This window comes from Phalacrocorax aristotelis, chromosome 28, assembly GCF_949628215.1.
Source record: "Phalacrocorax aristotelis chromosome 28, bGulAri2.1, whole genome shotgun sequence".
Classification (NCBI taxonomy): domain Eukaryota; kingdom Metazoa; phylum Chordata; class Aves; order Suliformes; family Phalacrocoracidae; genus Phalacrocorax; species Phalacrocorax aristotelis.
In genome coordinates, this window is record NC_134303.1 from 239,853 (window position 1) to 311,941 (window position 72,089).

General features: G+C 52.2%; 2 long non-coding RNA genes across 2 annotated transcripts in view; both read right to left on the reverse strand.

Moving 5' to 3' along the window:
- Window positions 1–34,336: 34,336 nt before the first annotated feature.
- Window positions 34,337–46,496, reverse strand: LOC142048846 (uncharacterized). The gene is made up of 4 exons (XR_012657546.1): window positions 45,901–46,496; window positions 44,747–44,901; window positions 44,254–44,363; window positions 34,337–35,029 (listed from the first exon to the last, which is right to left on the reverse strand). It is a non-coding gene; the product is annotated as an uncharacterized LOC142048846 (long non-coding RNA).
- Window positions 46,497–63,205: 16,709 nt separating this feature from the next.
- Window positions 63,206–72,089, reverse strand: part of LOC142048849 (uncharacterized) — an 11,224-nt gene continuing 2,340 nt past the window's right edge. The window contains exons 3-4 of the long non-coding RNA XR_012657547.1: window positions 64,325–64,516; window positions 63,206–64,066 (exon numbers count right to left, since the gene is read on the reverse strand). This is a non-coding gene — a long non-coding RNA (uncharacterized LOC142048849). The remainder of the gene's footprint in view (window positions 64,067–64,324; window positions 64,517–72,089) is intronic.

The window sequence follows — 72,089 nt, forward strand, 5'->3', positions numbered from 1 at the left end:
GTACATCCTACTACATACCAGTTCCCTCCCAGTTCACTCCCAGTACATCCCAGTACTTCACAGTTCCATCCCAGTACATCCCAGTACATCCCAGTACGCACCAGTTCCCCTCAGTACATAACACTTCCCTCCCAGTACATAACAGTACATCCCAGTGTCCTCACACTACGTCCCAGTTCCCTCCCAGTACATCCCAGTTCCCTACCAGTACATCCCAGTTCCCTCCCAGTTCACTCCCAGTACATAACAGTTACCTCCCAGTACATCCCAGTACATCCCAGTAGATCCTGGTACATCCCAAATCCCTGCTAGTTCCACCCGGTACAACCCAGTACAAGCCTGTACATCCTAGTTCCTCCACGGTACATCCCAGGGCATCCCCGCACATTGTAGTGCCTCCCAGTACATCCCAGTTCCCTCCCAGTACTGGGAGGGACCTGGGATGTACTGGGAGGGAACTGGGATGTACTGGGAGGGAACTGGGACGTACTGGGAGGGACCTGGGATGTACTGGGAGGGACCTGGGATGTACTGGGATGTAATGGGACGGAACTGGGATGTATTGGGAGGCACTGGGAAAGAAGTGGTAGCGAACCGGGAGGGAATTGGGATGTACGGGGATGAACTGGTAGGGAACTGGGATGTACTGGCATGGAACGGGGATGTATTGGGATGTACACGAACGGAACTGGAATGTACTGGGATGTACTGGGAGCGAACTGGGATTTACTGGGATGTACTGGGAGGAAACTGGGATATACTGGGAGGAAACTGGGAGGGAAGTGGGTGTCAACTGGGACATGCCAGATCCCTACCAGTGCATCCCAGTTCCCTACCAGTGCATCCCAGTCCGTCCCAGTTCCCTCCCAGTCCGTCCCAGATCCCTCCCAGTTCCCTCCCAGTACATCCTACTACATACCAGTTCCCTCCCAGTTCACTCCCAGTACACAACAGTTACCTCCCAGTACGTCCCAGTACATCCCAGTACGTCCCAGTACGCACCAGTTCCGTCCCTGTTTCCGACCAGTGCGTCCTAGTTCCCTCCCAGTACGTCCCAGTTCCCTCTTATTCCATTCCAGTTCCCTCCAGGATATCCCAGTACATCCCAGTTCCCTCCAGTACATCTCAGTTCTCTCCCATTTCCCTCCAAGTACATCCCAGTTCCCTCCCAGTTCACTCCCAGTACATAACACTTCCCTCCCAGTACATCCCAGTACATCCCAGTAGATCCTGGTACATCCCAAATCCATGCCAGTTCCACCCGGTACAACCCAGTACAAGCCTGTACATCCTAGTTCCTCCACAGTACATCCCAGGGCATCCCCGCACATTGTAGTGCCTCCCAGTACATCCCAGCTCCCTCCCAGTACTGGGAGGGACCTGGGATGTACTGGGAGGGAACTGGGATGTACTGGGATGTAATGGGACGGAACTGGGATGTATTGGGAGGCACTGGGAAAGAAGTGGTAGTGAACCGGGAGGGAATTGGGATGTACGGGGATGAACTGGTAGGGAACTGGGATGTACTGGCATGGAACGGGGATGTATTGGGATGTACAGGAACAGAACTGGAATGTACAGCGATGTATTGGCATGTACTGGCAGCGAGCTGGGATTTACTGGGATGTACTGGGAGGAAACTGGGACGTACTGGGAGGGAATTGGGATGTACTGGGATGTAATGGGACGGAACTGGGATGTATTGGGAGGTACTGGGAAAGAAGTGGTAGTGAACCGGGAGGGAATTGGGATGTACGGGGATGAACTGGTAGGAAACTGGGATGTACTGGCATGGAACGGGGATGTATTGGGATGTACAGGAACGGAACTGGAATGTACTGCGATGTATTGGGATGTACTGGCAGCGAGCTGGGATTTACTGGGATGTACTGGGAGGAAACTGGGATATACTGGGAGGCATTGGGAGGGAAGTGGGTGTCAACTGGGACATTCCAGTTTCCTCCCAGTACATCCCAGTTCCCTACCAGTGCAGCCCAGTACATCCCAGTTCCCTCCCAGTCCGTCCCAATCCCCTCCCAGTACATCCCAGTTCCCTGCCAGTATGTCCCAGTACATCCCAGTTCCCTCCCAGTACATCCCAGTTCCCTCCCAGTTCCCTCCCACTACATCCCAGTACATCCCAGTTCCCTCCCAGTACATACCAGTTCCCTCCCAGTACATCCCAGTTCCTTCCCGGTACATCCCATTTCCCACCCAGTACATCCTACTACATACCAGTTCCCTCCCAGTTCACTCCCAGTACATCCCAGTACTTCACAGTTCCCTCCCAGTACATCCCAGTACGTCCCAGTTCCCCTCAGTACATAACACTTCCCTCCCAGTACATACCAGTACATCCCAGTGTCCTCACAGTAAGTCCCAGTTCCCTCCCAGTACATCCCAGTTCCCTCCCAGTTCACTCCCAGTACATAACAGTTACCTCCCAGTACATCCTAGTAGATCCTAGGACATTTCAAATCCCTGCCAGTTCCACCCGGTACAACCCAGTACAAGCCTGTACATCCTAGTTCCTCCACAGTACATCCCAGGGCATCCCCGCACATTGTAATGCCTCCCAGTACATCCCAGTTCCCTCCCAGTACTGGGAGGGAACTGGGATGTACTGGGAGGGAACTGGGACGTACTGGGAGGGAACTGGGATGTACTGGGATGTAATGGGACGGAACTGGGATGTATTGGGAGGCACTGGGAAAGAAGTGGTAGTGAACCGGGAGGGAATTGGGATGTACGGGGATGAACTGGTAGGAAACTGGGATGTACTGGCATGGAACGGGGATGTATTGGGATGTACAGGAACAGAACTGGAATGTACTGCGATGTACTGCGAGCAAACTGGGATTTACTGGGATGTACTGGGAGGAAACTGGGATATACTGGGAGGAAACTGGGATATACTGGGAGGCACTGGGAGGGAAGTGGGTGTCAACTGGGACATTCCAGTTTCCTCCCAGTACATCCCAGTTCCCTACCAGTGCAGCCCAGTACATCCCAGTTCCCTCCCAGTCCGTCCCAATCCCCTCCCAGTACATCCCAGTTCCCTGCCAGTATGTCCCAGTACATCCCAGTTCCCTCCCAGTACATCCCAGTTCCCTCCCACTACATCCCAGTACATCCCAGTTCCCTCCCAGTACATACCAGTTCCCTCCCAGTACATCCCAGTTCCCTCCCGGTACATCCCAGTTCCCACCCAGTACATCCTACTACATACCAGTTCCATCCCAGTTCACTCCCAGTACATCCCAGTACTTCACAGTTCCCTCCCAGTACATCCCAGTACGTCCCAGTTCCCCTCAGTACATAACACTTCCCTCCCAGTACATACCAGTACATCCCAGTGTCCTCACAGTAAGTCCCAGTTCCCTCCCAGTACATCCCAGTTCCCTACCAGTACATCCCAGTTCCCTCCCAGTCCGTCCCAATCCCCTCCCATTACATCCCAGTTCCCTGCCAGTATGTCCCAGTACATCCCAGTTCCCTCCCAGTAAATCCCAGTTCCCTCCCAGTACATCCTGGTACATCCCAGTTCCCACCCAGTACATCCTACTACATACCAGTTCCCTCCCAGTTCACTCCCAGTACATCCCAGTACTTCACAGTTCCCCTCAGTACATCCCACTACGTCCCAGTTCCCCATAGTACATAACACTTCCCTCCCAGTACATACCAGTACATCCCAGTGTCCTCACAGTACGTCCCAGTTCCCTCACAGTACTGGGAGGGAACTGGGATGTACTGGGAGGGAACTGGGATGTACTGGGATGTAATGGGACGGAACTGGGATGTATTGGGAGGCACTGGGAAAGAAGTGGTAGTGAACCGGGAGGGAATTGGGATGTACGGGGATGAACTGGTAGGAAACTGGGATGTACTGGCATGGAACGGGGATGTATTGGGATGTACAGGAACGGAACTGGAATGTACTGCGATGTACTGGGATGTACTGGGAGCGAACTGGGATTTACTGGGATGTACTGGGAGGAAACTGGGATATACTGGGAGGAAACTGGGATATACTGGGAGGCATTGGGAGGGAAGTGGGTGTCAACTGGGACATTCCAGTTTCCTCCCAGTACATCCCAGTTCCCTACCAGTGCAGCCCAGTACATCCCAGTTCCCTCCCAGTCCGTCCCAATCCCCTCCCAGTACATCCCAGTTCCCTGCCAGTATGTCCCAGTACATCCCAGTTCCCTCCCAGTACATACCAGTTCCCTCCCAGTACATCCCAGTTCCCTCCCAGTACATCCCAGTTCCCACCCAGTACATCCTACTACATACCAGTTCCCTCCCAGTTCACTCCCAGTACATCCCAGTACTTCACAGTTCCCTCCCAGTACATCCCAGTACGTCCCAGTTCCCCTCAGTACATAACACTTCCCTCCCAGTACATACCAGTACATCCCAGTGTCCTCACAGTACGTCCCAGTTCCCTCCCAGTACATCCCAGTTCCCTACCAGTACATCCCAGTTCCCTCCCTGTTCCTTCCCAGTACATAACAGTTACCTCCCAGTACATCCCAGTAGATCCTGGTACATCCCAAATCCCTGCCAGTTCCACCCGGTACAACCCAGTACAAGCCTGTACATCCTAGTTCCTCCACAGTACATCCCAGGGCATCCCCACACATTGTAGTGCCTCCCAGTACATCCCAGATCCCTCCCAGTACTGGGAGGGACCTGGGATGTACTGGGAGGGAACTGGGATGTACTGGGAGGGAATTGGGATGTACTGGGATGTAATGGGACGGAACTGGGATGTAATGGGACGGAACTGGGAAAGAAGTGGTAGTGAACCGGGAGGGAATTGGGATGTACGGGGATGAACTGGTAGGAAACTGGGATGTACTGGCATGGAACGGGGATGTATTGGGATGTACAGGAACAGAACTGGAATGTACAGCGATGTATTGGCATGTACTGGCAGCGAGCTGGGATTTACTGGGATGTACTGGGAGGAAACTGGGATGTACTGGGAGGAAACTGGGATATACTGGGAGGCATTGGGAGGGAAGTGGGTGTCAACTGGGACATTCCAGTTTCCTCCCAGTACATACAAGTTCCCTACCAGTGCAGCCCAGTACATCCCAGTTCCCTCCCAGTCCGTCCCAATCCCCTCCCAGTACATCCCAGTTCCCACCCAGTACATCCTACTACATACCAGTTCCCTCCCAGTTCACTCCCAGTACATCCCAGTACTTCACAGTTCCCTCCCAGTACATCCCAGTACGTCCCAGTTCCCCTCAGTACATAACACTTCCCTCCCAGTACATACCAGTACATCCCAGTGTCCTCACAGTAAGTCCCAGTTCCCTCCCAGTACATCCCAGTTCCCTCCCAGTATATCCCAGTTCCCTCCCTGTTCCTTCCCAGTACATAACAGTTACCTCCCAGTACATCCCAGTAGATCCTGGTACATCCCAAATCCCTGCCAGTTCCACCCGGTACAACCCAGTACAAGCCTGTACATCCTAGTTCCTCCACAGTACATCCCAGGGCATCCCCGCACATTGTAGTGCCTCCCAGTACATCCCAGTTCCCTCCCAGTACTGGGAGGGAACTGGGATGTACTGGGAGGGAACTGGGATGTACTGGGAGGGACCTGGGATGTACTGGGAGGGACCTGGGATGTACTGGGATGCAATGGGACGGAACTGGGATGTAATGGGACGGAACTGGGAAAGAAGTGGTAGTGAACCGGGAGGGAATTGGGATGTACGGGGATGAACTGGTAGGAAACTGGGATGTACTGGCATGGAACGGGGATGTATTGGGATGTACAGGAACAGAACTGGAATGTACTGCGATGTACTGGGATGTACTGGGAGCGAACTGGGATTTACTGGGATGTACTGGGAGGAAACTGGGATATACTGGGAGGCATTGGGAGGGAAGTGGGTGTCAACTGGGACATTCCAGTTTCCTCCCAGTACATCCCAGTTCCCTACCAGTGCAGCCCAGTACATCCCAGTTCCCTCCCAGTACATCCCAGTTCCCTCCCAGTCCGTCCCAGTACATCCCAGTACATCCCAGTTCCCTCACAGTACATCCCAGTTCCCTCACAGTTCACACACAGTTCACTCCCAGTTCCATTCCAGTACATCCCAGTACATGCCACTTTCCTCCAAGTAAACCCCAGCTCCCTCCCACTACATCCAAGTTCCCTCCCACTTCCCTCTAAGTACATCCCAGTACTTCACAGTTCACTCCCAGTACATCCCAGTTCCCCCTCGGTACATAACAGTTCCCTCCCAGTACACCCCAGTACATCCCAGTTCCCTCCCAGTATGTCCCACTACATCCCAGTTCCCTCCCAGTCCATCCCAGTTCCCTCCCAGTACATACCAGTTCCCTCCCAGTACATCCCAGTACTTCACAGTTCCCTCCCAGTTCCCTCCCAGTTCCCTCCCAGTACATCCCAGTTCCCTCTAAGTACATCCCAATACTTCATAGTTCCCTCCCAGCACGTCCCAGTAAGTCCCAGTTCCCCTCAGTACATAACACTTCCCTCCCAGTACATACCAGTGTCCTCACAGTACATCCCAGTTCCCTCCCAGTACATCCCAGTTCTCTCCCAGTTCACTCCCAGTACACAACAGTTACCTCCCAGTACATCCCAGTACATCCCAGTAGATCCTGGTACATCCCAAATCCCTGCCAGTTCCACCCGGTACAACCCGGTACAAGCCTGTACATCCTAGTTCCTCCACGGTACATCCCAGGGCATCCCCGCACATTGTAGTGCCTCCCAGTACATCCCAGTTCCCTCCCAGTACTGGGAGGGACCTGGGATGTACTGGGAGGGAACTGGGATGTACTGGGATGTAATGGGACGGAACTGGGATGTATTGGGAGGTACTGGGAAAGAAGTGGTAGTGAACCGGGAGGGAATTGGGATGTACGGGGATGAACTGGTAGGAAACTGGGATGTACTGGCATGGAACGGGGATGTATTGGGATGTACAGGAACAGAACTGGAATGTACAGCGATGTATTGGCATGTACTGGCAGCGAGCTGGGATTTACTGGGATATACTGGGAGGAAACTGGGATATACTGGGAGGCATTGGGAGGGAAGTGGGTGTCAACTGGGACATTCCAGTTTCCTCCCAGTACATCCCAGTTCCCTACCAGTGCAGCCCAGTACATCCCAGTTCCCTCCCAGTCCGTCCCAATCCCCTCCCAGTACATCCCAGTTCCCTCCCAGTACATACCAGTTCCCTCCCAGTACATCCCAGTACATCCCAGTTCCCTCCCAGTACATCCCAGTTCCCTCCCAGTACATCCCAGTTCCCACCCAGTACATCCTACTACATACCAGTTCCCTCCCAGTTCACTCCCAGTACATCCCAGTACTTCACAGTTCCCTCCCAGTACATCCCAGTATGTCCCAGTTCCCCTCAGTACATAACACTTCCCTCCCAGTACATAACAGTACATCCCAGTGTCCTCACAGTACGTCCCAGTTCCCTCCCAGTACATCCCAGTTCCCTACCAGTACATCCCAGTTCCCTCCCTGTTCCTTCCCAGTACATCCCAGTAGATCCTGGTACATCCCAAATCCCTGCCAGTTCCACCCGGTACAACCCAGTACAAGCCTGTACATCCTAGTTCCTCCACAGTACATCCCAGGGCATCCCCGCACATTGAAGTGCCTCCCAGTACATCCCAGGTCCCTCCCAGTACTGGGAGGGAACTGGGATGTACTGGGAGGGAACTGGGACGTACTGGGAGGGAACTGGGACGTACTGGGAGGGAACTGAGATGTACTGGGATGTAATGGGACGGAACTGGGATGTATTGGGAGGCACTGGGAAAGAAGTGGTAGTGAACCGGGAGGGAATTGGGATGTACGGGGATGAACTGGTAGGAAACTGGGATGTACTGGCATGGAACGGGGATGTATTGGGACGGACAGGAACAGAACTGGAATGTACAGCGATGTATTGGGATGTACTGGGAGCGAGCTGGGATTTACTGGGATGTACTGGGAGGAAACTGGGATATACTGGGAGGAAACTGGGATATACTGGGAGGCATTGGGAGGGAAGTGGGTGTCAACTGGTACATTCCAGTTTCCTCCCAGTACATCCCTTTTCCCTACCAGTGCAGCCCAGTACATCCCAGTTCCCACCCAGTACATCCTACTACATACCAGTTCCCTCCCAGTTCACTCCCAGTACATCCCAGTACTTCACAGTTCCCTCCCAGTACATCCCAGTACGTCCCAGTTCCCCTCAGTACATAACACTTCCCTCCCAGTACATAACAGTACATCCCAGTGTCCTCACAGTACGTCCCAGTTCCCTCCCAGTACATCCCAGTTCCCTCCCAGTTCCTTCCCAGTACATAACAGTTACCTCCCAGTACATCCCAGTACATCCCAGTAGATACTGGTACATCCCAAATCCCTGCTAGTTCCACCCGGTACAACCCAGTACAAGCCTGTACATCCTAGTTCCTCCACGGTACATCCCAGGGCATCCCCGCACATTGTAGTGCCTCCCAGTACATCCCAGGTCCCTCCCAGTACTGGGAGGGACCTGGGATGTACTGGGAGGGAACTGGGATGTACTGGGAGGGAACTGGGATGTACTGGGATGTAATGGGACGGAACTGGGATGTAATGGGACGGAACTGGGAAAGAAGTGGTAGCGAACCGGGAGGGAATTGGGATGTACGGGGATGAACTGGTAGGGAACTGGGATGTACTGGCATGGAACGGGGATGTATTGGGATGTACAGGAACAGAACTGGAATGTACAGCGATGTATTGGCATGTACTGGGAGCGAGCTGGGATTTACTGGGATGTACTGGGAGGAAACTGGGATATACTGGGAGGAAACTGGGATATACTGGGAGGAAACTGGGATATACTGGGAGGCATTGGGAGGGAAGTGGGTGTCAACTGGGACATTCCAGTTTCCTCCCAGTACATCCCAGTTCCCTACCAGTGCAGCCCAGTACATCCCAGTTCCCTCCCAGTCCGTCCCAATCCCCTCCCAGTACATCCCAGTTCCCTGCCAGTATGTCCCAGTACATCCCAGTTCCCTCCCAGTACATCCCAGTACATCCCAGTTCCCACCCAGTACATCCTACTACATACCAGTTCCCTCCCAGTTCACTCCCAGTACATCCCAGTACTTCACAGTTCCCTCCCAGTACATCCCAGTACGTCCCAGTTCCCCTCAGTACATAACACTTCCCTCCCAGTACATAACAGTACATACCAGTGTCCTCACAGTACGTCCCAGTTCCCTCACAGTACATCCCAGTTTCCTCCCAGTACATCCCAGTTCCCTCCCTGTTCCTTCCCAGTACATAACAGTTACCTCCCAGTACATCCCAGTACATCCCAGTAGATCCTGGTACATCCCAAATCCCTGCCAGTTCCACCTGGTACAACCCAGTACAAGCCTGTACATCCTAGTTCCTCCACAGTACATCCCAGGGCATCCCCGCACATTGTAGTGCCTCCCAGTACATCCCAGATCCCTCCCAGTACATCCCAGATCCCTCCCAGTACATCCCAGTTCCCTCACAGTACATCCCAGTTCCCTCACAGTTCACACACAGTTCACTCCCAGTTCCATTCCAGTACATCCCAGTACATGCCAATTTCCTCCAAGTAAATCCCAGTTCCCTCCCACTACATCCAAGTTCCCTCCCACTTCCCTCTAAGTACATCCCAGTACTTCACAGTTCACTCCCAGTACATCCCAGTTCCCCCTCGGTACATAACAATTCCCTCCCAGTACACCCCAGTACATCCCAGTTCCCTCCCAGTATGTCCCACTACATCCCAGTTCCCTCCCAGTCCATCCCAGTTCCCTCCCAGTAAATCCCAATTCCCAACACTTTCCACCCAGTACATCCCAGTTCCCTCCCAGTACATACCAGTTCCCTCTAAGTACATCCCAGTACTTCACAGTTCCCTCCCAGTTCACTCCCAGTACACAACAGTTACCTCCCAGTACATCCCAGTACATCCTAGTAGATACTAGGACATTTCAAATCCCTGCCAGTTCCACCCGGTACAACCGAGTACAAGCCTGTACATCCTAGTTCCTCCACAGTACATCCCTGTGCATCCCCGCACATTGTAGTGCCTTCCAGTACATCCCAGGTCCCTCCCAGTTCACTCCCAGTACACAACAGTTACCTCCCAGTACATCCCAGTACATCCCAGTAGATCCAGGTACATCCCAAATCGCTGCCAGTTCCACCCGGTACAACCCAGTACAAGCCTGTACATCCTAGTTCCTCCACAGTACATCCCAGGGCATCCCCGCACATTCTAGTGCCTCCCAGTACATCCCAGTTCCCTCCCAGTACTGGGAGTGACCTGGGATGTACTGGGAGGGAACTGGGACGTACTGGGAGGGAACTGGGAAAGAAGTGGTAGTGAACCGGGAGGGAATTGGGATGTACGGGGATGAACTGGTAGGGAACTGGGATGTACTGGCATGGAACGGGGATGTATTGGGATGTACAGGAACAGAACTGGAATGTACAGCGATGTATTGGGATGTACTGGGAGCGAGCTGGGATTTACTGGGATGTACTGGGAGGAAACTGGGATATACTGGGAGGAAACTGGGATATACTGGGAGGCATTGGGAGGGAAGTGGGTGTCAACTGGGACATTCCAGTTTCCTCCCAGTACATCCCAGTTCCCTACCAGTGCAGCCCAGTACATCCCAGTTCCCTCCCAGTCCGTCCCAATCCCCTCCCAGTACATCCCAGTTCCCTGCCAGTATGTCCCAGTACATCCCAGTTCCCTCCCAGTACATACCAGTTCCCTCCCAGTACATCCCAGTACATCCCAGTTCCCACCCAGTACATCCTACTACATACCAGTTCCCACCCAGTTCACTCCCAGTACATCCCAGTACTTCACAGTTCCCTCCCAGTACATCCCAGTACGTCCCAGTTCCCCTCAGTACATAACACTTCCCTCCCAGTACATACCAGTACATCCCAGTGTCCTCACAGTACGTCCCAGTTCCCTCACAGTACATCCCAGTTTCCTCCCAGTACATCCCAGTTCCCTCCCTGTTCCTTCCCAGTACATAACAGTTACCTCCCAGTACATCCCAGTAGATCCTGGTACATCCCAAATCCCTGCCAGTTCCACCCGGTACAACCCAGTACAAGCCTGTACATCCTAGTTCCTCCACAGTACATCCCAGGGCATCCCCGCACATTGTAGTGCCTCCCAGTACATCCCAGATCCCTCCCAGTACATCCCAGATCCCTCCCAGTCTGTCCCAGTACGTCCCAGTACATCCCAGTTCCCTCACAGTTCACACACAGTTCACTCCCAGTTCCATTCCAGTACAGCCCAGTACATGCCACTTTCCTCCAAGTAAATCCCAGTTCCCTCCCACTACATTCAAGTTCCCTCCCACTTCCCTCTAAGTACATCCCAGTACTTCACAGTTCACTCCCAGTACATCCCAGTTCCCCCTCGGTACATAACAGTTCCCTCCCAGTACACCCCAGTACATCCCAGTTCCCTCCCAGTATGTCCCACTACATCCCAGTTCCCTCCCAGTCCATCCCAGTTCCCTCCCAATAAATCCCAATTCCCAACACTTTCCACCCAGTACATACCAGTTCCCTCCCAGTATGTCCCACTACATCCCAGTTCCCTCCCAGTTCACTCCCAGTACACAACAGTTACCTCCCAGTACATCCCAGTACATCCCAGTAGATCCTGGTACATCCCAAATCCCTGCTAGTTCCACCCGGTACAACCCAGTACAAGCCTGCACATCCTAGTTCCTCCACAGTACATCCCAGGGCATCCCCGCACATTGTAGTGCCTCCCAGTACATCCCAGCTCCCTCGCAGTACTGGGAGGGAACTGGGACGTACTGGGATGTAATGGGACGGAACTGGGATGTATTAGGAGGCACTGGGAAAGAAGTGGTAGTGAACCGGGAGGGAACTGGGATGTACGGGGATGAACTGGTAGGAAACTGGGATGTACTGGCATGGAACGGGGATGTATTGGGATGTACAGGAACAGAACTGGAATGTACAGCGATGTATTGGCATGTACTGGCAGCGAGCTGGGATTTACTGGGATGTGCTGGGAGGAAACTGGGATATACTGGGAGGAAACTGGGATATACTGGGAGGCATTGGGAGGGAAGTGGGTGTCAACTGGGACATTCCAGTTTCCTCCCAGTACATCCCAGTTCCCTACCAGTGCAGCCCAGTACATCCCAGTTCCCTCCCAGTCCGTCCCAATCCCCTCCCAGTACATCCCAGTTCCCTGCCAGTATGTCCCAGTACATCCCAGTTCCCTCCCAGTACATCCCAGTTCCCTCCCAGTACATCCCAGTTCCCTCCCAGTTCCCTCCCAGTTCCCTCCCACTACATCCCAGTACATCCCAGTACATACCAGTTCCCTCCCGGTACATCCTGGTACATCCCCCTACATACCAGTTCCCTCCCAGTTCACTCCCAGTACATCCCAGTACTTCACAGTTCCCTCCCAGTACATCCCAGTACGTCCCAGTTCCCTTCAGTACATAACACTTCCCTCCCAGTACATACCAGTACATCCCAGTGTCCTCACGGTACGTCCCAGTTCCCTCCCAGTACATCCCAGTTCCCTCCCAGTTCACTCCCAGTACATAACAGTTACCTCCCAGTACATCCTAGTAGATCCTGGTACATCCCAAATCCCTGCCAGTTCCACCCGGTACAACCCAGTACAAGCCGGTACATCCTAGTTCCTCCACAGTACATCCCAGGGCATCCCCGCACATTGTAGTGCCTCCCAGTACATCCCAGGTCCCTCCCAGTACTGGGAAGGACCTAGGATTAACGGGGAGGGACCTGGGATGTACTGGGAGGGACCTGGGATGTACTGGGAGGGACCTGGGATGTACTGGGATGTAATGGGACGGAACTGGGATGTATTGGGAGGCACTGGGAAAGAAGTGGTAGCGAACCGGGAGGGAATTGGGATGTACGGGGATGAACTGGTAGGGAACTGGGATGTACTGGCATGGAACGGGGATGTATTGGGAGGTACAGGAACGGAACTGGAATGTACTGGGATGTACTGGGAGCAAACTGGGATTTAATGGGATGTACTGGGAGGAAACTGGGAGGAAAGTGGGTGTCAACTGGGACATTCCAGTTTCCTCCCAGTACATCCCAGTTCCCTACCAGTGCATCCCAGTCCGTCCCAGTTCCCTCCCACTCCGTCCCAATCCCCTCCCAGTACATCCCAGTTCCCTGCCAGTATGTCCCAGTACATCCAAGTTCCCTCCCAGTACATACCAGTTCCCTCCCAGTACATCCCAGTTCCCTCCCAGTTCCCTCCCACTACATCCCAGTACATCCCGGTACATCCCAGTTCCCACCCAGTACATCCTACTACATACCAGTTCCCTCCCAGTTCACTCCCAGTACATCCCACTACTTCACAGTTCCCTCCCAGTACATCCCAGATCCCTCCCAGTCCCTCCCAGTACATCCCAGTTCCCTCACAGTATATCCCAGTTCTCTCTAAGTACATCCCAGTACTTCACAGTTCCCTCCCAGCACATCCCAGTACGTCCCAGTTACCCTCAGTACATAACACTTCCCTCCCAGTACATACCAGTACATCCCAGTTCCCTACCAGTTCCTTCCCAGTACATAACAGTTACCTCCCAGTACATCCCAGTACATCCTGGTACATCCCAAATTCCTGCCAGTTCCACCCGGTACAACCCAGTACAAGCCTGTACATCCTAGTTCCTCCACACTACATCCCAGGACATCCCAGGACATTGTAGAGCCTCCCAGTACGTCCCAGTTCCCTCCCAGTACAACCCAGTAGATCCTGGTACGTCCCCGTTCCCCGCACTGTACGTCCCCGTTCCCCGCACTGTACGTCCCCGTTCCCCGCACTGTACTGGGAGGACAACCGAGCCTGCGCAGTGACTGACATAGGGAACGAGCAAGTTTGTACCCATCGCTAGACAAGACAATAATGACTATGTATGAGTATGTGAAATTTTCATCTATAAATTGTATGGGAAAGGTGCGTGAGGTACGCACGCCAGGAGGAGCGATCCCCCGTGCATCCGGCGCCGCGAATAAAGAATGCCTGCTCTTTAATACTAAATTGGTGTTGAGGAGTCGTTTCCGATTTTAACGCGTTTTTCGGTAACAGTTTTGGCACCCCAGGTGGGAACCTGCTTTTGAATCTCGACGGATCCGTGGGATCGTGGGACCTGCAGCCGGCCCCAAGGAATTCTCCGGGAGAGCTTCCGATCCCCGGGCCAGAGAATTCTGAGCAAGATCCCCTGGATTGAGGTAAACAAGGCATTCTTTGAAGAAGAAACTTAGGTAGAATAATACGTGGGGTTAGTTTCCCACATAGGATAGGATAGCGGGTTTGAGTCCCACAGGCCTGCCCGTAAGGCGCGGCGAAAGCCACGCAGGGTCGGGGCCAAGAGGTGCCTCGGTTGGTAAGTCTCTGCTAGGCGAAAGCCTGTGGAGCGGGACCCGAGGGTAGGGGAGTCTTCAACAGGGGGTTGAAGTCTCCAGGGATATCTAGCAGGGGGCTACAGATCCCAGTGGCAGATTTCCAGTGAGACCTCTAACGGGGGTTGGAGTCCCTCTGACTAGTATTTGTGATAGTGCACTATCACAACTACTAGTCGACTGGGAGACGGGAGCATTACTGAGTAGGAAACCTATCCCACAGAGAACACCTTTGCGATGTATTTTGAAGCACTGGAAAGACGTCGGGGGCGGTGACCCACTAACTCGGAAACCATTAATTGAATATTGCAATCATTGGTGGCCAACGTATCAATTGGAAGGTGGGCACAAATGGCCAGAACATGAGACATTGCAATATCGTACCATCTTGCAATTAATGTTGTTTTGTAAAAAGGGAAGGCAAATGGGAAGAAGTGGCATATGTTGATTTGTTCTTTACACCGTGGAATCATCCCGAGCAGCAGAAACAGCGTGAGGTATGTCCACAAGATTCTACGGCAATGTTTCTGAAAAGAGGAAAACGTGGTGAGAACTTGAAAGAGTGTTGCTCTACTTGTGATACTGGATACTTCGCTTGATGAAACTGACAAGAAAATAGTATGGAATACAGCCAGAAGGCAGGTGCAGGGAGCACATGCTAACAGGAATTTACAGAGAACAATGAATAAGAATTTTCCATCTACAAATCCCGAGTGGGACCCTAATCAGCCAGGACCCAGGGGAATGTTGACTAGATGTCAGAGAGAGATTTTATTTGGAGTAAGACAAGCAATGCCAAAAGCAATAAATTGGTCAAAATTTATGAAGTGAGACAAGAATTAAGTGAGTCCCCTTCAGCCTTTATGGAAAGACTGAAGGTGACCACCAGAAAATATACTCATTTGAACCCAGAAAAACCAGAAAAAGCAATTCAGCTGGTCTCTATATTCATAAGACAATCAGCCCCAGATGGGGGCGGGGGGAGAGAAAACAACCTTCAGAAACTAGAACAACCTGAATCCAGAGATCTGGGTTAAATGCTTGAAGTAGCTTGGCATGAAGGAGACCAGGGGAATCAACCCTAGCTGAACACCTGGTTACACTGAAGCTACGGAATGAAGAAATAGAATTTTTGGTAGATACGGGAGCCACTTATTTGGTATTGGATACACGTGAAGAGAAATTTGATCATAAATCAGTAGATGTTGCTAGCGCAACAGGGCAAAGAAAAATTAGCCCCTCTCAGAGCCATTAAAGTTTAAATTGGAGAAGCAATGGGCAACTCACCAGTTTCTGCATATGCCTGAATGTCCACTGCCTCTGTTATGACGAGATCTATTAGGTCAATTAGATGCTCAAGTAACTTTTAAAGATGGAGAGATTAAATCACTAATACCAGAATCAAAAGCCACAGAGGCGAGAGCGTTTATGTTACAGGATTCCTCCAGGGAGGAACGGGTTCCCGAGGAAGTGGAAAACGTAGTAATTCCTTTGGTTTGAGCGAGCGGAGCTCCGGAGCGATCTAAGTGGGCAGAGCCGGTAAAAGTAACCTTAAAGCTTGGAGCCAAGCCCGTAAGACAAAAACAATACCCTATTAAGCGAGAGGCTCGAAAAGGATTACAGAAGTTAATTATAAAATTTTTCAGAATATGAGCTTTTAGTGGAATGTGAATCAGAATATAGTACTCCTGTGTCGCCAGTAAAGAAATCTAGAGGCAAAGAGTATTAGCTAGTTCACGATTTAAGGGCTATAAATCAGGTGGTCCAAGATATACATCCGGTAGTAGCTAATCCATACACTTTACTGACCTCTTTTAAAGGAGGAGCATAAATGGTTTACTGTACTAGATTTGAAGGACGCCTTCTTTTGCATACCTCCAGGCATAAAAAGTCAAAGCCTATTTGCTTTGGAATGGGAAAGCCCCACCACAGAATGAAAGACACAGCTACCATGGACCGTACTTCCACAAGGATTTAAAAATAGTCCTACGATACTTGAGACTCAGCTGGCAAAAAAAAATTAGAGATATAGAAAAAACAGAACCCAGGGAGAGGCATCTTGTTACAGAATGCGGATGACATTCTGATAGCGGCACAAAGTAAAGAAAAATGTTTTGAAATTTTTAAATTTTCTGGGCCAAGGAAGATGCGGAGTTTCCAGAAACAAAACCCAAATAGGAAAAGAAGCAGCCATTTATTTAGGATTTGAAATATCTCAAAGACAAAGACAATTAGAAAGTGAAAAGAAAGAAACTATTTGTCAAATTCCCGAACCTAGCAGCCCGAAGGAACTGAGAGCTTTTCTGAAAACAATGAAATAGCATCAGCTCTGGATTCTGAACTATAGACTGTATGTAAAACCATTATTTGAGGCATTGAAAGACTCAAAAGGATAAATATTTAACCTGGACGCCCGGATGCCAAACGGCATTCAAAGAACTGAAAAGAGCCTCGATGATGGCCCCTGCATTAGGCCTACCTGATTTCGCTAAACCTTTTCAGTTGTTTGTCCACGAAAGACAACATTTAGCCCTTGGAGTGCTGACACAGCGACTGGGAACCTGGAAGAGACCTGTGGGCTACTTCTCCAAACAACCTGACCACGCGAGTAAAAGATGGCCTAGGTGTTTACGGGCAGTAGCAACAACAGCGCTGCCGATCCGGGAAGCCCCAAAGTTAACAATGGGACAGAAGATGACAGTATATGTCCCGCACATAGCGGTGACTGTTTTAGAACAAAAGGGGGGTCGTTGGCTATCCCTTAGCAGAATGTTGAAATATCAAGTTGTTCTGTTAGAACAAGACGATGTGGAATCGAAGACTACTGCTATACTGAATCCTGCTATGTTTTTAACAACAGAAAACCTTACGGACAATTTAGAACACGATCGCTTGCTAACTATTGAACAAGTCTATTCCAGCAGACCAGACCTGAGACACAAACCTCTGGGAAAATCCTGATCTGGAGTTGTTTACAGATGGAAGAAGCTCTGGGCGAGAAGAGAAGCGAATGGCCGGATATGCTGTCGTTATCGCCGCCGAGGGAATGGAGTCAGGGGTGCTGCCTGCAAACACCTCAGCACAGAAAGCAGTATTGGTAGCATTGAAGCGAGCTCTGCGAATGGCAGAAGGACAAAGGATAAATATCTAGACTGATTCCAAACGTGCATTTGGTGTGATCCACGATCATGGAGCTATTGGGAAGGAGAAAGGACTGCCATCAGCCCAAGAATCATCAATACAGCATAAAGAAGAAATTCTCCAACTTCCGGAAGACGTGCAGAAACCAAAAGAAGTGGCGGTAAAGCGTTGCAAAGCTCATCAATTTGGCCAGACGGCTGTAAACATAAGCAAACGACTGACCGATAAAGCTGCAAAGAGGACTGCAGAGCAAGGTATCCTTGCACTAGTACCAGTAAAACAGATCAGAATTCCAAAGTTGAAACCGAGATATAATAAATTGGATGAGCAATTAGCAGAACAATTGGAAGCATCACAAAACACAGAGAGATGGTAGGTAACACCAGAAAAACAAGTAATAACAACAACCACCCCACAAGTTATGACAGAAATTGCAAAAGAAAACCATGAGCAAACACATTAGGCTGTAGGCGCTACGGTTTTGAGTTTAAAAACATCTGTAGCGTGTGTAGGCACGACAAGAATAGTTAAACCCATAGTAGCTAAGTGTCCAATCTGTCCTAGAAATAATCCCCTGAACCAAAGGAAACAACCTTTAGGAGTAACAAAACAAAAAATTCTCCCGGAAATTATTAGCAAATTAAGTTCTCTGAGTTACCCAGACAAAATAGATGTAGCAGTATTTGTCAGTGCTGATTGACAAATTTTCTAGATGGCCAGCAGCTTTCTCGTGCTGCACCGACAAAGCTAGAGTAGTAGTTAAGACGTTGCTGAAGGAAATAATACCAAGATTTAGAGTGCCAACGGGAATGTCCTCTGATAGAGCACCACATTTTTTTGCAGAGGTACTTCAACAAATTAATAAAATTTTGGGTAGAAAATGGGACCTGCATACACCCTGGAGACCACAATCAAGTGAAAAATTTCAGAACATGAAGCAAACACTAAACTGACATAGTGGAATATTATTGATCTAGGATGGAAGTATTGAGAAAATTATTATTTCAGAACTTCCAAACAGGGGAAATGTAACCAAAGTGATGAAATCAACCAGAGACGGTGTTCCATTACGGGAACATGGAGCGTACCAATCAGCGTATCTGTCGATCTGCATTTTAGTGCCTAGGCGATCGTTAATGTCAGCAGAACAACAGACAACATGCTTCTGTCAGAAAAGGATGACAAAACGCGGTTTCGCTTAGCGGACTGAGAAAACTAGCCAAGACTGCCAAGAGTAAGAGCCGAGAAGCTAAAAGGTAATTCCGGCAGGGGGAGATCGCGACCACCGACTCACAGACCACCACCGACCCAAGTAACACCACCTACTCAGAAGAGAACAACGGAAGAGGACAACCGAGCCTGCGCAGTGATTGACATACGGAACGAGCAAGTTTGTACCCATCGCTAGACAAGACAATAACGACTATGTATGAGTATGTAAAATTTTCATCTACAAATTGTACAGGAAAGGTGCGTGAGGTACGCACGCCAGGAGGAGCGATCCCCCGTGCATCCGGCGCCGTGAATATAGAATGCCTGCTCTTTAATACTAAATTGGTGTTGAGGAGTCGTTTCCGATTTTAACGCGTTTTTCGGTAACAGTTTTGGCACCCCAGGTGGGAACCTGCTTTTGAATCTCGACGGATCCGTGGGATCGTGGGACCTGCAGCCGGCCCCGAGGAATTCTCCGGGAGAGCTTCCGATCCCCGGGCCAGAGAATTCTGAGCAAGATCCCCTGGATTGAGGTAAACAAGGCATTCTTTGAAGAAGAAACTTAGGTAGAATAATACGTGGGGTTAGTTTCCCACATAGGATAGGATAGCGGGTTTGAGTCCCACAGGCCTGCCCGTAAGGCGCGGCGAAAGCCACGCAGGGTCGGGGCCAAGAGGTGCCTCGGTTGGTAAGTCTCTGCTAGGCGAAAGCCTGTGGAGCGGGACCCGAGGGTAGGGGAGTCTTCAACAGGGGGTTGAAGTCTCCAGGGGTATCTAGCAGGGGGCTACAGATCCCAGTGGCAGATTTCCAGTGAGACCTCTAACGGGGGTTGGAGTCCCTCTGACTAGTATTTGTGATAGTGTACTATCACAACTACTAGTCGACTGGGAGACGGGAGCATTACTGAGTAGGAAACCTATCCCACAGAGAACACCTTTGCGATGTATTTTGAAGCACTGGAAAGACGTCGGGGGCGGTGACCCACTAACTCGGAAACCATTAATTGAATATTGCAATCATTGGTGGCCAACGTATCAATTGGAAGGTGGGCACAAATGGCCAGAACACGAGACATTGCAATATCGTACCATCTTGCAATTAATGTTGTTTTGTAAAAAGGGAAGGCAAACGGGAAGAAGTGGCATATGTTGATTTGTTCTTTACACCGTGGAATCATCCCGAGCAGCAGAAACAGCGTGAGGTATGTCCACAAGATTCTACGGCAATGTTTCTGAAAAGAGGAAAACGTGGTGAGAACTTGAAAGAGTGTTGCTCTACTTGTGATACTGGATACTTCGCTTGATGAAACTGACAAGAAAATAGTACTGAATACAGCCAGAAGGCAGGTGCAGGGAGCACATGCTAACGGGAATTTACAGAGAACAATGAATAAGAATTTTCCATCTACAAATCCCGAGTGGGACCCTAATCAGCCAGGACCCAGGGGAATGTTGACTAGATGTCAGAGAGAGATTTTATTTGGAGTAAGACAAGCAATGCCAAAAGCAATAAATTGGTCAAAATTTATGAAGTGAGACAAGAATTAAGTGAGTCCCCTTCAGCCTTTATGGAAAGACTGAAGGTGACCACCAGAAAATATACTCATTTGAACCCAGAAAAACCAGAAAAAGCAATTCAGCTGGTCTCTATATTCATAAGACAATCAGCCCCAGATGGGGGCGGGGGGAGAGAAAACAACCTTCAGAAACTAGAACAACCTGAATCCAGAGATCTGGGTTAAATGCTTGAAGTAGCTTGGCATGAAGGAGACCAGGGGAATCAACCCTAGCTGAACACCTGGTTACACTGAAGCTACGGAATGAAGAAATAGAATTTTTGGTAGATACGGGAGCCACTTATTTGGTATTGAATACACGTGAAGAGAAATTTGATCATAAATCAGTAGATGTTGCTAGCGCAACAGGGCAAAGAAAAATTAGCCCCTCTCAGAGCCATTAAAGTTTAAATTGGAGAAGCAATGGGCAACTCACCAGTTTCTGCATATGCCTGAATGTCCACTGCCTCTGTTATGACGAGATCTATTAGGTCAATTAGATGCTCAAGTAACTTTTAAAGATGGAGAGATTAAATCACTAATACCAGAATCAAAAGCCACAGAGGCGAGAGCGTTTATGTTACAGGATTCCTCCAGGGAGGAACGGGTTCCCGAGGAAGTGGAAAACGTAGTAATTCCTTTGGTTTGAGCGAGCGGAGCTCCGGAGCGATCTAAGTGGGCAGAGCCGGTAAAAGTAACCTTAAAGCCTGGAGCCAAGCCCGTAAGACAAAAACAATACCCTATTAAGCGAGAGGCTCGAAAAGGATTACAGAAGTTAATTATAAAATTTTTCAGAATATGAGCTTTTAGTGGAATGTGAATCAGAATATAGTACTCCTGTGTCGCCAGTAAAGAAATCTAGAGGCAAAGAGTATTAGCTAGTTCACGATTTAAGGGCTATAAATCAGGTGGTCCAAGATATACATCCGGTAGTAGCTAATCCATACGCTTTACTGACCTCTTTTAAAGGAGGAGCATAAACGGTTTACTGTACTAGATTTGAAGGACGCCTTCTTTTGCATACCTCCAGGCATAAAAAGTCAAAGCCTATTTGCTTTGCAATGGGAAAGCCCCACCACAGAATGAAAGACACAGCTACCATGGACCGTACTTCCACAAGGATTTAAAAATAGTCCTACGATACTTGAGACTCAGCTGGCAAAAAAAAATTAGATATAGAAAAAACAGAACCCAGGGAGAGGCATCTTGTTACAGAATGCGGATGACATTCTGATAGCGGCACAAAGTAAAGAAAAATGTTTTGAAATTTTTAAATTTTCTGGGCCAAGGAAGATGCGGAGTTTCCAGAAACAAAACCCAAATAGGAAAAGAAGCAGCCATTTATTTAGGATTTGAAATATCTCAAAGACAAAGACAATTAGAAAGTGAAAAGAAAGAAACTATTTGTCAAATTCCCGAACCTAGCAGCCCGAAGGAACTGAGAGCTTTTCTGAAAACAATGAAATAGCATCAGCTCTGGATTCTGAACTATAGACTGTATGTAAAACCATTATTTGAGGCATTGAAAGACTCAAAAGGATAAATATTTAACCTGGACGCCCGGATGCCAAACGGCATTCAAAGAACTGAAAAGAGCCTCGATGATGGCCCCTGCATTAGGCCTACCTGATTTCACTAAACCTTTTCAGTTGTTTGTCCACGAAAGACAACATTTAGCCCTTGGAGTGCTGACACAGCGACTGGGAACCTGGAAGAGACCTGTGGGCTACTTCTCCAAACAACCTGACCACGCGAGTAAAAGATGGCCTAGGTGTTTACGGGCAGTAGCAACAACAGCGCTGCCGATCCGGGAAGCCCCAAAGTTAACAATGGGACAGAAGATGACAGTATATGTCCCGCACATAGCGGTGACTGTTTTAGAACAAAAGGGGGGTCGTTGGCTATCCCTTAGCAGAATGTTGAAATATCAAGTTGTTCTGTTAGAACAAGACGACGTGGAATCGAAGACTACTGCTATACTGAATCCTGCTATGTTTTTAACAACAGAAAACCTTACGGACAATTTAGAACACGATCGCTTGCTAACTATTGAACAAGTCTATTCCAGCAGACCAGACCTGAGACACAAACCTCTGGGAAAATCCTGATCTGGAGTTGTTTACAGATGGAAGAAGCTCTGGGCGAGAAGAGAAGCGAATGGCCGGATATGCTGTCGTTATCGCCGCCGAGGGAATGGAGTCAGGGGTGCTGCCTGCAAACACCTCAGCACAGAAAGCAGTATTGGTAGCATTGAAGCGAGCTCTGCGAATGGCAGAAGGACAAAGGATAAATATCTAGACTGATTCCAAACGTGCATTTGGTGTGATCCACGATCATGGAGCTATTGGGAAGGAGAAAGGACTGCCATCAGCCCAAGAATCATCAATACAGCATAAAGAAGAAATTCTCCAACTTCCGGAAGACGTGCAGAAACCAAAAGAAGTGGCGGTAAAGCGTTGCAAAGCTCATCAATTTGGCCAGACGGCTGTAAACATAAGCAAACGACTGACCGATAAAGCTGCAAAGAGGACTGCAGAGCAAGGTATCCTTGCACTAGTACCAGTAAAACAGATCAGAATTCCAAAGTTGAAACCGAGATATAATAAATTGGATGAGCAATTAGCAGAACAATTGGAAGCATCACAAAACACAGAGAGATGGTAGGTAACACCAGAAAAACAAGTAATAACAACAACCACCCCACAAGTTATGACAGAACTTGCAAAAGAAAACCATGAGCAAACACATTAGGCTGTAGGCGCTACGGTTTTGAGTTTAAAAACATCTGTAGCGTGTGTAGGCACGACAAGAATAGTTAAACCCATAGTAGCTAAGTGTCCAATCTGTCCTAGAAATAATCCCCTGAACCAAAGGAAACAACCTTTAGGAGTAACAAAACAAAAAATTCTCCCGGAAATTATTAGCAAATTAAGTTCTCTGAGTTACCCAGACAAAATAGATATAGCAGTATTTGTCAGTGCTGATTGACAAATTTTCTAGATGGCCAGCAGCTTTCTCGTGCTGCACCGACAAAGCTAGAGTAGTAGTTAAGACGTTGCTGAAGGAAATAATACCAAGATTTAGAGTGCCAACGGGAATGTCCTCTGATAGAGCACCACATTTTTTTGCAGAGGTACTTCAACAAATTAATAAAATTTTGGGTAGAAAATGGGACCTGCATACACCCTGGAGACCACAATCAAGTGAAAAATTTCAGAACATGAAGCAAACACTAAACTGACATAGTGGAATATTATTGATCTAGGATGGAAGTATTGAGAAAATTATTATTTCAGAACTTCCAAACAGGGGAAATGTAACCAAAGTGATGAAATCAACCAGAGACGGTGTTCCATTACGGGAACATGGAGCGTACCAATCAGCGTATCTGTCGATCTGCATTTTAGTCCGTAGGCGATCATTAATGCGAACAGAACAACAGACAACGTGCTTCTGTCAGAAAAGGATGACAAAACGCGGTTTCGCTTAGCGGACTGAGAAAACTAGCCAAGACTGCCAAGAGTAAGAGCCGAGAAGCTAAAAGGTAATTCCGGCAGGGGGAGATCGCGACCACCGACTCACAGACCACCACCGACCCAAGTAACAGAAGAGAACAACGGAAGAGGACAACCGAGCCTGCGCAGCGATTTACATACGGAACGAGCAAGTTTGTACCAATCAGCAGACAGGACAATAATGACTATGTATGAATACGTAAAACATTGATCTACAAATTGTACGGGAAAGGTGCGTGAGGTACGCACGCCAGGAGGAGCGATCCCCCGTGCATCCGGCGCCGCGAATAAAGAATGCCTGCTCTTTAATACTAAATTGGTGTTGAGGAGTCGTTTCCGATTTTAACGCGTTTTTCGGTAACACAGGGAGTCAGATCAAGAGAGCCAGAGAACAACAAAACACCGACAGGCTACAGGACAGAGCAGGAGGAATAAAAAAAAAAAAAAAAACGGAGCCAGAGCCAGGCAGAGAGAGGCGGAGAAAGAAAAAGGAGCCACAGGCTACAGGACAGAGAGAGGAGGACTGAAAAGACGGGGAGGCAGGGAGACACTCAGAGCGAGATGGAGAAAGAAGGTGCGGGGGGGGGGGGGGGGGCGCAAAAAAAAAAAGTAAATTTTGCAGCAGGTAAGGAAAGAGAGGGGGCCGGGGGAGAGACAGGGAGGGCCCAGGACGCACAAGAGAGGCAACGGGGCCCCAGTGGCCCAGGACTCACCGCGACTCTCGCTCTCAGCGCTGCTGGCACAATTTAGCCGTTCAGATGCTTCTTTCCCCTCCTCTCCTCCCTGCCTCTTCTGCAGCTCCAGACTCTAGGCCGTCCTCCACCTGAAGAGAATACGTGGGTGTCTTACAGCTCTTACCAGATGAGGCTTCCTAGGCACGTAGCCTAGCTCGCTCGTGCACTACACGCCCGTACCCAACTCCGGGTTACGCGTACAGACCCTACGGTGCACGTTGGTGGCCTGGCCCGCTGCGGGCTATGAAGGGGGATCCTTCCTCCCCCACCTGCATGGACAGGCTCTCTCTTGCCTGCGGCAGGAAGGCAGCTGGCAGCCAGAGCACCTTCAGTTTCTTCTTCTTTACCTTTTGTTGGCGTCTCCAGCTTCAGCTGAGGCAGCTCCTGTCCGCAGCCGGGAAGGGCTTTGTCTATCCCTTTTCGGCCCTGCGCTGCGAGGACGGCGAGGACGGGCAGAGAGAAGCCACGCGAGCCTGAGACGGCCACAGGCAACGGCATCCCCGGGGGAAGGACAGACAACCACGTCCTCAGCACGGTCTCTGGGAGAGGGAAAGAAGAAACAGTGACCGTCATTACCGTCGATCGACCCTGGCCAAAGCCTCTCCTTCCGCAGGGGCTTCTGGACACACCGCTCCCTCCCCACGCTACTGCTAAGGGCCCCTGCACCAAGGGGGAATCCAGTGCGCTTGAGGGACGGCTTGCTGCCTTCACGACAGGGCCTGGGGGCGGCCTAAGGCTTATGCAGCACGCTTATGGGGAGGTGCCGGAGCTGGGGGCAGGCGCACGGGGGCAAGGGGGGCCAGGGGAGGCTGAGCGGGACCTCCGGTGGGCCGGGGACGCGGCCATCATCTGCGCCCTGGGCACGGGGAAAAGGTCATCGTCCTCCTCCTTTCCCTCTTCCCTTCTGTCAGCTCCCGGGGAACTCACCGCTTCTCGGGAAGCGGCCGCACCCGCAAGCCCCCAGTAATCAACACGAAGCCAACCCCAAAAATACACCTCGCGTACCGTACGCGCCACGGCCGCCCGGCACCCGAGCGCCGGAAGACCGCGCCTCCCGCCATGCCCGGCGAACCACGTGACAGGGCCGGCAGCCACTGCGCCAGGAATACAGCTCCCGGCATGCTCTGCGGCACAACCCGGCCGCCCGGCGGCCGGTTTGATGCGGAGCCACCCAGCATCCCTGCGAGCACAGCTGCAGGCGCAACAGCAGTTACGCAGCCACAACTAGGCACTAAACAAAGGCTTTCCAACACTGGAGGTCTAGAACAGGTAGACATTAGCACAGAAGCACAAGGGGCTCCGTCACCCTGCACAAATCTCCCCGTGCCTACACACGCACACGTTCAGAAGTTAGTTATCAGAAAACGCCCGACTCAGCCATTTGCCACAGTCACGAGACTCACGACATGATAACACGACATGACACGCGAGGTGGGCTCAGAGTTTTAAGGCAAGAAATACCTCCCACGCCCCCCACCCGAGATCTTTCAGGGTCCACACCTGCCATCGCCCCGCACCAAACCTACCCGGCCAAAGGCTTTCAGGTGGCCCGAAACACTGTACACAGAAAATAACCAGGGACAGACCTGCATTGTTCGGAAGCGAACGATGCCCGACCGGGGCTCCTCTGCGGGGCACGGAGGCCCCCCGGCCCCGCCCGGAGACACACACCCGCCCCCCCGCTGCCCGAACTCACCCACCAGCGCTCTCCGGCCCCCGGACACGGCCGCGCTGCTCTCTCAGGCGGCTGCCGCAGGCGAGGCTCGGGCACCGCCAGGCCTCCAGGCGTCCCGAGGGGCTGCCGGCCACCGCAGGGGATGGCTGCCGGCGGCCGGACCGCCGCGGGCGCTCCCCGCCCAGCTCCGAGCAGGCTCCGCCGGCCGCGGGCTTCCCACGCCGGGCCGCAGAGGGGGCCCCGGCACCGCACAGGGACGCCTCGCGACCCGGCCGCCACACGCACCGGCCCTTCGGCCTCCACACGCACCGCTCCCGCCCCCCCGCTCCGACGCGCACGCGCCACCGGAAGCCCGAGCCCCGCGGGGCGGCCCTTAAAGGGGCGGCCGGAAGGAACGGCCCCCACCGGCCCCGCCCCCGCGCCGGACCGCCCCCGCGCCCAGCCGGTGAGCGCCAGCGCCCCCCTGCTGGCCGGGCCGCGCTCAGCTCGCGAGGGCGCCGAGGGCCGGGCGGGGCGGACGCGCCGGCTCGGGGCCAGCGCCTTCTCGGAGCGAGCGGGAAACCCCTGCGGGCCCCGGTCACGGCCGGGCAGAGCCGCGCGCCCTCCGAGAGCTGCTGAACGCGGGCTGCCGCTCGTGACACATACCGAGCCGTCCGCGACGGGAGCGGGCAGAGGAGGAAGGGGCCGGCGTGCCGCGGGGCCTGGCCCCAGGCGGGGGGGGGGGGGCTGGGGCCCGGGGGGGCCGCCCCCCTCCTCACAGTTCCCTCACAGTTCCCTCACAGTTCCCTCACAGTTCCCTCACAGTTCCCTCACAGTTCCCTCACAGTTCCCTCACAGTTCATCCCATGGACGGAACCGGGACCTACTGTGAGGCACTGGGAAAGAAGTGGGAGGAAGCCGGGACAGACCAATATAGCCCAGTATGGACTAGACCAATATAGCCCAGTATGGACTGGAGGGAACTGCGAGGGAACCGCGAGAGAACCCCACAGAACAAACCATGGGGCACGAGAAGGCAGAGAATTAAGAATTAGGGACAGGGAGCCAGAAAAAAAAAAAGAAAAAAACCAAAGGGAGACAGAGAGCAAAAGGAATCGCAATGCGTACGGAGAGAAGAGAGAAACAATTCTAGCATAGGGTCACGGGGGAGCCAGGGACAGCAAGATGGAGAAAGGACAGAAGCTACAGGCTACAGGGCAGAGAGGGAAGAATTAATGAATAGACACAGAGAGCTGGCAGAAAGACATGGAGAAAGGCTAAAGATCACACGGCCTACAGGGAAGAGAGAAGAGAGGGAGGAATTTTAAAAACAGGGGCAAGAAGCCAGAGAGAGGGAGAGAGAAGCAACAATAAAATGGGGACAAGCCACAGGGCAGCGAGGAGGGAATCAATGAATAAGAACACGAGACCAAAGAGAACACAATGTAGAATGGAAAAAAGGAACAGCGGCCTACAGGGAAGGAGAATTAAAGATCAGGGACTGGGAGGCAGACAGAGACACATGAAGAAACAAGTGGAAAAAAAAAAAAAAAACAAACCAACAGCAATGGGCTACAAAGACAGAGAGGGAGGAAATGAGGAAATAAAACATCGCAGCAAGGAGCTGGACAGAGAGAGATGAGGACAAACAAATAGCACGGGTCCACGTGACAGAGAACGTGGAATTAGAACACAGAGAGAGGGAGCCGGACAGAGAGAGAGGCCGAGAGAAACATCTAGACAGGCTACAGCGGGCAGAGGCAGGAATTAAAACCTAGGGACAGGGAGCTGGACAGAGAGAGATGGAGGTCACAGGGAACAGCGGTGGCTGCAGGAAGAACAGGAATTCATGAATAGGGAAAGGGAGCTGGACAGAGAAGAACTCAGAAAGGCAAGAACAGTAGCAGGGTACAGAGCAGAGAAGACGAATTAAAAAGCACGGGGGGGAGCGTTGAGGCAGACAGAGAGAGATTAAGAAAAAAGTCACGGGCTACGTGGCAAAGCAGGAGGAATTCAGAAACGAGGATGGGAACCAAGGGAGAGTGTGCTGGTGAAGGATAACGGGCATTAAAAGTGAGGGACGGGGAGCTGGGAAAAGCAAGGCAGAGAAAAACAGAATCACAGAGAGAATCACACAAAGCCAAAAAAGAAGAAACTGAACAACAGGAACAGGTGTAACCAAAGCGATGAAATCAACCAACCAGAGACGGTGTTCCATTACGGGAACATGGAGCGTACCAATCAGCGCACCTGTCGATCTGCATTTTAGTGCCTAGGCGATCGTTAATGTCAGCAGAACAACAGACAACATGCTTCTGTCAGAAAAGGATGACAAAACGCGGTTTCGCTTAGCGGACTGAGAAAACTAGCCAAGACTGCCAAGAGTAAGAGCCGAGAAGCTAAAAGGTAATTCCGGCAGGGGGAGATCGCGACCACCGACTCACAGACCACCACCGACCCAAGTAACACCACCTACTCAGAAGAGAACAACGGAAGAGGACAACCGAGCCTGCGCAGTGATTGACATACGGAACGAGCAAGTTTGTACCCATCGCTAGACAAGACAATAACGACTATGTATGAGTATGTAAAATTTTCATCTACAAATTGTACAGGAAAGGTGCGTGAGGTACGCACGCCAGGAGGAGCGATCCCCCGTGCATCCGGCGCCATGAATATAGAATGCCTGCTCTTTAATACTAAATTGGTGTTGAGGAGTCGTTTCCGATTTTAACGCGTTTTTCGGTAACAGTTTTGGCACCCCAGGTGGGAACCTGCTTTTGAATCTCGACGGATCCGTGGGATCGTGGGACCTGCAGCCGGCCCCGAGGAATTCTCCGGGAGAGCTTCCGATCCCCGGGCCAGAGAATTCTGAGCAAGATCCCCTGGATTGAGGTAAACAAGGCATTCTTTGAAGAAGAAACTTAGGTAGAATAATACGTGGGGTTAGTTTCCCACATAGGATAGGATAGCGGGTTTGAGTCCCACAGGCCTGCCCGTAAGGCGCGGTGAAAGCCACGCAGGGTCGGGGCCAAGAGGTGCCTCGGTTGGTAAGTCTCTGCTAGGCGAAAGCCTGTGGAGCGGGACCCGAGGGTAGGGGAGTCTTCAACAGGGGGTTGAAGTCTCCAGGGATATCTAGCAGGGGGCTACAGATCCCAGTGGCAGATTTCCAGTGAGACCTCTAACGGGGGTTGGAGTCCCTCTGACTAGTATTTGTGATAGTGCACTATCACAACTACTAGTCGACTGGGAGACGGGAGCATTACTGAGTAGGAAACCTATCCCACAGAGAACACCTTTGCGATGTATTTTGAAGCACTGGAAAGACGTCGGGGGCGGTGACCCACTAACTCGGAAACCATTAATTGAATATTGCAATCATTGGTGGCCAACGTATCAATTGGAAGGGGGGCACAAATGGCCAGAACACGAGACATTGCAATATCGTACCATCTTGCAATTAATGTTGTTTTGTAAAAAGGGAAGGCAAATGGGAAGAAGTGGCATATGTTGATTTGTTCTTTACACCGTGGAATCATCCCGAGCAGCAGAAACAGCGTGAGGTATGTCCACAAGATTCTACGGCAATGTTTCTGAAAAGAGGAAAACGTGGTGAGAACTTGAAAGAGTGTTGCTCTACTTGTGATACTGGATACTTCGCTTGATGAAACTGACAAGAAAATAGTATGGAATACAGCCAGAAGGCAGGTGCAGGGAGCACATGCTAACGGGAATTTACAGAGAACAATGAATAAGAATTTTCCATCTACAAATCCCGAGTGGGACCCTAATCAGCCAGGACCCAGGGGAATGTTGACTAGATGTCAGAGAGAGATTTTATTTGGAGTAAGACAAGCAATGCCAAAAGCAATAAATTGGTCAAAATTTATGAAGTGAGACAAGAATTAAGTGAGTCCCCTTCAGCCTTTATGGAAAGACTGAAGGTGACCACCAGAAAATATACTCATTTGAACCCAGAAAAACCAGAAAAAGCAATTCAGCTGGTCTCTATATTCATAAGACAATCAGCCCCAGATGGGGGCGGGGGGAGAGAAAACAACCTTCAGAAACTAGAACAACCTGAATCCAGAGATCTGGGTTAAATGCTTGAAGTAGCTTGGCATGAAGGAGACCAGGGGAATCAACCCTAGCTGAACACCTGGTTACACTGAAGCTACGGAATGAAGAAATAGAATTTTTGGTAGATACGGGAGCCACTTATTTGGTATTGAATACACGTGAAGAGAAATTTGATCATAAATCAGTAGATGTTGCTAGCGCAACAGGGCAAAGAAAAATTAGCCCCTCTCAGAGCCATTAAAGTTTAAATTGGAGAAGCAATGGGCAACTCACCAGTTTCTGCATATGCCTGAATGTCCACTGCCTCTGTTATGACGAGATCTATTAGGTCAATTAGATGCTCAAGTAACTTTTAAAGATGGAGAGATTAAATCACTAATACCAGAATCAAAAGCCACAGAGGCGAGAGCGTTTATGTTACAGGATTCCTCCAGGGAGGAACGGGTTCCCGAGGAAGTGGAAAACGTAGTAATTCCTTTGGTTTGAGCGAGCGGAGCTCCGGAGCGATCTAAGTGGGCAGAGCCGGTAAAAGTAACCTTAAAGCCTGGAGCCAAGCCCGTAAGACAAAAACAATACCCTATTAAGCGAGAGGCTCGAAAAGGATTACAGAAGTTAATTATAAAATTTTTCAGAATATGAGCTTTTAGTGGAATGTGAATCAGAATATAGTACTCCTGTGTCGCCAGTAAAGAAATCTAGAGGCAAAGAGTATTAGCTAGTTCACGATTTAAGGGCTATAAATCAGGTGGTCCAAGATATACATCCGGTAGTAGCTAATCCATACACTTTACTGACCTCTTTTAAAGGAGGAGCATAAATGGTTTACTGTACTAGATTTGAAGGACGCCTTCTTTTGCATACCTCCAGGCATAAAAAGTCAAAGCCTATTTGCTTTGCAATGGGAAAGCCCCACCACAGAATGAAAGACACAGCTACCATGGACCGTACTTCCACAAGGATTTAAAAATAGTCCTACGATACTTGAGACTCAGCTGGCAAAAAAAAATTAGATATAGAAAAAACAGAACCCAGGGAGAGGCATCTTGTTACAGAATGCGGATGACATTCTGATAGCGGCACAAAGTAAAGAAAAATGTTTTGAAATTTTTAAATTTTCTGGGCCAAGGAAGATGCGGAGTTTCCAGAAACAAAACCCAAATAGGAAAAGAAGCAGCCATTTATTTAGGATTTGAAATATCTCAAAGACAAAGACAATTAGAAAGTGAAAAGAAAGAAACTATTTGTCAAATTCCCGAACCTAGCAGCCCGAAGGAACTGAGAGCTCTTCTGAAAACAATGAAATAGCATCAGCTCTGGATTCTGAACTATAGACTGTATGTAAAACCATTATTTGAGGCATTGAAAGACTCAAAAGGATAAATATTTAACCTGGACGCCCGGATGCCAAACGGCATTCAAAGAACTGAAAAGAGCCTCGATGATGGCCCCTGCATTAGGCCTACCTGATTTCACTAAACCTTTTGAGTTGTTTGTCCACGAAAGACAACATTTAGCCCTTGGAGTGCTGACACAGCGACTGGGAACCTGGAAGAGACCTGTGGGCTACTTCTCCAAACAACCTGACCACGCGAGTAAAAGATGGCCTAGGTGTTTACGGGCAGTAGCAACAACAGCGCTGCCGATCCGGGAAGCCCCAAAGTTAACAATGGGACAGAAGATGACAGTATATGTCCCGCACATAGCGGTGACTGTTTTAGAACAAAAGGGGGGTCGTTGGCTATCCCTTAGCAGAATGTTGAAATATCAAGTTGTTCTGTTAGAACAAGACGACGTGGAATCGAAGACTACTGCTATACTGAATCCTGCTATGTTTTTAACAACAGAAAACCTTACGGACAATTTAGAACACGATCGCTTGCTAACTATTGAACAAGTCTATTCCAGCAGACCAGACCTGAGACACAAACCTCTGGGAAAATCCTGATCTGGAGTTGTTTACAGATGGAAGAAGCTCTGGGCGAGAAGAGAAGCGAATGGCCGGATATGCTGTCGTTATCGCCGCCGAGGGAATGGAGTCAGGGGTGCTGCCTGCAAACACCTCAGCACAGAAAGCAGTATTGGTAGCATTGAAGCGAGCTCTGCGAATGGCAGAAGGACAAAGGATAAATATCTAGACTGATTCCAAACGTGCATTTGGTGTGATCCACGATCATGGAGCTATTGGGAAGGAGAAAGGACTGCCATCAGCCCAAGAATCATCAATACAGCATAAAGAAGAAATTCTCCAACTTCCGGAAGACGTGCAGAAACCAAAAGAAGTGGCGGTAAAGCGTTGCAAAGCTCATCAATTTGGCCAGACGGCTGTAAACATAAGCAAACGACTGACCGATAAAGCTGCAAAGAGGACTGCAGAGCAAGGTATCCTTGCACTAGTACCAGTAAAACAGATCAGAATTCCAAAGTTGAAACCGAGATATAATAAATTGGATGAGCAATTAGCAGAACAATTGGAAGCATCACAAAACACAGAGAGATGGTAGGTAACACCAGAAAAACAAGTAATAACAACAACCACCCCACAAGTTATGACAGAACTTGCAAAAGAAAACCATGAGCAAACACATTAGGCTGTAGGCGCTACGGTTTTGAGTTTAAAAACATCTGTAGCGTGTGTAGGCACGACAAGAATAGTTAAACCCATAGTAGCTAAGTGTCCAATCTGTCCTAGAAATAATCCCCTGAACCAAAGGAAACAACCTTTAGGAGTAACAAAACAAAAAATTCTCCCGGAAATTATTAGCAAATTAAGTTCTCTGAGTTACCCAGACAAAATAGATAGAGCAGTATTTGTCAGTGCTGATTGACAAATTTTCTAGATGGCCAGCAGCTTTCTCGTGCTGCACCGACAAAGCTAGAGTAGTAGTTAAGACGTTGCTGAAGGAAATAATACCAAGATTTAGAGTGCCAACGGGAATGTCCTCTGATAGAGCACCACATTTTTTTGCAGAGGTACTTCAACAAATTAATAAAATTTTGGGTAGAAAATGGGACCTGCATACACCCTGGAGACCACAATCAAGTGAAAAATTTCAGAACATGAAGCAAACACTAAACTGACATAGTGGAATATTATTGATCTAGGATGGAAGTATTGAGAAAATTATTATTTCAGAACTTCCAAACAGGGGAAATGTAACCAAAGTGATGAAATCAACCAGAGACGGTGTTCCATTACGGGAACATGGAGCGTACCAATCAGCGTATCTGTCGATCTGCATTTTAGTCCGTAGGCGATCATTAATGCGAACAGAACAACAGACAACGTGCTTCTGTCAGAAAAGGATGAAAAAACGCTGTTTCGCTTAGCGGACTGAGAAAACTAGCCAAGACTGCCAAGAGTAAGAGCCGAGAAGCTAAAAGGTAATTCCGGCAGGGGGAGATCGCGACCACCGACTCACAGACCACCACCGACCCAAGTAACAGAAGAGAACAACGGAAGAGGACAACCGAGCCTGCGCAGCGATTTACATACGGAACGAGCAAGTTTGTACCAATCAGCAGACAGGACAATAATGAATATGTATGAATACGTAAAACATTGATCTACAAATTGTACGGGAAAGGTGCGTGAGGTACGCACGCCAGGAGGAGCGATCCCCCGTGCATCCGGCGCCGCGAATAAAGAATGCCTGCTCTTTAATACTAAATTGGTGTTGAGGAGTCGTTTCCGATTTTAACGCGTTTTTCGGTAACACAGGGAGTCAGATCAAGAGAGCCAGAGAACAACAAAACACCGACAGGCTACAGGACAGAGCAGGAGGAAAAAAAAAAAAAAAAACGGAGCCAGAGCCAGGCAGAGAGAGGCGGAGAAAGAAAAAGGAGCCACAGGCTACAGGACAGAGAGAGGGAGGACTGAAAAGACGGGGAGGCAGGGAGCCACTCAGAGCGAGATGGAGAAAGAAGGTGCGGGGGGGGGGGGGGGGGGGGGCGCAAAAAAAAAAGTAAATTTTGCAGCAGGTAAGGAAAGAGAGGGGGCCGGGGGAGAGACAGGGAGGGCCCAGGACGCACAAGAGAGGCAACGGGGCCCCAGTGGCCCAGGACTCACCGCGACTCTCGCTCTCAGCGCTGCTGGCACAATTTAGCCGTTCAGATGCTTCTTTCCCCTCCTCTCCTCCCTGCCTCTTCTGCAGCTCCAGACTCTAGGCCATCCTCCACCTGAAGAGAATACGTGGGTGTCTTACAGCTCTTACCAGATGAGGCTTCCTAGGCACGTAGCCTAGCTCGCTCGTGCACTACACGCCCGTACCCAACTCCGGGTTACGCGTACAGACCCTACGGTGCACGTTGGTGGCCTGGCCCGCTGCGGGCTATGAAGGGGGATCCTTCCTCCCCCACCTGCATGGACAGGCTCTCTCTTGCCTGCGGCAGGAAGGCAGCTGGCAGCCAGAGCACCTTCAGTTTCTTCTTCTTTACCTTTCGTTGGCGTCTCCAGCTTCAGCTGAGGCAGCTCCTGTCCGCAGCCGGGAAGGGCTTTGTCTATCCCTTTTCGGCCCTGCGCTGCGAGGATGGCGAGGACGGGCAGAGAGAAGCCACGCGAGCCTGAGACGGCCACAGGCAACGGCATCCCCGGGGGAAGGACAGACAACCACGTCCTCAGCACGGTCTCTGGGAGAGGGAAAGAAGAAACAGTGACCGTCATTACCGTCGATCGACCCTGGCCAAAGCCTCTCCTTCCGCAGGGGCTTCTGGACACACCGCTCCCTCCCCACGCTACTGCTAAGGGCCCCTGCACCAAGGGGGAATCCAGTGCGCTTGAGGGACGGCTTGCTGCCTTCACGACAGGGCCTGGGGGCGGCCTAAGGCTATGCAGCACGCTTATGGGGAGGTGCCGGAGCTGGGGGCAGGCGCACGGGGCAAGGGGGGCCAGGGGAGGCTGAGCGGGACCTCCGGTGGGCCGGGGAGGCGGCCATCATCTGCACCCTGGGCACGGGGAAAAGGTCATCGTCCTCCTCCTTTCCCTCTTCCCTTCTGTCAGCTCCCGGGGAACTCACCGCTTCTCGGGAAGCGGCCGCACCCGCAAGCCCCCAGTAATCAACACGAATCCAACCCCAAAAATACACCTCGCGTACCGTACACGCCACGGCCGTCCGGCACCCGAGCGCCGGAAGACCGCGCCTCCCGCCATGCCCGGCGAACCACGTGACAGGGCCGGCAGCCACTGCGCCAGGAATACAGCTCCCGGCATGCTCTGCGGCACAACCCGGCCGCCCGGCAGCCGCAAGGACTACAGCTCCCGGCATGCTCTGCGGCCGGTTTGATGCGGAGCCACCCAGCATCCCTGCGAGCACAGCTGCAGGCGCAACAGCAGTTACGCAGCCACAACTAGGCACTAAACAAAGGCTTTCCAACACTGGAGGTCTAGAACAGGTAGACATTAGCACAGAAGCACAAGGGGCTCCGTCACCCTGCACAAATCTCCCCGTGCCTACACACGCACACGTTCAGAAGTTCGTTATCAGAAAACGCCCGACTCAGCCATTTGCCACAGTCACGAGACTCACGACATGATAACACGACATGACACACGAGGTGGGCTCAGAGTTTTAAGGCAAGAAACACCTCCCACGCCCCCCACCCGAGATCTTTCAGGGTCCACACCTGCCATCGCCCCGCACCAAACCTACCCGGCCAAAGGCTTTCAGGTGGCCCGAAACACTGTACACAGAAAATAACCAGGGACAGACCTGCATTGTTCGGAAGCGAACGATGCCCGACCGGGGCTCCTCTGCGGGGCACGGAGCCCCCCGGCCCCGCCCGGAGACACACACCCGCCCCCCGCTGCCCGAACTCACCCACCAGCGCTCTCCGGCCCCCGGACACGGCCGCGCTGCTCTCTCAGGCGGCTGCCGCAGGCGAGGCTCGGGCACCGCCAGGCCTCCAGGCGTCCCGAGGGGCTGCCGGCCACCGCAGGGGATGGCTGCCGGCGGCCGGACCGCCGCGGCGCTCCCCGCCCAGCTCCGAGCAGGCTCCGCCGGCCGCGGGCTTCCCACGCCGGGCCGCAGAGGGGCCCCGGCACCGCACAGGGACGCCTCGCGACCCGGCCGCCACACGCACCGGCCCTTCGGCCTCCACACGCACCGCTCCCGCCCCCGCTCCGACGCGCACGCGCCACCGGAAGCCCGAGCCCCGCGGGGCGGCCCTTAAAGGGCGGCCGGAAGGAACGGCCCCCACCGGCCCCGCCACCGCGCCCAGCCGGTGAGCGCCAGCGCCCCCTGCTGGCCGGGCCGCGCTCAGCTCGCGAGGGCGCCGAGGGCCGGGCGGGGCGGGACGCGCCGGCTCGGGGCCAGCGCCTTCTCGGAGCGAGCGGGAAACCCCTGCGGGCCCCGGTCACGGCCGGGCAGAGCCGCGCGCCCTCCGAGAGCTGCTGAACGCGGCTGCCGCTCGTGACACATACCGAGCCGTCCGCGACGGGAGCGGGCAGAGGAGGAAGGGGCCGGCGGCCGCGGGGCCTGGCCCCAGGCGGGGGGGGGGGGGGCTGGGGCCCGGGGGGCCGCCCCCCTCCTCACAGTTCCCTCACAGTTCCCTCACAGTTCCCTCACAGTTCATCCCATGGACGGAACCGGGACCTACTGTGAGGCACTGGGAAAGAAGTGGGAGGAAGCCGGGACAGACCAATATAGCCCAGTATGGACTAGACCAATATAGCCCAGTATGGACTGGAGGGAACTGCGAGGGAACCGCGAGAGAACCCCACAGAACAAACCATGGGGCACGAGAAGGCAGAGAATTAAGAATTAGGGACAGGGAGCCAGAAAAAAAAAAAGAAAAAAACCAAAGGGAGACAGAGAGCAAAAGGAATCGCAATGCGTACGGAGAGAAGAGAGAAACAATTCTAGCATAGGGTCACGGGGGAGCCAGGGACAGCAAGATGGAGAAAGGACAGAAGCTACAGGCTACAGGGCAGAGAGGGAAGAATTAATGAATAGACACAGAGAGCTGGGCAGAAAGACATGGAGAAAGGCTAAAGATCACACGGCCTACAGGGAAGAGAGAAGAGAGGGAGGAATTTTAAAAACAGGGGCAAGAAGCCAGAGAGAGGGAGAGAGAAGCAACAATAAAATGGGGACAAGCCACAGGGCAGCGAGGAGGGAATCAATGAATAAGAACACGAGACCAAAGAGAACACAATGTAGAATGGAAAAAAGGAACAGCGGCCTACAGGGAAGGAGGAATTAAAGATCAGGGACTGGGAGGCAGACAGAGACACATGAAGAAACAAGTGGAAAAAAAAAAAAAAAAACAAACCAACAGCAATGGGCTACAAAGACAGAGAGGGAGGAAATGAGGAAATAAAACATCGCAGCAAGGAGCTGGACAGAGAGAGATGAGGACAAACAAATAGCACGGGTCCACGTGACAGAGAACGTGGAATTAGAACACAGAGAGAGGGAGCCGGACAGAGAGAGAGGCCGAGAGAAACATCTAGACAGGCTACAGCGGGCAGAGGCAGGAATTAAAACCTAGGGACAGGGAGCTGGACAGAGAGAGATGGAGGTCACAGGGAACAGCGGTGGCTGCAGGAAGAACAGGAATTCATGAATAGGGAAAGGGAGCTGGACAGAGAAGAACTCAGAAAGGCAAGAACAGTAGCAGGGTACAGAGCAGAGAAGACGAATTAAAAAGCACGGGGGGAGCGTTGAGGCAGACAGAGAGAGATTAAGAAAAAAGTCACGGGCTACGTGGCAAAGCAGGAGGAATTCAGAAACGAGGATGGGAACCAAGGGAGAGTGTGCTGGTGAAGGATAACGGGCATTAAAAGTGAGGGACGGGGAGCTGGGAAAAGCAAGGCAGAGAAAAACAGAATCACAGAGAGAATCACACAAAGCCAAAAAAGAAGAAACTGAACAACAGGAACAGGTGTAACCAAAGCGATGAAATCAACCAACCAGAGACGGTGTTCCATTACGGGAACATGGAGCGTACCAATCAGCGCACCTGTCGATCTGCATTTTAGTGCCTAGGCGATCGTTAATGTCAGCAGAACAACAGACAACATGCTTCTGTCAGAAAAGGATGACAAAACGCGGTTTCGCTTAGCGGACTGAGAAAACTAGCCAAGACTGCCAAGAGTAAGAGCCGAGAAGCTAAAAGGTAATTCCGGCAGGGGGAGATCGCGACCACCGACTCACAGACCACCACCGACCCAAGTAACACCACCTACTCAGAAGAGAACAACGGAAGAGGACAACCGAGCCTGCGCAGTGATTGACATACGGAACGAGCAAGTTTGTACCCATCGCTAGACAAGACAATAACGACTATGTATGAGTATGTAAAATTTTCATCTACAAATTGTACAGGAAAGGTGCGTGAGGTACGCACGCCAGGAGGAGCGATCCCCCGTGCATCCGGCGCCATGAATATAGAATGCCTGCTCTTTAATACTAAATTGGTGTTGAGGAGTCGTTTCCGATTTTAACGCGTTTTTCGGTAACAGTTTTGGCACCCCAGGTGGGAACCTGCTTTTGAATCTCGACGGATCCGTGGGATCGTGGGACCTGCAGCCGGCCCCGAGGAATTCTCCGGGAGAGCTTCCGATCCCCGGGCCAGAGAATTCTGAGCAAGATCCCCTGGATTGAGGTAAACAAGGCATTCTTTGAAGAAGAAACTTAGGTAGAATAATACGTGGGGTTAGTTTCCCACATAGGATAGGATAGCGGGTTTGAGTCCCACAGGCCTGCCCGTAAGGCGCGGTGAAAGCCACGCAGGGTCGGGGCCAAGAGGTGCCTCGGTTGGTAAGTCTCTGCTAGGCGAAAGCCTGTGGAGCGGGACCCGAGGGTAGGGGAGTCTTCAACAGGGGGTTGAAGTCTCCAGGGATATCTAGCAGGGGGCTACAGATCCCAGTGGCAGATTTCCAGTGAGACCTCTAACGGGGGTTGGAGTCCCTCTGACTAGTATTTGTGATAGTGCACTATCACAACTACTAGTCGACTGGGAGACGGGAGCATTACTGAGTAGGAAACCTATCCCACAGAGAACACCTTTGCGATGTATTTTGAAGCACTGGAAAGACGTCGGGGGCGGTGACCCACTAACTCGGAAACCATTAATTGAATATTGCAATCATTGGTGGCCAACGTATCAATTGGAAGGTGGGCACAAATGGCCAGAACACGAGACATTGCAATATCGTACCATCTTGCAATTAATGTTGTTTTGTAAAAAGGGAAGGCAAACGGGAAGAAGTGGCATATGTTGATTTGTTCTTTACACCGTGGAATCATCCCGAGCAGCAGAAACAGCGTGAGGTATGTCCACAAGATTCTACGGCAATGTTTCTGAAAAGAGGAAAACGTGGTGAGAACTTGAAAGAGTGTTGCTCTACTTGTGATACTGGATACTTCGCTTGATGAAACTGACAAGAAAATAGTATGGAATACAGCCAGAAGGCAGGTGCAGGGAGCACATGCTAACGGGAATTTACAGAGAACAATGAATAAGAATTTTCCATCTACAAATCCCGAGTGGGACCCTAATCAGCCAGGACCCAGGGGAATGTTGACTAGATGTCAGAGAGAGATTTTATTTGGAGTAAGACAAGCAATGCCAAAAGCAATAAATTGGTCAAAATTTATGAAGTGAGACAAGAATTAAGTGAGTCCCCTTCAGCCTTTATGGAAAGACTGAAGGTGACCACCAGAAAATATACTCATTTGAACCCAGAAAAACCAGAAAAAGCAATTCAGCTGGTCTCTATATTCATAAGACAATCAGCCCCAGATGGGGGCGGGGGGAGAGAAAACAACCTTCAGAAACTAGAACAACCTGAATCCAGAGATCTGGGTTAAATGCTTGAAGTAGCTTGGCATGAAGGAGACCAGGGGAATCAACCCTAGCTGAACACCTGGTTACACTGAAGCTACGGAATGAAGAAATAGAATTTTTGGTAGATACGGGAGCCACTTATTTGGTATTGAATACACGTGAAGAGAAATTTGATCATAAATCAGTAGATGTTGCTAGCGCAACAGGGCAAAGAAAAATTAGCCCCTCTCAGAGCCATTAAAGTTTAAATTGGAGAAGCAATGGGCAACTCACCAGTTTCTGCATATGCCTGAATGTCCACTGCCTCTGTTATGACGAGATCTATTAGGTCAATTAGATGCTCAAGTAACTTTTAAAGATGGAGAGATTAAATCACTAATACCAGAATCAAAAGCCACAGAGGCGAGAGCGTTTATGTTACAGGATTCCTCCAGGGAGGAACGGGTTCCCGAGGAAGTGGAAAACGTAGTAATTCCTTTGGTTTGAGCGAGCGGAGCTCCGGAGCGATCTAAGTGGGCAGAGCCGGTAAAAGTAACCTTAAAGCCTGGAGCCAAGCCCGTAAGACAAAAACAATACCCTATTAAGCGAGAGGCTCGAAAAGGATTACAGAAGTTAATTATAAAATTTTTCAGAATATGAGCTTTTAGTGGAATGTGAATCAGAATATAGTACTCCTGTGTCGCCAGTAAAGAAATCTAGAGGCAAAGAGTATTAGCTAGTTCACGATTTAAGGGCTATAAATCAGGTGGTCCAAGATATACATCCGGTAGTAGCTAATCCATACACTTTACTGACCTCTTTTAAAGGAGGAGCATAAATGGTTTACTGTACTAGATTTGAAGGACGCCTTCTTTTGCATACCTCCAGGCATAAAAAGTCAAAGCCTATTTGCTTTGCAATGGGAAAGCCCCACCACAGAATGAAAGACACAGCTACCATGGACCGTACTTCCACAAGGATTTAAAAATAGTCCTACGATACTTGAGACTCAGCTGGCAAAAAAAAATTAGAGATATAGAAAAAACAGAACCCAGGGAGAGGCATCTTGTTACAGAATGCGGATGACATTCTGATAGCGGCACAAAGTAAGAAAAATGTTTTGAAATTTTTAAATTTTCTGGGCCAAGGAAGATGCGGAGTTTCCAGAAACAAAACCCAAATAGGAAAAGAAGCAGCCATTTATTTAGGATTTGAAATATCTCAAAGACAAAGACAATTAGAAAGTGAAAAGAAAGAAACTATTTGTCAAATTCCCGAACCTAGCAGCCCGAAGGAACTGAGAGCTTTTCTGAAAACAATGAAATAGCATCAGCTCTGGATTCTGAACTATAGACTGTATGTAAAACCATTATTTGAGGCATTGAAAGACTCAAAAGGATAAATATTTAACCTGGACGCCCGGATGCCAAACGGCATTCAAAGAACTGAAAAGAGCCTCGATGATGGCCCCTGCATTAGGCCTACCTGATTTCGCTAAACCTTTTGAGTTGTTTGTCCACGAAAGACAACATTTAGCCCTTGGAGTGCTGACACAGCGACTGGGAACCTGGAAGAGACCTGTGGGCTACTTCTCCAAACAACTCGACCACGCGAGTAAAAGATGGCCTAGGTGTTTACGGGCAGCAGCAACAACAGCGCTGCCGATCCGGGAAGCCCCAAAGTTAACAATGGGACAGAAGATGACAGTATATGTCCCGCACATAGCGGTGACTGTTTTAGAACAAAAGGGGGGTCGTTGGCTATCCCTTAGCAGAATGTTGAAATATCAAGTTGTTCTGTTAGAACAAGACGATGTGGAATCGAAGACTACTGCTATACTGAATCCTGCTATGTTTTTAACAACAGAAAACCTTACGGACAATTTAGAACACGATCGCTTGCTAACTATTGAACAAGTCTATTCCAGCAGACCAGACCTGAGACACAAACCTCTGGGAAAATCCTGATCTGGAGTTGTTTACAGATGGAAGAAGCTCTGGGCGAGAAGAGAAGCGAATGGCCGGATATGCTGTCGTTATCGCCGCCGAGGGAATGGAGTCAGGGGTGCTGCCTGCAAACACCTCAGCACAGAAAGCAGTATTGGTAGCATTGAAGCGAGCTCTGCGAATGGCAGAAGGACAAAGGATAAATATCTAGACTGATTCCAAACGTGCATTTGGTGTGATCCACGATCATGGAGCTATTGGGAAGGAGAAAGGACTGCCATCAGCCCAAGAATCATCAATACAGCATAAAGAAGAAATTCTCCAACTTCCGGAAGACATGCAGAAACCAAAAGAAGTGGCGGTAAAGCGTTGCAAAGCTCATCAATTTGGCCAGACGGCTGTAAACATAAGCAAACGACTGACCGGTAAAGCTGCAAAGAGGACTGCAGAGCAAGGTATCCTTGCACTAGTACCAGTAAAACAGATCAGAATTCCAAAGTTGAAACCGAGATATAATAAATTGGATGAGCAATTAGCAGAACAATTGGAAGCATCACAAAACACAGAGAGATGGTAGGTAACACCAGAAAAACAAGTAATAACAACAACCACCCCACAAGTTATGACAGAACTTGCAAAAGAAAACCATGAGCAAACACATTAGGCTGTAGGCGCTACGGTTTTGAGTTTAAAAACATCTGTAGCGTGTGTAGGCATGACAAGAATAGTTAAACCCATAGTAGCTAAGTGTCCAATCTGTCCTAGAAATAATCCCCTGAACCAAAGGAAACAACCTTTAGGAGTAACAAAACAAAAAATTCTCCCGGAAATTATTAGCAAATTAAGTTCTCTGAGTTACCCAGACAAAATAGATATAGCAGTATTTGTCAGTGCTGATTGACAAATTTTCTAGATGGCCAGAAGCTTTCTCGTGCTGCACCGACAAAGCTAGAGTAGTAGTTAAAACGTTGCTGAAAGAAATAATACCAAGATTTAGAGTGCCAACGGGAATGTCCTCTGATAGAGCACCACATTTTTTTGCAGAGGTACTTCAACAAATTAATAAAATTTTGGGTAGAAAATGGGACCTGCATACACCCTGGAGACCACAATCAAGTGAAAAATTTCAGAACATGAAGCAAACACTAAACTGACATAGTGGAATGTTATTGATCTAGGATGGAAGTATTGAGAAAATTATTATTTCAGAACTTCCAAACAGGGGAAATGTAACCAAAGTGATGAAATCAACCAGAGACGGTGTTCCATTACGGGAACATGGAGCGTACCAATCAGCGCACCTGTCGATCTGCATTTTAGTCCCTAGGCGATCGTTAATGTCAGCAGAACAACAGACAACGTGCTTCTGTCAGAAAAGGATGACAAAACGCGGTTTCGCTTAGCGGACTGAGAAAACTAGCCAAGACTGCCAAGATTAAGAGCCAAGAAGGTAAAAGGTAATTCCGGCAGGGGGAGATCGCGACCACCGACTCACAGACCACCACCGACCCAAGTAACAGAAGAGAACAACGGAAGAGGACAACCGAGCCTGCGCAGCGATTTACATACGGAACGAGCAAGTTTGTACCAATCAGCAGACAGGACAATAATGAATATGTATGAATACGTAAAACATTGATCTACAAATTGTACGGGAAAGGTGAGTGAGGTACGCACACCAGGAGGAGCGATCCCCCGTGCATCCGGCGCCGCGAATAAAGAATGCCTGCTCTTTAATACTAAATTGGTGTTGAGGAGTCGTTTCCGATTTTAACGCGTTTTTCGGTAACACAGGAAGTCAGATCAAGAGAGCCAGAGAACAACAAAACACCGACAGGCTACAGGACAGAGCAGGAGGAAAAAAAAAAAAAAAACGGAGCCAGAGCCAGGCAGAGAGAGGCGGAGAAAGAAAAAGGAGCCACAGGCTACAGGACAGAGAGAGGGAGGACTGAAAAGATGGGGAGGCAGGGAGACACTCAGAGCGAGATGGAGAAAGAAGGTGCGGGGGGGGGGGGGGGGGGCGCAAAAAAAAAAAGTAAATTTTGCAGCAGGTAAGGAAAGAGAGGGGGCCGGGGGAGAGACAGGGAGGGCCCAGGACGCACAAGAGAGGCAACGGGGCCCCAGTGGCCCAGGACTCACCGCGACTCTCGCTCTCAGCGCTGCTGGCACAATTTAGCCGTTCAGATGCTTCTTTCCCCTCCTCTCCTCCCTGCCTCTTCTGCAGCTCCAGACTCTAGGCCGTCCTCCACCTGAAGAGAATACGTGGGTGTCTTACAGCTCTTACCAGATGAGGCTTCCTAGGCACGTAGCCTAGCTCGCCCGTGCTGGAGCTGGGGGCAGGCGCACGGGGCAAGGGGGGCCAGGGGAGGCTGAGGGGGAGCTCTGGTGAGCTGGGGAGTCGGCCATCTTCTGCACCCAGAAGCTGCAGGGGGAAAAGGTCATCATCCTCCTCCTCCTTTCCCTCTTCCCTTCTATCAGCTCCCGGGTAACTCCTAGGGCTGCCCTCACCCGCTCGCCTTTAGCATACCAGAAGCCTGCCTCGGCGGGTCGTTTGAAGCTTCCCATCCCACCAGCCCCAGTAGTACAGGCACACAAGGAGATACCCCTGCACCCACCAAAGGGGCTCGCTCACCTCGCCGGCAGCCCTAGGCCTCACCCGACACAGGGAATCATGTCCGACACACCACCACGCTGCAGCAAGAGCAGAGGAGGCCTTTCCTTACCAGGAAGCAGCAACGAGCATGGCGGCATCACCTCGCAGGCACTGCAGCATCGCAGGGCTGTTACCTGCGGAGAGAGCAATGGGGATCACAGGGACGCCACCGCGCGTGCACGGCTCCCGGGCTCAGTACCCAATTCTGGTCGCTGGGCAGCAGCATTATCTGAATTACTCTTCTCGATTAATACCATCCAGAAACCGTAACTTGGCTGCATCCACAGAGCTTCTATTCCTCTGCACCTTTCCCCCTCGCAGCCCCAGCAGCGCCATTCATTGCCTCTGCACCAAACAGCAAAGTGTCTCGAGGGAGGAGAAGCAGCACAGCAAACCTGGGGAACAAGGTTGGGTTCCCACCCCCGCAGAATAAGCCCCAGGAACTGCTTGTAGGCATGTGGCATCAGGGTTGTGATCGGGTTTTGGTTTGGTTTTCTTTTTTTTTCCCCCGCCTTCTTTACATAATGTAATAATTGGGGTTGCTTTTCCAAACTACTGAGTTCTGTGGGGATTTTTTGTGCTTTTGCCCTACAAAAAATGGTCATTTTCACTTTCGGTTTTGTGCATGAGAATGGTTGGTGGGTGCTTTTAGGTTGTTGTTCCTTCCCCCCACCCCCTTTTTTTTTTCCTTTCCAGCCGCACAAATCCAGCTGGAGTTGGCTTTCCCAGAAGCCCCAAGTTGTTTTCTTTCCACCAGAATTCTTCCTGTATTTTCACCCCTCATTGCAGGCCCAGAGTCAAGGGGTTTGAGGTATTTTTGTGCCCAGGCAGCAGCTCCCAGGCTGCATAAGCAGCCCCACAGGGGGAAGTCCCCGTTTGAGGGAATCGGCCCCAAATTGGGATGGGAAAGTGAAGAGAAGGAGAAAAAACCCTGAATAACCTGAAAAAGAACACCTACTCCAGCCCACCAAGCACCGGTCACCTTGCCTGACTCACCTCCAGGGCCCACATCACGCTCGGCTCATCGCTTAGCACCCTCAGATCACAAAAAAAAAAAAAAAAAGAGTAAAACCCATAATGGAGCCCTATAGCCATCAGTCACATCTTCCCTCCAGTACTACACACAGACTCACCTTCTTACAGCGCTCCCCTGGGCTCTCCTCCGTTGCCCTGCACGACTCATCCATCTGCACCTGGAAAAACAGTGTTACTGAACAAGTCACCTGGAGGCACAGCAACAGCTTAACCATTCCACAGCTCCTGCGCCCACGTAGGAATACCATCTAGAGCCCAACTACAGCCTGCCGTTAAAGGAAATGCATTAAATCAAACGTTAAGCCCTCGCACATACAAGCCGGAACAGCAAAAACACGGCACGCTCGCGCACCCAGGGCGCAGCCCGACGGAGGTCCACGCGCACCTCACCGGTTTGATGCGGAGCCACCCAGCATCCCTGCGAGCACAGCTGCAGGCGCAACAGCAGTTTCACCTACACCCATCTCGGCACGCAGCGCTTCTGAAGCTTTAAGCTGAAAGCCCTACCTTGACGCTTGGCCACACTAGAAGCGAGCCGTAGCTAGGACTCCACAGAAACACAGCAACACAAATTGCACACCCACAGCGGCGACAGCCTTGCAACTACTTAGACCAGGAACAACAGAGGAAAGTAAAACGGCTTCATCACCCGCACAGGAAAAGCGGCAGACGGAGGCAAAGGGTCAGCATTCATAGCCCTTACAGAACACAGGCGTTCTCTCTCCTTCCATTCCTAAACCCATCCCTTAGGTCTAAATATCGCAGCCCTGCTGTGGCAATAGCGAGAGCGGGGAACGAGAGCCCTGCCGCCGGCCATTTGTGCGGCAGGACACAAAAACAGAGGGACATGTTTTGCCACACACAACCCTGAATCTCCTGAAAAGTTATGTTTACCAAAAATAGGCATTTGGAACATATTGCCAAAAACAAAACATTCGGCAATAAAACTTTTATGTGTTTGACACCCGCACATTTTTTGGGAACTTGCTATTTGCTTCCTGGTTTTGCTGGTCTTCCCTCAGAAGTTCTACCTGCAGCCAAGTTATTCCCACCCGCCCGACCGGTTCAAGCATTCACCTTCCTGGTATTACCAGCACATTGAGACACAGGCGAGGAACTTAACTGCTCTTCTAAAACTATCCAAATGACAATTACAGCCCTGAAAGAGGAGTGGAAGAGAAGAACAGGAGAGATCAGGCAGCAAAAGTGCTCTGCAGGCTGCTGCCAGCCAACACTGCACTCTTTTGTTAAAGCCACCCCGCCCCCCCAAATGCAAACAAAAAAACCCCCCATGACTTCATGAAGTGCGTGGGTTTTTTTTCTTTTCAGTAGTCCTTTTGGAGCTCATCCCTGTCTCAGCATCTTGTCTTGTCAGAGCATGAAGTGCAGATGATCTGTATCCCGATGACATTTGCATGGGATGAATACATTTTCAGAAATAGACCCGATCCGTGAGACTCCTGTCACCTTTGTGGTTTTAATAATCGTAACTCAATTTTATCGACTGACACACTTGTGAGAAAACTAATTAACTTGAAACGTAGCCTCTCCTCGGGGAAAAAATGTGTTAGACACCAAATGAAACCGATTCAGAGCTCCAAACCACGATGGAGCCGATAGAGCTGTTGTGACTTAGTTTGTATGTTTAATTAATTGGTTAATAACTCTTCTAAGCAGCGCAGAATGAAGAGCTGGACCCAAAGAGGGTGCGCTGTGCTGGATCCAAAAAGCACCCTTCCTCCAGAGACCCGCCTCAGGTGGCGAGTTCGCTCTGGTGCATGCCGGCCTCCCGAACTTCGGGGTCCGATGTGACCGGACCCCCACCTCTGGGGAGGGTCCTCGTACCCTGCCCAACCCTTGCTTTCCCCTGCAGCCCCCGATGCCCCCACGCCACCCCCACAAGCAGCCAAACCGGCTTCTGCTTTTGGCCCCCAAACCAGCTCACTTTGGGACCGGTTCTGAGCCAAAAAGCCCAGCTGCTGAGCCTGTTCTCAAGTCCCAAAAGCGCAGCACTTGACCTCTGCTCCTCAGCCCAAAACCACACCACTTAGTCCCCTCGCTCAGGCCCTCAAAACGCACGACTCGATCTGTTTCAGGGCCCCGGCGTCAGCCACAGGAGCCTGCTCTCAAGGCCCAGGAACAGAAGAGCTGTGCTCTCCACGCTCAGGGACCAAACCAGCTGAGCCTGGCTGCGTCCCGGCCCCCTCCGCAGTCCCCACGGGCAACGCTCAGGGCCGCGGAGAGCGCAGCCACCCCGCAGCCCTGCACCCCCACGGCCCACGCGGGCACTGTCGGGGAGGCCTTGGGAACTGAACTGCGCGGGCCCGGCCCCGCACCCCGGCCCCGCACCCCAGCACCGGCCCGGCAGCGCTTTCTTCCTGCTCTCGCAGGCCTCGTTTCCCCGGCAGCGCCGGGCCCGCACCCCAACCCCACAGGGGGCCGGGCCCGGCCCGCCTCCAGCAAACCGCGGCGGCAGCAGCCGGGGTCCCTGCCTGCCTCGCGGGCAAGGGGGGACCCGCCCGGCACCGCAGGAGCCCCCGCCGGGGTCGCCGCCGCCGCCGCCCGACCCCGACGAGGAGCAGTCGAGAGCCGGGTGGGGCTGCCCCTACTCCCCGGGGACGGGCACGGGCTCGGCCCCAAAACCCAACCACCGACCCACGACAGCGCTCGGCCCGGGGCCGCTGCTGCCCGCACCCCGCCGCCCCCCCGGGGGCTCCGCGGACCGGGAGACCCCACAGCCCAAACCCGCCGACCCACAGCGCGCCCGGCCATGCGGCTCCGGCTGCCCCACGGCCCGGCACGGAGCCGAACCCGGCCACCGGACCATCCGCCAACCCCCCCAACCCCCGGACGCTCCGGGACGGTTCTCGTCCCTTTTCGCTCTGACGCCTCGAGCCGAGCCGGCCCCGCTCCTCCGAGCTACCGGCGGTGCCCGCTCTGCTGCTCGGGGCCGGGCCCTGTTCTCGCCCGGACGCGAGAAGCCGCTCCGGGGTCTTCTCGGTGCGTCCAGCCCCGTGCCGTGCCGGAGCGGGGAGAGCCGGGTACGAGCGCGGAGCCCTGGGGCAGGGGTTGCCCCAGTGCCGCCGACGGTGTGTGGGGGGGTGTCGTCGTCCCCCGCCCCACGCGGGGGGCGCACACACGGTACACCCGCGGGGCAGGGGCATCCCCGGGGAGCCGTGCGGCCGGGCTGCGCCGTAGGAGGGGAAGGTGATGTTGGTTTCCCATTTTCCCCGCAAACTGATCCTCCCCCCCGGCCCCCCTTTCCCGCGCGTTACAGCCCGCGAAAAAAGCTTTTAACAACCCGATCGACAACACTCCCTTTATCCCTCTTCCAGCAGCAGCAGCAGCAGCAGCGAGAGATTAAGGCAACTGCAGCAGAGGGGAGGAAGGCAAGGAGAGCCTTTTCAAGCAAGGGCAGGACAAAATGCACGGCGTGGACAGGCACAGGAGAGGCTGCATTATCTGGAAAGCACAACGCCTGCCCAAGGGCAGAAAATAAGGAACGAATTGTTTCCAAGGAGCTGCAGCAGACGAATCACCTTTTTCTTTATTGCACTCCTGCCCTTTGTTATCCAAAGCGATAGGCTTCACCACCGGGCAGAAAATAGCTGCCTAGATTTACACGGACAACCAGAAACAATCAAGCCACCCAGCAAGAAGTTCGCAGCAGAGGTATAACCCATCAGCAGCTAAAACATTTGTTACGCAGGCACAACTAGGCACTAAACAAAGGCTTTCCAACTCTGGAGGTCTAGAACAGGTAGACATTAGCACAGAAGCACAAGGGGCTCCGTCACACTGCACAAATCTCCCCGTGCCTACACACGCACACGTTCAGAAGTTAGTTATCAGAAAACGCCCGACTCAGCCATTTGCCACAGTCACGAGACTCACGACATGACACACGAGGTGGGCTCAGAGTTTTAAGGCAAGAAATACCTCCCCCACCCCCCACCAGAGATCTTTCAGGCTCCAGACCTGCCATCTCCCCGCACCAAACGTAACCGGCCAAAGGCTTTCAGGTGACCCAAAACACAGTACACAAAAAATAACCGGGGAGAGCCCTACATTGTGGAAAAGCGAACGATGCCCGACCGGGGCTTCTCTGCGGGGCCCGGCCCCCGCCCCGCCCCCGGCCCGACCCGCACGGAGATACCCCCCGGCCCGCGCCAGGCCTCACCTCACACGGAGACCCACCCGCTGCCCGAACTCACCCACCAGCGCTCTCCGGCCCCCGGACACGGCCGCGCTGCTCTCTCAGGCGGCTGCCGCAGGCGAGGCTCGGGCACCGCCAGGCCTCCAGGCGTCCCGAGGGGCTGCCGGCCACCGCAGGGGATGGCTGCCGGCGGCCGGACCGCCGCGGCGCTCCCCGCCCAGCTCCCAGCAGGCTCCGCCGGCCGCGGGCTTCCCACGCCGGGCCGCAGAGGGGCCCCGGCACCGCACAGGGACGCCTCGCGACCCGGCCGCCACACGCACCGGCCCTTCGGCCTCCACACGCACCGCTCCCGCCCCCGCTCCGACGCGCCGCGCACGCGCCACCGGAAGCCCGAGCCCCGCGGGGCGGCCCTTAAAGGGCGGCCGGAAGGAACGGCCCCCACCGGCCCCGCCCCCGCGCCGGACCGCCCCCGCGCCCAGCCGGTGAGCGCCAGCGCCCCCTGCTGGCCGGGCCGCGCTCAGCTCGCGAGGGCGCCGAGGGCCGGGCGGGGCGGGGCGCGCCGGCTCGGGGCCAGCGCCTTCTCGGGGCGAGCGGGAAACCCCTGCGGGCCCCGGTCACGGCCGGGCAGAGCCGCGCGCCCTCCGAGAGCTGCTGAACGGGGCTGCCGCTCGTGACACATACCGAGCCGTCTGCGACGGGAGCGGGCAGAGGAGGAAGGGGCCGGCGGCCGCGGGGCCTGGCCGCAGGCGGGGGGGAGGGGCTGGGGCCCGGGGGGCCGCCCCCCTCCTCACAGTTCCCTCACAGTTCCCTCTCAGTTCCTTCCCAGTACATAACAGTTACCTCCCAGTACATCCCAGTAGATCCTGGTACATCCCAAATCCCTGCCAGTTCCACCCGGTACAACCCAGTACAAGCCTGTACATCCTAGTTCCTCCACGGTACATCCCAGGGCATCCCCGCACATTGTAGTGCCTCCCAGTACATCCCAGGTCCCTCCCAGTACTGGGAGGGACCTGGGATGTACTGGGAGGGAACTGGGATGTACTGGGAGGGACCTGGGATGTACTGGGAGGGAACTGGGATGTACTGGGATGTAATGGGACGGAACTGGGATGAATTGGGAGGCACTGGGAAAGAAGTGGTAGCGAACCGGGAGGGAATTGGGATGTACGGGGATGAACTGGTAGGAAACTGGGATGTACTGGCATGGAACGGGGATGTATTGGGATGTACAGGAACGGAACTGGAATGTACTGCGATGTACTGGGATGTACTGGGAGCAAATTGGAATTTACTGGGATGTACTGGGAGGAAACTGGGATATACTGGGTGGAAACTGGAATATACTGGGAGGCACTGGGAGGGAAGTGGGTGTCAACTGGGACATTCCAGTTTCCTCCCAGTACATCCCAGTTCTCTACCAGTGCAGCCCAGTACATCCCATTTCCCGCCCAGTCCGTCCCAGTTCCCTCCCAGTCCGTCCCAGTTCCCTCCCAGTACATCCCAGTTCCCTCACAGTTCACTCCCAGTTCCATTCCAGTACATCCCAGTACATGCCAGTTGCCTCCCAGTTTCCTCTAAGTACATCCCAGTACTTCAAAGTTCCATCCCAGTACATCCCAGTTCCCTCCCACTCCGTCCCAGTACATCCCAGTTCCCTCCCAGTACATCCTACTACATACCAGTTCCCTCCCAGTTCACTCCCAGTACACAACAGTTACCTCCCAGTACGTCCCAGTTCCCTCCCAGTACGTCCCAGTACATCCCAGTTCCGTCCCAGTTCCCTACCAGTGCGTCCTAGTTCCCTCCCAGTACGTCCCAGTTCCCTCTTAGTCCATTCCAGTTCCCTCCAGTATATCCCAGTACATCCCAGTTCCCTCCAGTACATCTCAGTTCCCTCACAGTTCACACACAGTTCACTCCCAGTTCCATTCCAGTACATCCCAGTACATGCCAGTTCCCTCCCAGTACATCCCAGTTCCCTCACAGTTCACACACAGTTCACTCCCAGTTCCATTCCAGTACATCCCAGTACATGCCAGTTCCCTCCCAGTACATCACACTACATCCCAGTTCCCTCCCAGTTCCTGCTAAGTACACCCCAGTACTTCACAGTTCCCTCCCAGCACATCCCAGTACGTCCCAGTTCCCCTCAGTACATAACACTTCCCTCCCAGTACATACCAGTACATCCCAGTGTCCTCACAGTACGTCCCAGTTCCCTCCCAGTACATCCCAGTTCCCTCCCAGTCCGTCCCAATCCCCTCCCAGTACATCCCAGTTCCCTGCCAGTATGTCCCAGTACATCCCAGTTCCCTCCCAGTACATACCAGTTCCCTCCCAGTTCCCTCCCACTACATCCCAGTTCCCTCCCAGTACATACCAGTTCCCTCCCAGTACATCCCAGTACATCCTGGTACATCCCAGTTCTCACCCAGTACATCCTACTACATACCAGTTCACTCCCAGTACATCCCAGTTCCCTACCAGTACATCCCAGTTCCCTCCCTGTTCCTTCCCAGTACTTCACAGTTCCCTCCCAGCACATCCCAGTACGTCCCAGTTCCCCTCAGTACATAACACTTCCCTCCCAGTACATACCAGTACATCCCAGTGTCCTCACAGTACGTCCCAGTTCCCTCCCAGTACATCCCAGTTCCCTCCCAGTCCGTCCCAATCCCCTCCCAGTACATCCCAGTTCCCTCCCAGTATGTCCCAGTACATCCCAGTTCCCTCCCAGTAAATCCCAGTTCCCTCCCAGTTCCCTCCCACTGCATCCCAGTTCCCTCCCAGTACATCCCAGTACATCCTGGTACATCCCAGTTCCCACCCAGTACATCCTACTACATACCAGTTCACTCCCAGTACATCCCAGTTCCCTCCCAGTACATCCCAGTTCCCTCCCTGTTCCTTCCCATTACATAACAGTTACCTCCCAGTACATCCCAGTAGATCCTGGTACATCCCAAATCCCTGCCAGTTCCACCCGGTACAACCCAGTACAAGCCTGTACATCCTAGTTCCTCCACGGTACATCCCAGGACATCCCCGCACATTGTAGTGCCTCCCAGTACATCCCAGTTCCCTCCCAGTACTGGGAGGGACCTGGGATGTACTGGGAGGGAACTGGGACGTACTGGGAGGGAACTGGGATGTACTGGGAGGGAACTGAGATGTACTGGGATGTAATGGGACGGAACTGGGATGTATTGGGAGGCACTGGGAAAGAACTGGCAGTGAACCGGGAGGGAATTGGGATGTACGGGGATGAACTGGTAGGAAACTGGGATGTACTGGCATGGAACGGGGACGTATTGGGATGTACAGGAACAGAACTGGAATGTACAGCGATGTATTGGCATGTACTGGCAGCGAGCTGGGATTTACTGGGATGTACTGGGAGGAAACTGGGATATACTGGGAGGCACTGGGAGGGAAGTGGGTGTCAACTGGGACATTCCAGTTTCCTCCCAGTACATGCCAGTTCCCTACCAGTGCAGCCCAGTACATCCCAATCCCTCCCAGTACATCCCAGATCCCTCCCAGTCTGTCCCAGTACATCCCAGTACATCCCAGTTCCCTCACAGTACATCCCCGTTCCCTCACAGTTCACACACAGTTCACTCCCAGTTCCATTCCAGTACATCCCAGTACATGCCACTTTCCTCCAAGTAAATCCCAGTTCCCTCCCACTACATCCAAGTTCCCTCCCACTTCCCTCTAAGTACATCCCAGTACTTCACAGTTCACTCCCAGTACATCCCAGTTCCCCCTCGGTACATAACAGTTCCCTCCCAGTACACCCCAGTACATCCCAGTTCCCTCCCAGTATGTCCCACTACATCCCAGTTCCCTCCCAGTCCATCCCAGTACATCCCAGTAAATCCCAATTCCCAACACTTTCCACCCAGTACATCCCAGTTCCCTCCCAGTACATACCAGTTCCCTCCCAGTACATCCTGGTACATCCCAGTTCCCACCCAGTACATCCTACTACATACCAGTTCCCTCCCAGTTCACTCCCAGCACATCCCCGTACTTCACAGTTCCATCCCAGTACATCCCAGTACGTCCCAGTTCCCCTCAGTACATAACACTTCCCTCCCAGTACATACCAGTACATCCCAGTGTCCTCACAGTACGTCCCAGTTCCCTCCCAGTACATCCCAGTTCCTTACCAGTACATCCCAGTTCCCTACCAGTTCCTTCCCAGTACACAACAGTTACCTCCCAGTACATCCCAGTACATCCCAGTACATCCTGGTACATCCCAAATCCCTGCCAGTTCCACCCGGTACAACCCAGTACAAGCCTGTACATCCTAGTTCCTCCACGGTACATCCCAGGGCATCCCCGCACATTGTAGTGCCTCCCAGTACATCCCAGTTCCCTCCCAGTACTGGGAGGGAACTGGGATGTACTGGGAGGGAACTGGGATGTACTGGGAGGGAACTGGGATGTACTGGGATGTAATGGGACGGAACTGGGATGTATTGGGAGGCACTGGGAAAGAAGTGGTAGTGAACCGGGAGGGAATTGGGATGTACGGGGATGAACTGGTAGGAAACTGGGATGTACTGGAATGGAACGGGGATGTATTGGGATGTACAGGAACGGAACTGGAATGTACGGCGATGTATTGGCATGTACTGGGAGGAAACTGGGATTTACTGGGATGTACTGGGAGGAAACTGGGATATACTGGGAGGAAACTGGGATATACTGGGAGGAAACTGGGAGGGAAGTGGGTGTCAACTGGGACATTCCAGTTTCCTCCCAGTACATCCCAGTTCCCTACCAGTGCAGCCCAGTACATCCCAGATCCCTCCCAGATCCCTCCCAGTACATCCCAGTTCCCTCCAAGTACATCCCAGTTCCCTCCCAGTTCACACACAGTTCACTCCCAGTTCCATTCCAGTACATCCCAGTACATGCCAGTTGCCTCCCAGTTTCCTCTAAGTACATCCCAGTACTTCAAAGTTCCCTCCCAGTACATCCCAGTTCCCTCACAGTACATCCCAGTACTTCACAGTTCACTCCCACTACATCCCAGTACGTCCCAGTTCCCCCTTGGTACATAACACTTCCCTCCCAATACATCCAAGTTCCCTCCCAGTACATCCCAATCCTCTCCCAGTACATCCCAGTTCCCTGCCAGTATGTCCCAGTACATCCCAGTTCCTCCCAGTACATACCCGTTCCCTCCCAGTACATACCAGTTACCTCCCACTACATCCCAGTTCCCTCCCAGTACATCCCAGTTCCCTCCCAGTACATCCTGGTACATCCTGGTACATCCCAGTTCCCACCCAGTACATCCTACTACATACCAGTTCCCTCCCAGTTCACTCCCAGTACATCCCAGTACTTCACAGTTCCATCCCAGTACATCCCAGTACATCCCAGTACGCACCAGTTCCCCTCAGTACATAACACTTCCCTCCCAGTACATAACAGTACATCCCAGTGTCCTCACACTACGTCCCAGTTCCCTCCCAGTACATCCCAGTTACCTCCCAGTACATCCCAGTAGATCCTGGTACATCCCAAATCCCTGCCAGTTCCACCCGGTACAACCCAGTACAAGCCTGTACATCCTAGTTCCTCCACGGTACATCCCAGGACATCCCCGCACATTGTAGTGCCTCCCAGTACATCCCAGTTCCCTCCCAGTACTGGGAGGGACCTGGGATGTACTGGGAGGGACCTGGGATGTACTGGGAGGGAACTGGGACGTACTGGGAGGGACCGGGGATGTACTGGGAGGGACCTGGGATGTACTGGGATGTAATGGGACGGAACTGGGATGTATTGGGAGGCACTGGGAAAGAAGTGGTAGCGAACCGGGAGGGAATTGGGATGTACGGGGATGAACTGGTAGGGAACTGGGATGTACTGGCATGGAACGGGGATGTATTGGGATGTACAGGAACGGAACTGGAATGTACTGGGATGTACTGGGAGCGAACTGGGATTTACTGGGATGTACTGGGAGGAAACTGGGATATACTGGGAGGAAACTGGGAGGGAAGTGGGTGTCAACTGGGACATTCCAGTTCCCTACCAGTGCATCCCAGTTCCCTACCAGTGCATCCCAGTCCGTCCCAGTTCCCTCCCAGTCCGTCCCAGATCCCTCCCAGTTCCCTCCCAGTACATCCTACTACATACCAGTTCCCTCCCAGTTCCCTCCCAGTACACAGAAGTTACCTCCCAGTACGTCCCAGTACATCCGAGTACGTCCCAGTACATCCCAGTTCCGTCCCTGTTTCCGACCAGTGCGTCCTAGTTCCCTCCCAGTACGTCCCAGTTCCCTCTTATTCCATTCCAGTTCCCTCCAGGATATCCCAGTACATCCCAGTTCCCTCCAGTACATCTCAGTTCTCTCCCATTTCCCTCCAAGTACATCCCAGTTCCCTCCCAGTTCACTCCCAGTACATAACACTTCCCTCCCAGTACATCCCAGTTCCCCTCAGTACATAACACTTCCCTCCCAGTACATAACAGTACATCCCAGTGTCGTCACAGTACGTCCCAGTTCCCTCCCAGTACATCCCAGTTTCCTCCCAGTACATCCCAGTTCCCTCCCTGTTCCTTCCCAGTACATAACAGTTACCTCCCAGTACATACCAGTACATCCCAGTAGATCCTGGTACATCCCAAATCCCTGCCAGTTCCACCCGGTACAACCCAGTACAAGCCTGTACATCCTAGTTCCTCCACAGTACATCCCAGGGCATCCCCGCACATTGTAGTGCCTCCCAGTACATCCCAGGTCCCTCCCAGTTCACTCCCAGTACAAAACAGTTACCTCCCAGTACATCCCAGTACATCCCAGTAGATCCTGGTACATCCCAAATCCCTGCCAGTTCCACCCGGTACAACCCAGTACAAGCCTGTACATCCTAGTTCCTCCACGGTACATCCCAGGACATCCCCGCACATTGTAGTGCCTCCCAGTACATCCCAGCTCCCTCCCAGTACTGGGAGGGAACTGGGATGTACTGGGAGGGAACTGGGATGTACTGGGATGTAATGGGACGGAACTGGGATGTATTGGGAGGCACTGGGAAAGAAGTGGTAGTGAACCGGGAGGGAATTGGGATGTACGGGGATGAACTGGTAGGAAACTGGGATGTACTGGCATGGAACGGGGATGTATTGGGATGTACAGGAACGGAACTGGAATGTACTGGGATGTACTGCGAGCAAACTGGGATTTACTGGGATGTACTGGGAGGAAACTGGGATATACTGGGAGGAAACTGGGAGGAAAGTGGGTGTCAACTGGGACATTCCAGTTTCATCCCAGTACATCCCAGTTCCCTACCAGTGCATCCCAGTCCGTCCCAGTTCCCTCCCAGTCCGTCCCAGTTCCCTCCCAGTCCGTCCCAGTACATCCCAGTTCCCTCCCAGTTCACTCCCAGTACATAACAGTTACCTCCCAGTACATCCCAGTAGATCCTGGTACATCCCAAATCCCTGCCAGTTCCACCCGGTACAACCCAGTACAAGCCTGTACATCCTAGTTCCTCCACAGTACATCCCAGGGCATCCCCGCACATTGTAGTGCCTCCCAGTACATCCCAGGTCCCTCCCAGTACTGGGAGGGAACTGGGATGTACTGGGAGGGAACTGGGATGTACTGGGAGGGACCTGGGATGTACTGGGATGTAATGGGACGGAACTGGGATGTAATGGGACGGAACTGGGAAAGAAGTGGTAGTGAACCGGGAGGGAATTGGGATGTACGGGGATGAACTGGTAGGGAACTGGGATGTACTGGCATGGAACGGGGATGTATTGGGATGTACAGGAACAGAACTGGAATGTACAGCGATGTATTGGCATGTACTGGCAACGAGCTGGGATTTACTGGGATGTACTGGGAGGAAACTGGGATATACTGGGAGGAAACTGGGATATACTGGGAGGCATTGGGAGGGAAGTGGGTGTCAACTGGGACATTCCAGTTTCCTCCCAGTACATCCCAGTTCCCTACCAGTGCAGCCCAGTACATCCCAGTTCCCTCCCAGTCCGTCCCAATCCCCTCCCAGTACATCCCAGTTCCCTGCCAGTATGTCCCAGTACATCCCAGTTCCCTACCAGTACATACCAGTTCCCTCCCACTACATCCCAGTACATCCCAGTTCCCTCCCAGTACATACCAGTTCCCTCCCAGTACATCCCAGTACATCCTGGTACATCCCAGTTCCCACCCAGTACATCCTACTACATACCAGTTCCCTCCCAGTTCACTCCCAGTACATCCCAGTACTTCACAGTTCCTTCCCAGTACATCCCAGTATGTCCCAGTTCCCCTCAGTACATAACACTTCCCTCCCAGTACATACCAGTACATCCCAGTGTCCTCACGGTACGTCCCAGTTCCCTACCAGTACATCCCAGTTCCCTCCCAGTTCACTCCCAGTACATAACAGTTACCTCCCAGTACATCCCAGTAGATCCTGGTACATCCCAAATCCCTGCCAGTTCCACCCGGTACAACCCAGTACAAGCCTGTACATCCTAGTTCCTCCACAGTACATCCCAGGGCATCCCCGCACATTGTAGTGCCTCCCAGTACATCCCAGTTCTGGGAGGGAACCTGGGATGTACTGGGAGGGACCTGGGATGTACTGGGAGGGACCTGGGATGTACTGGGATGTAATGGGACGGAACTGGGATGTATTGGGAGGCACTGGGAAAGAAGTGGTAGTGAACCGGGAGGGAATTGGGATGTACGGGGATGAACTGGTAGGGAACTGGGATGTACTGGCATGGAACGGGGATGTATTGGGATGTACAGGAACGGAACTGGAATGTACTGCGATGTACTGGGATGTACTGGGAGTGAACCGGGATTTACTGGGATGTACTGGGAGGAAACTGGGATATACTGGGAGGAAACTGGGATATACTGGGAGGAAACTGGGATATACTGGGAGGCATTGGGAGGGAAGTGGGTGTCAACTGGGACATTCCAGTTTCCTCCCAGTACATCCCAGTTCCCTACCAGTGCAGCCCAGTACATCCCAGTTCCCTCCCAGTCCGTCCCAATCCCCTCCCAGTACATCCCAGTTCCCTGCCAGTATTTCCCAGTACATCCCAGTTCCCTCCCAGTACATACCAGTTCCCTCCCAGTACATCCCAGTACATCCTGGTACATCCCAGTTCCCACCCAGTACATCCTACTACATACCAGTTCCCTCCCAGTTCACTCCCAGTACATCCCAGTACTTCACAGTTCCCTCCCAGTACATCCCAGTACGTCCCAGTTCCCCTCAGTACATAACACTTCCCTCCCAGTACATACCAGTACATCCCAGTGTCCTCACCGTACGTCCCAGTTCCCTCACAGTACATCCCAGTTCCCTACCAGTACATCCCAGTTCCCTACCAGTACATCCCAGTACATAACAGTTCCCTCCCAGTACATCCCAGTTCCCTCCCAGTACATCCCAGTTCCCTCCCAGTACATCCCAGTTCCCTCCCAGTTCCCTCCCACTACATCCCAGTACATCCCAGTTCCCTCCCAGTACATACCAGTTCCCTCCCACTACATCCCAGTACATCCTGGTACATCCCAGTTCCCACCCAGTACATCCTACTACATACCAGTTCCCTCCCAGTTCACTCCCAGTACATCCCAGTACTTCACAGTTCCCTCCCAGTACATCCCAGTACGTCCCAGTTCCCCTCAGTACATAACACTTCCCTCCCAGTACATACCAGTACATCCCAGTGTCCTCACGGTACGTCCCAGTTCCCTACCAGTACATCCCAGTTCCCTCCCAGTTCACTCCCAGTACATAACAGTTACCTCCCAGTACATCCTAGTGATCCTAGGACATTTCAAATCCCTGCCAGTTCCACCCGGTACAACCCAGTACAAGCCTGTACATCCTAGTTCCTCCACGGTACATCCCAGGGCATCCCCGCACATTGTAGTGCCTCCCAGTACATCCCAGGTCCCTCCCAGTCCGTCCCAATCCCCTCCCAGTACATCCCAGTTCCCTGCCAGTATGTCCCAGTACATCCCAGTTCCCTCCCAGTACATACCAGTTCCCTCCCAGTTCCCTCCCACTACATCCCAGTTCCCTCCCAGTACATACCAGTTCCCTCCCAGTACATCCCAGTTCCCTCCCAGTACATCCCAGTTCCCACCCAGTACATCCTACTACATAGGACGGAACTGGGATGTAATGGGACGCACTGGGAAAGAAGTGGTAGTGAACCGGGAGGGAATTGGGATGTACGGGGATGAACTGGTAGGGAACTGGGATGTACTGGCATGGAACGGGGATGTATTGGGATGTACAGGAACGGAACTGGAATGTACTGCGATGTACTGGGATGTACTGGGAGCAAACTGGGATTTACTGGGATGTACTGGGAGGAAACTGGGATATACTGGGAGGCACTGGGAGGGAAGTGGGTGTCAACTGGGACATTCCAGTTTCCTCCCAGTACATCCCAGTTCCCTACCAGTGCAGCCCAGTACATCCCAGTTCCCTCCCAGTCCGTCCCAATCCCCTCCCAGTACATCCCAGTTCCCTGCCAGTATGTCCCAGTACATCCCAGTTCCCTCCCAGTACATCCTACTACATACCAGTTCCCTCCCAGTTCACTCCCAGTACACAACAGTTCCCTCCCAGTACGTCCCAGTTCCCTCCCAGTACGTCCCAGTTCCCTCCCAGTTCCGTCCCTGTTTCCGACCAGTGCGTCCTAGTTCCCTCTTATTCCATTCCAGTTCCCTCCAGTACATCTCAGTTCTCTCCCATTTCCCTCCAAGTACATCCCAGTTCCCTCCCAGTTCACTCCCAGTACACAACAGTTACCTCCCAGTACATCCCAGTACATCCCAGTAGATCCTACGACATTTCAAATCCCTGCTAGTTCCACCCGGTACAACCCAGTACAAGCCTGTACATCCTAGTTCCTCCACAGTACATCCCAGGGCATCCCCGCACATTGTAGTGCCTCCCAGTACATCCCAGATCCCTCCCAGTACTGGGAGGGAACTGGGATGTACTGGGAGGGAACTGGGATGTACTGGGATGTAATGGGACGGAACTGGGATGTATTGGGAGGCACTGGGAAAGAAGTGGTAGTGAACCGGGAGGGAATTGGGATGTACGGGGATGAACTAGTAGGGAACTGGGATGTACTGGCATGGAACGGGGATGTATTGGGATGTACAGGAACGGAACTGGAATGTACGGCGATGTATTGGGATGTACTGGGAGCGAACTGGGATTTACTGGGATGTACTGGGAGGAAACTGGGATTTACTGGGAGGAAACTGGGATTTACTGGGAGGAAACTGGGATTTACTGGGAGGAAACTGGGATTTACTGGGAGGAAACTGGGATTTACTGGGAGGAAACTGGGATATACTGGGAGGAAACTGGGATATACTGGGAGGAAACTGGGAGGGAAGTGGGTGTCAACTGGGACATTCCAGTGTCCTCCCAGTATCCCAGTTCCCTACCAGTGCAGCCCAGTACATCCCAGATCCCTCCCAGTCCCTCCCAGTACCCTCACAGTACATCCCAGTTCCCTCCCAGTTCACACACAGTTCACTCCCAGTTCCATTCCAGTACGTCCCACTACATCCCAGTTGCCTCCCAGTTTCCTCTAAGTACATCCCAGTACTTCAAAGTTCCCTCCCAGTACATCCCAGTTCCCTCACAGTACATCCCAGTACTTCACAGTTCACTCCCACTACATCCCAGTACGTCCCAGTTCCCCCTTGGTACATAACACTTACCTCCCAATACATCCAAGTTCCCTCCCAGTACATCCCAATCCACTCCCAGTACATCCCAGTTCCCTGCCAGTATGTCCCCAGTACATCCCAGTTCCCTCCCAGTACATACCAGTTCCCTCCCAGTACATCCCAGTACATCCCAGTTCCCTCCCAGTACATACCAGTTCCCTCCTAGTACATCCCAGTACATCCTGGTACATCCCAGTTCCCACCCAGTACATCCTACTACATACCAGTTCCCTCCCAGTTCACTCCCAGTACATCCCAGTACTTCACAGTTCCCTCTAAGTACATCCCAGTACATCCCAGTTCCCCTCAGTACATAACACTTCCGTCCCAGTACATAACAGTACATCCCAGTGTCCTCACAGTACGTCCCAGTTCCCTACCAGTACATCCCAGTTCCCTACCAGTACATCCCAGTTCCCTACCAGTACATCCCAGTTCCCTACCAGTACATCCCAGTTCCTTACCAGTACATCCCAGTTCCCTCCCTGTTCCTCCACAGTACATCCCAGGGCATCCCCGCACATTGTAGTGCCTCCCAGTACATCCCAGATCCCTCCCAGTACTGGGAGGGAACTGGGATGTACTGGGAGGGAACTGGGATATACTGGGATGTAATGGGACGGAACTGGGATGTATCGGGAGGCACTGGGAAAGAAGTGGTAGTGAACCGGGAGGGAATTGGGATGTACGGGGATGAACTGGTAGGGAACTGGGATGTACTGGCATGGAACGGGGATGTATTGGGATGTACAGGCACGGAACTGGAATGTACTGCGATGTACTGGGATGTACTGGGAGCAAACTGGGATTTACTGGGATGTACTGGGAGGAGACTGGGATATACTGGGAGGCACTGGGAGGGAAGTGGGTGTCAACTGGGACATTCCAGATTCCTCCCAGTACATCCCAGTTCCCTACCAGTGCAGCCCAGTACATCCCAGATCCCTCACAGTTCACACACAGTTCACTCCCAGTTCCATTCCAGTACATCCCAGTACATGCCACTTTCCTCCAAGTAAATCCCAGTTCTCTCCCACTACATCCAAGTTCCCTCCCACTTCCCTCTAAGTACATCCCAGTACTTCACAGTCCCCTCCCAGTACACCCCAGTACATCCCAGTTCCCTCCCAGTATGTCCCACTACATCCCAGTTCCCTCCCAGTCCATCCCAGTTCCCTCCCAGTAAATCCCAATTCCCAACACTTTCCTCCCAGTACATCCCAGTTCCCTCCCAGTACATCCCAGTACTTCACAGTTCCCTCCCAGCACATCCCAGTACGTCCCAGTTACCCTCAGTACATAACACTTCCCTCCCAGTACATACCAGTACATCCCAGTTCCCTACCAGTTCCTTCCCAGTACATAACAGTTACCTCCCAGTACATCCCAGTACATCCTGGTACAACCCAAATTCCTGCCAGTTCCACCCGGTACAACCCAGTACAAGCCTGTACATCCTAGTTCCTCCACACTACATCCCAGGACATCCCAGGACATTGTAGAGCCTCCCAGTACGTCCCAGTTCCCTCCCAGTACAACCCAGTAGATCCTGGTACGTCCCCGTTCCCCGCACTATACGTCCCCGTTCCCCGCACTGTACGTCCCCGTTCCCCGCACTGTACTGGGAGGACAACCGAGCCTGCGCAGTGACTGACATAGGGAACGAGCAAGTTTGTACCCATCACTAGACAAGACAATAATGACTATGTATGAGTATGTGAAATTTTCATCTATAAATTGTACGGGAAAGGTGCGTGAGGTACGCACGCCAGGAGGAGCGATCCCCCGTGCATCCGGCGCCGCGAATAAAGAATGCCTGCTCTTTAATACTAAATTGGTGTTGAGGAGTCGTTTCCGATTTTAACGCGTTTTTCGGTAACACAGGGAGTCAGATCAAGAGAGCCAGAGAACAACAAAACACCGACAGGCTACAGGACAGAGCAGGAGGAATAAAAAAAAAAAAAAAAACGGAGCCAGAGCCAGGCAGAGAGAGGCGGAGAAAGAAAAAGGAGCCACAGGCTACAGGACAGAGAGAGGGAGGACTGAAAAGACGGGGAGGCAGGGAGCCACTCAGAGCGAGACGGAGAAAGAAGGTGCGGGGGGGGCGCAAAAAAAAATAATTTTGCAGCAGGTAAGGAAAGAGAGGGGGCCGGGGGAGAGACAGGGAGGGCCCAGGACGTACAAGAGAGGCAACGGGGCCCCAGTGGCCCAGGACTCACCGCGACTCTCGCTCTCAGCACTGCTGGCACAATTTAGCCGTTCAGATGCTTCTTTCCCCTCCTCTCCTCCCTGCCTCTTCTGCAGCTCCAGACTCTAGGCCGTCCTCCACCTGAAGAGAATACGTGGGTGTCTTACAGCTCTTACCAGATGAGGCTTCCTAGGCACGTAGCCTAGCTCGCTCGTGCACTACACGCCCGTACCCAACTCCGGGTTACGCGTACAGACCCTACGGTGCACGTTGGTGGCCTGGCCCGCTGCGGGCTATGAAGGGGGATCCTTCCTCCCCCACCTGCATGGACAGGCTCTCTCTTGCCTGCGGCAGGAAGGCAGCTGGCAGCCAGAGCACCTTCAGTTTCTTCTTCTTTACCTTTCGTTGGCGTCTCCAGCTTCAGCCGAGGCAGCTCCTGTCCGCAGCCGGGAAGGGCTTTGTCTATCCCTTTTCGGCCCTGCGCTGCGAGGACGGCGAGGACGGGCAGAGAGAAGCCACGCGAGCCTGAGACGGCCGCAGGCAACGGCATCCCCGGGGGAAGGACAGACAACCACGTCCTCAGCACGGTCTCTGGGAGAGGGAAAGAAGAAACAGCGACCGTCATTACCGTCGATCGACCCTGGCCAAAGCCTCTCCTTCCGCAGGGGCTTCTGGACACACCGCTCCCTCCCCACGCTACTGCTAAGGGCCCCTGCGCCAAGGGGGAATCCAGTGCGCTTGAGGGACGGCTTGCTGCCTTCACGACAGGGCCTGGGGGTGGCCTAAGGCTATGCAGCACGCTTATGGGGAGGTGCCGGAGCTGGGGGCAGGCGCACGGGGCAAGGGGGGCCAGGGGAGGCTGAGCGGGACCTCCGGTGGGCCGGGGACGCGGCCATCATCTGCGCCCTGGGCACGGGGAAAAGGTCATCGTCCTCCTCCTTTCCCTCTTCCCTTCTGTCAGCTCCCGGGGAACTCACCGCTTCTCGGGAAGCGGCCGCACCCGCAAGCCCCCAGTAATCAACACGAAGCCAACCCCAAAAATACACCTCGCGTACCGTACGCGCCACGGCCGTCCGGCACCCGAGCGCCGGAAGACCGCGCCTCCCGCCATGCCCGGCGAACCACGTGACAGGGCCGGCAGCCACTGCGCCAGGAATACAGCTCCCGGCATGCTCTGCGGCACAACCCGGCCGCCCGGCAGCCGCAAGGACTACAGCTCCCGGCATGCTCTGCGGCACAACCCGGCCGCCCGGCGGCCGGTTTGATGCGGAGCCACCCAGCATCCCTGCGAGCACAGCTGCAGGCGCAACAGCAGTTACGCAGCCACAACTAGGCACTAAACAAAGGCTTTCCAACACTGGAGGTCTAGAACAGGTAGACATTAGCACAGAAGCACAAGGGGCTCCGTCACCCTGCACAAATCTCCCCGTGCCTACACACGCACACGTTCAGAAGTTAGTTATCAGAAAACGCCCGACTCAGCCATTTGCCACAGTCACGAGACTCACGACATGATAACACGACATGACACGCGAGGTGGGCTCAGAGTTTTAAGGCAAGAAATACCTCCCACGCCCCCCACCCGAGATCTTTCAGGGTCCACACCTGCCATCGCCCCGCACCAAACCTACCCGGCCAAAGGCTTTCAGGTGGCCCGAAACACTGTACACAGAAAATAACCAGGGACAGACCTGCATTGTTCGGAAGCGAACGATGCCCGACCGGGGCTCCTCTGCGGGGCACGGAGCCCCCCGGCCCCGCCCGGAGACACACACCCGCCCCCCGCTGCCCGAACTCACCCACCAGCGCTCTCCGGCCCCCGGACACGGCCGCGCTGCTCTCTCAGGCGGCTGCCGCAGGCGAGGCTCGGGCACCGCCAGGCCTCCAGGCGTCCCGAGGGGCTGCCGGCCACCGCAGGGGATGGCTGCCGGCGGCCGGACCGCCGCGGCGCTCCCCGCCCAGCTCCGAGCAGGCTCCGCCGGCCGCGGGCTTCCCACGCCGGGCCGCAGAGGGGCCCCGGCACCGCACAGGGACGCCTCGCGACCCGGCCGCCACTCGCACCGGCCCTTCGGCCTCCACACGCACCGCTCCCGCCCCCGCTCCGACGCGCCGCGCACGCGCCACCGGAAGCCCGAGCCCCGCGGGGCGGTCCTTAAAGGGCGGCCGGAAGGAACGGCCCCCACCGGCCCCGCCACCGCGCCCAGCCGGTGAGCGCCAGCGCCCCCTGCTGGCCGGGCCGCGCTCAGCTCGCGAGGGCGCCGAGGGCCGGGCGGGGCGGGACGCGCCGGCTCGGGGCCAGCGCCTTCTCGGGGCGAGCGGGAAACCCCTGCGGGCCCCGGTCACGGCCGGGCACAGCCGCGCGCCCTCCGAGAGCTGCTGAACGGGGCTGCCGCTCGTGACACATACCGAGCCGTCCGCGACGGGAGCGGGCAGAGGAGGAAGGGGCCGGCGGCCGCGGCGCCCTGGCCCCAGGCGGGGGGGGGGGGCTGGGGCCCGGGGGGCCGCCCCCCTCCTCACAGTTCCCTCACAGTTCCCCTCCTCACAGTTCCCTCACAGTTCCCTCACAGTTCCCTCACAGTTCCCCCCATGGACGGAACCGGGACCTACTGTGAGGCACTGGGAAAGAAGTGGGAGGAAGCCGGGACAGACCAATATAGCCCAGTATGGACTAGACCAATATAGCCCAGTATGGACTGGAGGGAACTGCGAGGGAACCGCGAGAGAACCCCACAGAACAAACCATGGGGCACGAGAAGGCAGAGAATTAAGAATTAGGGACAGGGAGCCAGAAAAAAAAAAGAAAAAAACCAAAGGGAGACAGAGAGCAAAAGGAATCGCAATGCGTACGGAGAGAAGAGAGAAACAATTCTAGCATAGGGTCACGGGGGAGCCAGGGACAGCAAGATGGAGAAAGGACAGAAGCTACAGGCTACAGGGCAGAGAGGGAAGAATTAATGAATAGACACAGAGAGCTGGGCAGAAAGACATGGAGAAAGGCTAAAGATCACACGGCCTACAGGGAAGAGAGAAGAGAGGGAGGAATTTTAAAAACAGGGGCAAGAAGCCAGAGAGAGGGAGAGAGAAGCAACAATAAAATGGGGACAAGCCACAGGGCAGCGAGGAGGGAATCAATGAATAAGAACACGAGACCAAAGAGAACACAATGTAGAATGGAAAAAAGGAACAGCGGCCTACAGGGAAGGAGGAATTAAAGATCAGGGACTGGGAGGCAGACAGAGACACATGAAGAAACAAGTGAAAAAAAAGAAAAAAACAAACCAACAGCAATGGGCTACAAAGACAGAGAGGGAGGAAATGAGGAAATAAAACGTCGCAGCAAGGAGCTGGACAGAGAGAGATGAGGACAAACAAATAGCACGGGTCCACGTGACAGAGAACGTGGAATTAGAACACAGAGAGAGGGAGCCGGACAGAGAGAGAGGCCGAGAGAAACATCTAGACAGGCTACAGCGGGCAGAGGCAGGAATTAAAACCTAGGGACAGGGAGCTGGACAGAGAGAGATGGAGGTCACAGGGAACAGCGGTGGCTGCAGGAAGAACAGGAATTCATGAATAGGGAAAGGGAGCTGGACAGAGAAGAACTCAGAAAGGCAAGAACAGTAGCAGGGTACAGAGCAGAGAAGACAAATTAAAAAGCACGGGGGGAGCGTTGAGGCAGACAGAGAGAGATTAAGAAAAAAGTCACGGGCTACGTGGCAAAGCAGGAGGAATTCAGAAACGAGGATGGGAACCAAGGGAGAGTGTGCTGGTGAAGGATAACGGGCATTAAAAGTGAGGGACGGGGAGCTGGGAAAAGCGAGGCAGAGAAAAACAGAATCACAGAGAGAATCACACAAAGCCAAAAAAGAAGAAACTGAACAACAGGAACAGGTGTAACCAAAGCGATGAAATCAACCAACCAGAGACGGTGTTCCATTACGGGAACATGGAGCGTACCAATCAGCGCACCTGTCGATCTGCATTTTAGTGCCTAGGCGATCGTTAATGTCAGCAGAACAACAGACAACATGCTTCTGTCAGAAAAGGATGACAAAACGCGGTTTCGCTTAGCGGACTGAGAAAACTAGCCAAGACTGCCAAGAGTAAGAGCCGAGAAGCTAAAAGGTAATTCCGGCAGGGGGAGATCGCGACCACCGACTCACAGACCACCACCGACCCAAGTAACACCACCTACTCAGAAGAGAACAACGGAAGAGGACAACCGAGCCTGCGCAGTGATTGACATACGGAACGAGCAAGTTTGTACCCATCGCTAGACAAGACAATAACGACTATGTATGAGTATGTAAAATTTTCATCTACAAATTGTACAGGAAAGGTGCGTGAGGTACGCACGCCAGGAGGAGCGATCCCCCGTGCATCCGGCGCCGTGAATATAGAATGCCTGCTCTTTAATACTAAATTGGTGTTGAGGAGTCGTTTCCGATTTTAACGCGTTTTTCGGTAACAGTTTTGGCACCCCAGGTGGGAACCTGCTTTTGAATCTCGACGGATCCGTGGGATCGTGGGACCTGCAGCCGGCCCCGAGGAATTCTCCGGGAGAGCTTCCGATCCCCGGGCCAGAGAATTCTGAGCAAGATCCCCTGGATTGAGGTAAACAAGGCATTCTTTGAAGAAGAAACTTAGGTAGAATAATACGTGGGGTTAGTTTCCCACATAGGATAGGATAGCGGGTTTGAGTCCCACAGGCCTGCCCGTAAGGCGCGGCGAAAGCCACGCAGGGTCGGGGCCAAGAGGTGCCTCGGTTGGTAAGTCTCTGCTAGGCGAAAGCCTGTGGAGCGGGACCCGAGGGTAGGGGAGTCTTCAACAGGGGGTTGAAGTCTCCAGGGGTATCTAGCAGGGGGCTACAGATCCCAGTGGCAGATTTCCAGTGAGACCTCTAACGGGGGTTGGAGTCCCTCTGACTAGTATTTGTGATAGTGTACTATCACAACTACTAGTCGACTGGGAGACGGGAGCATTACTGAGTAGGAAACCTATCCCACAGAGAACACCTTTGCGATGTATTTTGAAGCACTGGAAAGACGTCGGGGGCGGTGACCCACTAACTCGGAAACCATTAATTGAATATTGCAATCATTGGTGGCCAACGTATCAATTGGAAGGTGGGCACAAATGGCCAGAACACGAGACATTGCAATATCGTACCATCTTGCAATTAATGTTGTTTTGTAAAAAGGGAAGGCAAACGGGAAGAAGTGGCATATGTTGATTTGTTCTTTACACCGTGGAATCATCCCGAGCAGCAGAAACAGCGTGAGGTATGTCCACAAGATTCTACGGCAATGTTTCTGAAAAGAGGAAAACGTGGTGAGAACTTGAAAGAGTGTTGCTCTACTTGTGATACTGGATACTTCGCTTGATGAAACTGACAAGAAAATAGTACTGAATACAGCCAGAAGGCAGGTGCAGGGAGCACATGCTAACGGGAATTTACAGAGAACAATGAATAAGAATTTTCCATCTACAAATCCCGAGTGGGACCCTAATCAGCCAGGACCCAGGGGAATGTTGACTAGATGTCAGAGAGAGATTTTATTTGGAGTAAGACAAGCAATGCCAAAAGCAATAAATTGGTCAAAATTTATGAAGTGAGACAAGAATTAAGTGAGTCCCCTTCAGCCTTTATGGAAAGACTGAAGGTGACCACCAGAAAATATACTCATTTGAACCCAGAAAAACCAGAAAAAGCAATTCAGCTGGTCTCTATATTCATAAGACAATCAGCCCCAGATGGGGGCGGGGGGAGAGAAAACAACCTTCAGAAACTAGAACAACCTGAATCCAGAGATCTGGGTTAAATGCTTGAAGTAGCTTGGCATGAAGGAGACCAGGGGAATCAACCCTAGCTGAACACCTGGTTACACTGAAGCTACGGAATGAAGAAATAGAATTTTTGGTAGATACGGGAGCCACTTATTTGGTATTGAATACACGTGAAGAGAAATTTGATCATAAATCAGTAGATGTTGCTAGCGCAACAGGGCAAAGAAAAATTAGCCCCTCTCAGAGCCATTAAAGTTTAAATTGGAGAAGCAATGGGCAACTCACCAGTTTCTGCATATGCCTGAATGTCCACTGCCTCTGTTATGACGAGATCTATTAGGTCAATTAGATGCTCAAGTAACTTTTAAAGATGGAGAGATTAAATCACTAATACCAGAATCAAAAGCCACAGAGGCGAGAGCGTTTATGTTACAGGATTCCTCCAGGGAGGAACGGGTTCCCGAGGAAGTGGAAAACGTAGTAATTCCTTTGGTTTGAGCGAGCGGAGCTCCGGAGCGATCTAAGTGGGCAGAGCCGGTAAAAGTAACCTTAAAGCCTGGAGCCAAGCCCGTAAGACAAAAACAATACCCTATTAAGCGAGAGGCTCGAAAAGGATTACAGAAGTTAATTATAAAATTTTTCAGAATATGAGCTTTTAGTGGAATGTGAATCAGAATATAGTACTCCTGTGTCGCCAGTAAAGAAATCTAGAGGCAAAGAGTATTAGCTAGTTCACGATTTAAGGGCTATAAATCAGGTGGTCCAAGATATACATCCGGTAGTAGCTAATCCATACGCTTTACTGACCTCTTTTAAAGGAGGAGCATAAACGGTTTACTGTACTAGATTTGAAGGACGCCTTCTTTTGCATACCTCCAGGCATAAAAAGTCAAAGCCTATTTGCTTTGGAATGGGAAAGCCCCACCACAGAATGAAAGACACAGCTACCATGGACCGTACTTCCACAAGGATTTAAAAATAGTCCTACGATACTTGAGACTCAGCTGTCAAAAAAAAATTAGAGATATAGAAAAAACAGAACCCAGGGAGAGGCATCTTGTTACAGAATGCGGATGACATTCTGATAGCGGCACAAAGTAAAGAAAAATGTTTTGAAATTTTTAAATTTTCTGGGCCAAGGAAGATGCGGAGTTTCCAGAAACAAAACCCAAATAGGAAAAGAAGCAGCCATTTATTTAGGATTTGAAATATCTCAAAGACAAAGACAATTAGAAAGTGAAAAGAAAGAAACTATTTGTCAAATTCCCGAACCTAGCAGCCCGAAGGAACTGAGAGCTTTTCTGAAAACAATGAAATAGCATCAGCTCTGGATTCTGAACTATAGACTGTATGTAAAACCATTATTTGAGGCATTGAAAGACTCAAAAGGATAAATATTTAACCTGGACGCCCGGATGCCAAACGGCATTCAAAGAACTGAAAAGAGCCTCGATGATGGCCCCTGCATTAGGCCTACCTGATTTCACTAAACCTTTTCAGTTGTTTGTCCACGAAAGACAACATTTAGCCCTTGGAGTGCTGACACAGCGACTGGGAACCTGGAAGAGACCTGTGGGCTACTTCTCCAAACAACCTGACCACGCGAGTTAAAGATGGCCTGGGTGTTTACGGGCAGTAGCAACAACAGCGCTGCCGATCCGGGAAGCCCCAAAGTTAACAATGGGACAGAAGATGACAGTATATGTCCCGCACATAGCGGTGACTGTTTTAGAACAAAAGGGGGGTCGTTGGCTATCCCTTAGCAGAATGTTGAAATATCAAGTTGTTCTGTTAGAACAAGACGATGTGGAATCGAAGACTACTGCTATACTGAATCCTGCTATGTTTTTAACAACAGAAAACCTTACGGACAATTTAGAACACGATCGCTTGCTAACTATTGAACAAGTCTATTCCAGCAGACCAGACCTGAGACACAAACCTCTGGGAAAATCCTGATCTGGAGTTGTTTACAGATGGAAGAAGCTCTGGGCGAGAAGAGAAGCGAATGGCCGGATATGCTGTCGTTATCGCCGCCGAGGGAATGGAGTCAGGGGTGCTGCCTGCAAACACCTCAGCACAGAAAGCAGTATTGGTAGCATTGAAGCGAGCTCTGCGAATGGCAGAAGGACAAAGGATAAATATCTAGACTGATTCCAAACGTGCATTTGGTGTGATCCACGATCATGGAGCTATTGGGAAGGAGAAAGGACTGCCATCAGCCCAAGAATCATCAATACAGCATAAAGAAGAAATTCTCCAACTTCCGGAAGACGTGCAGAAACCAAAAGAAGTGGCGGTAAAGCGTTGCAAAGCTCATCAATTTGGCCAGACGGCTGTAAACATAAGCAAACGACTGACCGATAAAGCTGCAAAG